The 71,733-nt window shown below is 45.4% G+C and overlaps 2 protein-coding genes across 5 annotated transcripts; one reads left to right on the forward strand and one right to left on the reverse strand.

Moving 5' to 3' along the window:
* Nucleotides 1-247: 247 nt before the first annotated feature.
* GPANK1 (G-patch domain and ankyrin repeats 1) lies at nt 248-18,087 on the reverse strand. Of its 3 annotated transcripts, none has more exons than XM_077459567.1 (3): nt 17,962-18,087; nt 4,916-5,514; nt 248-1,966 (listed from the first exon to the last, which is right to left on the reverse strand). In XM_077459567.1, the coding sequence occupies exons 2-3, from the start codon at nt 5,509-5,511 to the stop codon at nt 1,507-1,509; spliced, it is 1,056 nt and encodes a 351-aa protein (XP_077315693.1). In that variant the 5' UTR covers nt 5,512-5,514; nt 17,962-18,087; the 3' UTR covers nt 248-1,506. The 3 variants fall into 3 exon arrangements, with proteins under 3 accessions (XP_077315693.1, XP_077315616.1, XP_077315776.1); XM_077459490.1 differs by lacking the exon at nt 17,962-18,087 and adding an exon at nt 14,670-14,804; XM_077459650.1 differs by lacking the exon at nt 17,962-18,087 and adding an exon at nt 14,687-14,776.
* On the forward strand, nt 18,023-53,026 carry CSNK2B (casein kinase 2 beta). 2 transcript variants are annotated; one of them, XM_077459858.1, is made up of 7 exons: nt 18,023-18,149; nt 21,163-21,242; nt 35,527-35,629; nt 36,015-36,130; nt 48,787-48,862; nt 50,098-50,287; nt 52,756-53,026. In XM_077459858.1, the coding sequence occupies exons 2-7, from the start codon at nt 21,171-21,173 to the stop codon at nt 52,844-52,846; spliced, it is 648 nt and encodes a 215-aa protein (XP_077315984.1). In that variant the 5' UTR covers nt 18,023-18,149; nt 21,163-21,170; the 3' UTR covers nt 52,847-53,026. The 2 variants fall into 2 exon arrangements, with proteins under 2 accessions (XP_077315984.1, XP_077315902.1); XM_077459776.1 differs by lacking the exon at nt 18,023-18,149 and adding an exon at nt 18,197-18,328.
* The last annotated feature ends 18,707 nt before the right edge of the window (nt 53,027-71,733 follow it).

Consider the following 71,733-nt stretch of genomic DNA (forward strand, 5'->3'; position numbering starts at 1 on the left):
GGTCCCTCTGCAGAGTTTTGCTCTGTCTGAGCCAAAGCTAGAACTCTCCAAAAACAGGCCGCAAAAGCTTTGCTATAGCAGAACTATAGGACCCCTGCAGAGAGATCACCATTTCCACAGGAAGAAAAAGGGCCCCTCTCTAAATGATGTTTTTTTTTTTTTAAACCAAGGCTGAAAACCTATTCTAAAATGTAAAAAACAAATTGTTTTACATAATGCAGCAAGAGCCACACATGTAGGACACCCAAACGTTGGAGAAGATTTATTCTTCCAAAGCAACTACACTTTTGCACACTGGTACTGGCCAGGATTCCAGCATTTAACTTTTCTCCCAATTTCTCTCCCTTACTCAGCTGTGAACCCAGTGCTGATGGAGAGGGACAGGTGTGTGACAAACAAGGATGCTATGCAGGCACCCAACCAATTTATTAACCAATGACTTAAATGGTTGTTATGGTGCACAATGAAAACCTGTGGCTATGTGCACAATTTTTAGGCATATTACCAAAGCACCCCTGAAGAAACCTGGGCACCCTAGCTTGAAAACGGCTGCACTACAGTATGCTGACAGGTCACAGGCTTTATTGCATAAGCTGTGGCTGCTTTCTAAAGCAAACCAACTGTAATGCCCTGTACACACGGTTGGACATTCCGACCACAAAATCCGGCATACTTTTTCCGACGGATTTTGGCCGGAACTGGCGTTGCATACACACGGTCGGACAAAGTTGTCGGAAAGCGCGATCGTATGGAACAAGGTGAAGTTTTTTGTGTACGACAGGACTAGGTAGAGGCTAGTAACCAATAGCTTTGGTCTCCTAATTTAATCTGAGCATGCGTGGCACTTTGTCTGTCGGAATTCTCTACAAACGATCGTAAAAAGTCAGATCAGAATTTTTTTGTCAGAAAATGTTAGATCCTGCTCTCAAATTTTTAACATCAGAATTTCCGATGGAAAAGGTCCGATACAGCCCACACACTGGTTGGATTTTCTGACAATATAATCCGATTGGACCTTTTCCGTCGGAATTTCCGAGCGTGTGTACAGGGCATAAGACTGATCTTTTGAAGTACCTGGAATTTATTTAGCTGATTGAAACGGAAAGGTCAATTAGGCTTTCAGTATCTTCTTTAGAAAGGCACAATTCAGAGCATTTGCATAAACATCAAAACCCAATGTTTTCTACCAGTCTTAAAGTTTTTCCTAGAAATCTTTTGGCAGAGGGTCTTCTCCATCAGTGACATATCTGTTCTTCTAACAGAATGGGACAGCTATTTTTTATTAGTTGTGATTGGTGGTCCTGCCCTGGGTAGTTGCCTCTTGAAGTGACCCGTTCCCCCAAGTCTAAACCCTTTTATTCTGCTTTTTTTGTGGTGCCCTTTTTGTATTATACAATTTCTTCATACATGACCACTTTTGTTGCCTGAAAGAAGGTTCTTTTATTGTGCTAAATGATCCTATTGTCTGCAGAAATAAAGAACATGTTAAAAAAAAAATCCACAATATTATAAATCGATGTTCATATATGTCCTCAAATCCCTTTCCCAGGCTTTAGCTTTGGCTTCCTTCCTTCTGTCTTCTTTTTTGCTGGCTGTAGCCACTCTTTCTATCCTCGCACGTTTAGTTTTTAAACCAGCAACAGCTAGCATGTCGTTAGCAGCAAAATGGGTGACTTTGGGCTTCTGGTCACTGTGAAAGCCAAGACCTTTTTGGTCTCTCTTGAGAACTGTCTGAACAGGAAATTTCCTGCCTGACCCCTCAGGTCCCAGGCCTGACTCCCGGTCCCAGCCTTCCTTAAGCATCATCTTAAAGCCCACGTTGTGCTCTGGGATAGCATAATATGTAGATGGAAATGTATTTTTCTTGTTGAAGAGATGCACGGTAGATCGTTCATGTGTGTCTATGCTGTCTTCCTGATAATACGTCTTGCAAACATTGCAGTATTTTCTTTCTAGCGGCTGGGTTCTGCAAAAGAAAAATTGGCATGTCAGCACTACAGTTACTAAAAGTTGTGCTTTCCATTTATTAAATTACATTTTCATAGCAGTTTAACAAAGTAGAATTAATTTACACTTTATTCAAACTTTTTTTTAAGTAAGGCTGTAGAGTATCGCAAGGAGCGACTTTCTGAAAGTCTGTGATTGTGTAATGGATTTGATTGAGATATATGATAGATAGATATATATATATATATCTATCTATCTATCTCAACTTCTACGTTTAATAAGCCTGAAGACATATTCAGATATTTTGCAAAGCTTAGGACCTGGACTGACAGTCAACAGTTAAAGAGGAAGTAAACCCTTCCAAACAACTTGGACCTATAGGTAAGCCTAGATTAAGGCTTACCTGTAGGTCCAAGCAATATCTCCTAAACCTATATGGTTTAGGAGATATTTGCCCGAAAATGGGCACCGCTGTCTACGGCGCATGCGCCGTAGACAGCGGCGCGCATGCGCACTAAATGCGGCAAATCCAAGAATGGATTTGCCAAATTTGTCGACTCCCGTGCGCATGCGCGGGAGTGACGTCATCGCGGCTTCGCCGTATGACAGCGGCGGAGCTGCGAGGCGCGACTCCCGTGCGCATGCGCGGGAGTGACGTCATCGCGGTTGCGCCGCTGTGATTCGTCTGAGCTGCGAGACGCCACAAGCAACATGGATGCGGCGGACTACAGGGGACAGCGGCGACTTCGCTGGCTCCTATGTCAGGTAAGTGACACATAATGAGCTACTATGCGATGCATAGTAGTCCATTATGCTTTACCTTTGCAGGGAAAAAAAGAGGAAGTAAACCCATCAGGGTTTACTTCCTCTTTAACGAAAAGTTCGTACCTGCTCCCGAGAATACATTCAGAATATAACAACATAACACCAATGGATTAAAAAAGAAGCAAGAAATGCTGCAGAAATGCTGCAAGAGAAAAGCTACTTCAAATGAGCACCCAGCTAAAACCAATGTTTTAGCACCATATGTAGTATCTCACGAAAGTGAGAACATATTTACAAAAATGTGAGGAGTGTAATTATATCTTTTCATGTGATAATGCTGAAGAAAATGAAGAAATTAGTTTGCTACAATGTAAGTAGTGAGCGTGCAGCTTGTATAACAGTGTAAATTTGTTGTCCCCTCAAAATAACTCAACACACAGTCATTAATGACTAAAGCGCTGACAGCAAAAGTGAGTACACCCCCAAGTGAAAATGTCCAAAAGTGTCAATATTTTGTGTGGTCGCCATTATTTTCCAGCACTGCCTTAACCCTCTTGAGCATGGAGTTCACAAGAGCTTCACAGGTCGCCACTGGAGTCCTCTTCCACTCCTTCATGATGACATCATAGAGCTGGTGGATGTTGGAGACCTTGTGCTCCTCCTCCTTCTGTTTGAGGATTCCCCACAGATGCTCAATACGATTTAGGTCTAGAGACATGCTTGGCCAGTCCATCACCTTTACACTCAGCTTCTTTAGCAAGGCAGTGGTAGTCTTGGAGCTGTGTTTGGGGGTCGTTATCATGTTGGAATACTGCCCTGCGGCCCAGTTTCCGAAGGGAGGGGATCATGCTCTGTTTCAGTATGTCACAGTACATGTTGGCATTCATGGTCCCTCAATGAACTGTAGCTCCGCAGTGCCGGCAGCACTCATGCAGCCCCAGATCATGACACTCCCACCACCATGCTTGACTGTAGGCAAGACACCCATGTCTTTGTACTCCTCACCTGGTTGCCACCACATACGCTTGACACCATCTGAACCAAATACGTTTATCTTGGTCTCCTCAGACCACAGGATATGGTTTCAGCAATCCGCGGGCTTTCTTGTGCATCATCTTTAGAAGATGCTTCCTTCTGGGATGACAGCCATGCAGACCAATTTGATGCAGTGTGCAGCTTATGGTCTGAGCACTGACAGGCTAACCCCCCCCCCCCCCACCCCTTTAACCTCTGCAGCAATGCTAACAGCACTCATACATCTATTTCCCGAATACATCTGGATATGATGCTGAGCACGTGAACTCAACTTCTTTGGTCGACCATGGCGAGGCCTGTTCTGACTGGAACCTGTCCTGTTAAACCGCTGTATGGTCTTGGCCACTATGCTGCAGATCATTTTCACGTTCTTGGCCATCTTCTAATAGTGTAAGCCATCTTTATGTAGAGCAACATTTATTTTTTTCAGATCCTCAGAGCTCTTTCCCATGAGGTGCCATGCTAAACTTCCAGTGACCAGTAAGAGAGAGAGAGAGAGAGAGCGATAACACCACATTTAACACACCTGCTCCCCATTAACACCTGCGACCTTGTAATACTAACGAGTCACATGACACCGGGGAGGCCAAATGGCTAATTGGGCCCAATTTGGACATTTTCACTTAGGGGTGTACTCACTTTTGTTGCCAGTAGTTTAGACATTAATGGCAATAGTGTGTTGAGTTATTTTGAGGGGACAGCAAATTTACACTGTTATACAAGCTGTACACTACTTTACATTGTAGCAAAGTGTAATTTCTTCAGTGTTGTCACATGAAAAGATATAATAAAATATTTACAAAAGAGTGAGGGGTGTACTCACTTTTGTGAGATACTGTATTTTTATATTTGTGGTTTGTATGCGCCAGTCTTGTTGACGTATCTCTAAATCTTTAAAGGAATTGTATGAAAATTTTGAGAAGCGGAAATATTAAACAAAGTATTTTACTCTGAACTGGTGTCAGCGTATTACTTCAGAGCATGCATGCTTTATATTCAATCTGATCAGGGGTAGATATAATATTGGACTTTTGTTCTGATCCAAAACAATTGCATAAGCAAAAAACCCTGCTACACAGGGACAGTGCACAGTTTAGGCATTAATTCCCTCAGGCATTGCGCACAATACATAGTGAGTTGGTAGAGCTGGATAATATAATCTCCTCACCTTGGTTGCGATTCCTTCGGCTGACCCTTCAAAGAATCCTGCAGAAGCTTGACAACCTCCTGGTGCCCTCCTTCTTCTGCTAATCTTTGAGCATCTTTGCCTCGAGTTTCACAAACGCCAACCCAGGCTGCTCCTCTTTTCAACAAGTAACTCACAGCGTCTTTTTTACCTGCAAATGCTGCACACATCAGTGGAGTCCAATAGTATCTATCGCGGAAATTGATGTCACAATGTTCTTTTTCCACCAGCTGTCTCAAACCTTTCATGTCTCCATTTTGTGAACATCTAAGCAGCTGGTGGCCCAGTCTCTGGTTTGTTGTTTCCCGGATCAATGTATTTGGTCCACGATCTGAAGACCCTACATGTGGCTCTTCATGTGATGGAGATCTGTGAACTCTGCGCTTCCGAGATGGTTTTCTTGAAGCTGACGACTCTTTGTCAGTACCTATAAGACTCTCATAGAAGCTTCTTGCCTCTTCCCCTGTAGTGGCAACCTCATATGATTTGAAGGGTTTCTTGGTAGAATGCTCTCCATTTTCCCACCAATCAGATTTTTCACAGGCCTTGGTGAACGAGATTAGCCTTGGAAAATTCATCCTCTAAGATAGGAGAAAGAGTTGAAGAAAAGAGTTCAGTTTTTGCACAATAGCTAAAAAAAAAAAATTTGATTTTTGATGGGTGTCCTTTGAGTGCTGAAACTTGATTTTTGGGACACTTGCTTTCCATCTTTGGTTCCCCTCAACTGTTCAAACTTTTCACAACCACAAAGGTTTTCTGTGAATGAACCTGTGGAGATTGTGGCATTTATCTGCCCCTCCTCTCCTCTTGTCCATGCACAGAATGCATTGTATTCTGTGAAAAGAATGCAAGATGTATTGTGAATAGGTGAGGGGAGAGGAAAGTGGAGAGTGAATGACCTGCAATCCTACACTGTATGAAATCTGGAGCTGAAGGTATAAAAGACATGGATGAGAGCGAGTTTGGGGTGGAGGAACTGACCTCAACCCGATAGAACACCTTTGGGATGAATTAGAGTGGAGACTGCGAGCCAGGCCTTCTTGTCCAACATCAGTGCCTGACCTCACAAATGTGCATCTGGAAGAATGGTCAAACATTCCCATAGATACACTGCTAAGCCTTGTGGACAGCCTTCACAGAAGAGTTGAAGCTGTTATAGCTGCAAAGGGTGGGCCAACGCAATATTGAACCCCACGGACTAAGGCTGGGATGCCATTAAAGTTCATGTAAGTGTAAAGGCAGGTGTCCCAATGCTTTTGACACTATAGTGTATGTGAAATTAGCCAACCTTCTCCAGGAAAGATGTGCATATGGTATTAGTTTCTATTCACATACAACAAGCATTTAAATTAGAAATTTAGAAAGATGTGAACTCCTGATCAGAACACTTTTGTTCTGGTCTGTGCCTCAAAAGTTTGATGCCATAGAATCAGCATGACAGCCAAACCACTGTAATTTGCAGAACATTGCAACACCGATATTTTCCAGGTACAGGAAAATCACACAGCAGAGCACAGTGGCAGAAGTTCTTATACATTGGCACTTTCAAGCTGCAAATCTATGGCTTAAAGGCCTAGAAGAAATGTCATTTAAGAGGAAGTAAACTCTGATGGGTTTACTTCCTCTTTGTTTCCCTGCAAAGGTAAAGCATAATGGGCTACTATGCATCGCATAGTAGCCCATTATGTGTCACTTACCTGACACAGGAGCCAGCAATGTCACCACTGTCCCCTCTTTCACGGAGCATCCACCTTCTTTCCAGGTATCATGGCTCCGGCGCTGTGACTGTCCGGAGACGCAATGATATCACTCCTGTGCATGGGAGCTGCCACTAACGGCATATCGCCGTTAGCAGCGGCATGCTCAGTGCGCCTGCGCGCCGCTGTTTATGGCGCATGCACCATAGGCAGCGGTGCCTTTCTTTTTGCAAATAAGAAACACGGTTTAGGAGATCTTTCTTGGACCTACAGGTAAGCCTTAATCTAGGCTTACCTGTAGGTCAAAGTTGTCTGTAAGGGTTTCCAACCTCATGTTAATCTGAGTGGATCTCTTCCTAATAGTAAACTTGTTCTCTGGTAAAAAGATTCAATACAATTTTGGCATGTAGTCAAGTGATATATATAAAAAAAATGCATATTTTTTATTGTCTCGTAGTAAAAGCTGAAATATCAGCCAAGAATAAGGCCCCCACACAGGCTGACCTGTCTCCTGCCTAAGCTCAGGTGTCTAATAAGTGACATTGTCTAGAAACTCTCATGGCATACTGTATAAGAGCTTCCATTTCTGACTTGCAGGGTCTTTGGCGGTCATGCTGATCCTTCTCTGCCTCGGGCCAAGCCTGTGCACAGCAGGTATATAGAGCTGATATACATATGCTTGCTTTAGGTTAGCGACTCATGTAGCAAAGAAGGGATCACGGGGGCAGCCCTGGACCCTGCACCTTAAATCAGACATTCACCCTCATTTTCAACATTCCCCAATTTTGCTTTTAGTAAATACTTTTTTTTCCCCATCTTGCCATCCCTGTGCTTTCATATTTCTTGCCAAGATAAGATTGACATTAGCTGTACTGGGTGTGTATGTGTGAGATTTGCAGCATTTGCGTCTACACATGAGCACCCAAAACTCTAGTGGGATCATTTGGATGCCATCCTATTGGCATGGAGAGCACCACCAACCCTGTGGTGATTACTTTGCTGATACTATGGAAATACTTAAACTTAATGATTTGCTGCTAAAGCGCTGGGTGTGCATGTACAGATTTCACATTGCCAGGACATGGAGGAGACAAGGGACTCAGAAAGTTCACCAGAATGCAAGAGAAGGTAAACATGATTTGAAGTGCAAGTATGTATTTTACAACTGACATTTTTATCCATTTCCATACAGGGCATTTTTACCCTCTTCCTGCCCAGGCCAATTTTCAGCGCTGTCACACTTTAAATGACAACTGCGTGGTCATGCGATGTTGTACAGAAATTAAATTTTTAGCTTTGTTTCCCCCCACAAGTAGAGCTTTCTTTTGGTGGTATTTGATCACCTGTTTTTTTTTTTTTTTGCGCTATGAACAAAAAAAAGAGCGTTGATTTTGAAAAAAAAAAATATTTATTACTTTTTGCTATAATAAATATCCCATTTAAAAAAAAAAAAGTTTCCCTCAGTTTAGGCAGATATGTATTCTTCTACATATTTTTGGTAAAAGAAAATCCCAATAAGCGTATATTGATTGTTTGCACAAAAGTTGTAGCGTCTACAAAATGGGGGATAGATTTGTCTTTTGTATTTATTTTTAGTTTTTTTTTTTTACTACCAATGACGGTGATCTGAGATTTTTATCGTGACTGTGACATTGTGGCGGACAGATCGGACACTTTTGACACTATTTTGGGACCATTCACATTTATAAAGCGATCGGTGCTATAAAAAATGCACTGATTACTGTATAAATGTGACCTGCAGGGAAGGGGTTAACACCAGGGGGTGCTGCAGGGATTAAGTGTGTGTCCTACAGAGTGAATCTAACTGTGGGGGGAGGAGACCGATCGGTGTTCCTCTGTACAAGGAACATCCGATCAGTTCTCTTCTCCCCTTAGAGGACGTGGATCTGTGTGTTTACACACACAGATCCATGTCCGGCTCTGTTACCAGGGCAATCACGGATGCCCGGCGGACATCGCGGCCCCCGGGGACGAGCACCAGGTCCCCAGCTATGCGGCGAGCTCGCTCTCCACAATGCTGGGAAGCAGAGGACGTCATATGACGCCCACCCGGAGGGAGGAGCAGTTTTACAATATGGCGGTAGGGAACTGGTTAAAAACGTTTTGCAGTGCTTTTTCCACTTCTTAGGATTTTGGCGAAGTTGCTCTTGAAAAAAAAAAAAAAAGGTAATTTCAGCTGCCATACATTTGCCATGACAAGTTCTTTTTATTATTTACCACAATGGCTGTGATTCGGGTTAGTGTTCACACTAACCTGCTTGGTAAAATGCGTAGTTTTACTTTGTCGAATGCGGTAATGAGTGGTGTATTGTGCTCTTCAGCGCATCACACTTGTTACTCCCCCCCCCCCCCCTTTTTAAGCCCTGGTTCACATTGATGCGATTTGGCGTGGGATTTGACATGCCAAATTGGTGCAACGCCGCACCGATTCCCAAAAGTAGTTTCTGTACTACTTTTGGAGATTTCCATTGACATCTGTACGGAAACCCACACAAATGTCTCTCAAATTGCCCCCGAAGTCAGGACTGGCATGAGGGAAATGTTCATTTCTGCAGTCAGTGTGAACCAGAGCTTAGAATAAAAGTAAGCTGCGCTATGTTGATAGTGAAAAAAATGTATATACAGTGACATATAAATCTTATGACATACACCAAAGTCAATGAGGGCTACAAACCCTCCAAATAATTAATGATATTGAAATATTAAATAAGTAAACTCATGGGTATTCATATAAACTACAAGTCAAGGGAACTGGAGTGCTCTCCGAGTGTCCATTTCCCTCTGTTGAGTTTCTAAAAAGAAGAAAAATGTTACACAACAAGCTCAAAGCAACAATTCATACAGAAGTTCCTGTGCTAACTGATCCACGGTGACATATGACAAAAACACCCAAGATGTGACAGGGTATGATAGAAAGGGTCCTCCACCTTTAAAAACACTGCTGCTTACCAGCTGTATAGATCTCTTTTTAAGGAGATCACATTTGCCTGTGGCGCCGTGAGGAGAGAACTGGAGAACAGGTTGAGGTGCGCCCTACAGTGACCGAGAAAGAACAGGGAGCCCTTTTTATCCTTACATGGGGAATTACTAACTGTTGGTAATACCGAGGACATCTGGAGTAGAGGATCTGGGATACCTTGCTGCCAAGCACAGAGACCCGGGGCTGGGGTACCAGCCACAGGCGAATATGATCTCCTTAAAAAGAGATCTATACAGCTGGTAAGTGGCAGTGTTTTTAAGACCCCTTTGACACTGGGGCGTTTTTCAGGCGCCCTTTTAGCGTTAAAAAAAGTGCCTGTAAAGCGCTTGAAAGAAGCCTCATCAGCAATCCCAATGTAAAAGCCCAAGTGCTTTAAGAGCCCTTTCACACTGCCAGCACCTGAAAAAACTAGCGGCGCTTTACCAGCGTTTTTCAAGCGCTAGTGGGGCACTTTTAACCCTTGCTAGTGGCCAAATAAAGGGTTAAAAGTGCCCACAAAGCACTGATGCCAAAAGCGCTTTGCAGTCGTTTTTCAGGCGCTTCCCATTGCGCTGCAAAGAAGCTGCTTGCGGGACTTTTTTCGATGCCCTGCCAGCACAGCACCTCAGTTTGAAAGCACTCGGGCGTTCACATTGGGATTGCAGTTGCGGCTTCTCTCTGCGTTTTTTTTTAAGCTAACGCGCCTAAAAAACGCCCCAGTGTGATAGGGATCTCAGTGTGAAAGCACTCGGGCTTTCACATTGGGATTGCAGATGAGGCTTCTTTCAAGTGCTTTACAGGCACTTTTTTTAACGCTAAAGCACCTGAAAAACGCCCCAGTGTGAAAGGGATCTAAAGGTGGAGGACCCTTTCTATTATACCCGGTCACATCTTCTTGGGTGTTTTTGTCATATGTCACTATGGATCAGTTGGCGCAGGAACTTCTGTATGAACTGTTGCTTTGAGCTTGTTGTATGTTGTGTAACATTTTTCTTCTTTTTAGCAACATCAACAGAGTGAAATGAACACTCAGAGAGCACTCCAGTTTGACTTGTGGTTTATATGAATACCCATGAGTTCACTTAGTTAATATTTCAATATCATTAGTTATTTGGAGGGTTTGTAGCCCTCATTGACTTTGGTGTATGTCATAAGATTTATACGTCACTTTATTGAATTTTTTTTCACTATCAACATAGCGCAGCTTATTTTATTCTAATTGATTTATAGTGAGTATCTCATATAAAGTTGCAGCAGTCCACCATTTACTTCATATCACTTGGTTAACAGATTTAGAGTGATTCACAGACAGCACAGTAACCTACTTTTGCTATTGAACCAAAGCTTAGCTAGCTTCACACTATTGCGAATTGGATGTGGGTTTCTCCACATCCAATTCGCATTGCAGGAGATTGTGACTGGCTCTCTATGGACCTGATTCACACATCTCTGGAGCGAATAGGAATCCTGTGCCTCTTCTAGTCTATTTCAGGTCTGAATTCAGACAAAAATTCAGGCTCAAATCGGACCTGAACCAGTGAATGGAGATGTATCGGACCCCCTGCTGTGAGTCGCTCCGTGTTCTAGTGTGAACCCAGCCTTAACCTTATTTGAAGTGTCACATAGAGGGAGATTTAAGCTCCATGCACACTGAAGCTCATAAACGGACGTTTTTGGAAGTTTGGGCATTTTTTTTTTTAACAGCCCATGAACTCCCCACTATGTTATCCTATGTGTCCATGCACACATGGAAGTTTTTTGTAAGTTTATCATCAGTGGAGTTTATGGGCTGTTTTCTGAACGCCATAAAATTGCGTTCAAGAGACAATTTTTCGGACCACAAAAAAGCTAAAAGCTCAAACGCCGATAAACGTTCAAAAGTGTGACTCACCAGCGTTTAACGTTTTTGATCCATTGGGAAAAAACAAAAACGCTAATAAACGCTATTGCAAAAACGTTAAACATTGAAAGACTCACTGCAAAGCTACTGCCATTTTTATAAAGTTATTTTAAACATACAGCGCGCATGGAGCCTTACTAAAACTGGGGAGTGCAAAATCTGGTGCAGCTGTGCATGGTAGCCAGCTTCTAACTTCAACTTGTTCAATTAAGCTTTGGCAAAAAACCTGGAAGCTGATTGGTTTCTACGCAGAGCTGCACCAGATTTTGCACAGCAGTGCAGTACATTGCGCTGTAGTGGATTGTGGAAGAATACAGACATGCTGCATTTTTCCACACTGCACCTTACACTAGAGTTGTGGTGTGAACAAGGCACATAAAAATGATATATGCCTTAGTGTGAAAAAACGCACATCACCGCAGACAATGTGAACAAGCCCTTACAAATACAGCTTGCCTGAGGAAGCTTCTATGGCCTCATGTACACTGCTGCTGGTAAACGGACATTCAGGAGCAGTTGGGCATTTTTTGCAACTGCTCCTGAACCCTTCTCAATGTTATCTTATCAGTACATGTACACAGGGTCGTTTATAGTAGTTTCTAGGCAGTTGTGTTTAGAGGCTTTTTTTTGGAACCCAAAAAATATGTTCAGAAGCCGTGTTTACGGCATTTCAAATGCAACTAAACGTGGCAACTCGCATTTAGCTGTGCTTTGTTTACAGGCGTTTATTTTTGGCTATTTAAAAAAAAAAAATCAAACGCTTCTAGACACAAACGCGGCTAAACGTGGCATGTAAACACAGCTAAACAGACATTTTTAGACGCGGGTTTCTAGCTGTAAAGTTAAATCTTTCAGAAGAGGTTGAAAATGTCCCATGTACATGAAGCCTTAAAGTGGAGGTTCACACAAAAATTGAACCTCCACTTTTTGGAACCCCCCACCCCATGTCACATTTGGCACCTTTCAGGGGGGAGGGGGGGGGGGTGCAGATACCCATCTAAGACAGGTATTTGCACCCACATCTGAGCATAGACTCCCACGGGAGTCTATGCCTCTTCCTGTCCCTCCGCGCTGTCTGCTGGGACACACATGGGTCCCAGAGATAGCTAGGACCATCCTCATTGCGCTGCATGACTCGCGCATGCGCAGTAGGGAACCGGGAAGTGAAGCCGCAAGGCTTCATTTCCTGATTCCCATACCAAAAATGGCGGCAGCAGCATTTGAGGACCGAGGGACGGTTCAGCCTCGGGTGCCGATATCGCTGGACTCTGGGACAGGTGAGTGTCCTTATTTTAAAAGTCAGCAGCTGCAGCATTTGTAGCTGCTGACTTTTTTTTTTAAAAAAAATTTGCGGGACTCCCTCTTTATGTAGCAGGTTTACTTCAATTACAGGTACAAGGGTATGCTAGCTACAGAGGGGAAGTCTATGGACTGAGGATAGTAAAATGTAACCACTTTCCTACAGGGCACTTTCTCCCCCTTCCTTTCCAGGTCAATTTTCAGTGCTGTCACACTTTTAATGATAATTTAATGACAATTGCGTTACTGTACCCATATGAAATGTTTATCTTTTTTTTTGAGACAGATAGAGCTTTCTTTTGGTGGTGTTTAATCACCATTTGGGTTTTTTTGAGTACTGATGAAGTTGCACTGATATTCAGGACACTGATGATCAATGCCCTGATTATCAGTGTAAATGTCCCCTGTCACGCTTGCCATCTCTCCTCTCCTTGCGCTGTGACACCGCGTGAGGAAAGGAATGTCGATAAGCAAGTATGTTTACATTGTGATCTGCTGTGATTGGACACAGCTGATCACATGGTTAAGGGCCGTTGTGATTGGCCCGTTACCCAGATCAGTGCTCAGCTGTGTCTGAAGGAATCAGTGGGTGGCATGGTTCTGTGTGGACATCTATAGACGCCCTCCCACAACTGGACCACGCTGTAGCCATATTTTGGCTACAGTGTGGTTGGGAAGAGGTTAGTTACAGACAACATTTTTCTTTCAGTTTTGGATAGAGTGGAGGGTTAAAATTCTGTCTGTGAACTCATTGGGGAGGTTTTTCCTCACTGTCACTGTGATATGCATACAAGAGATGGGGGTGTGGTTGTCACTGTAACAGGAATGCACAGATGGCAAAGAGATTATCAGAAGTTGTAAACCTTCCACCCACTACATCATTTGTTTTTCTCTGTATCCCTGTTGATGGGAAGTTACTCTAGTAGGGACATAGATGCTAAATCAAGATCTAACCCTTCCCTGATTTATCCAAAACAGAAGACAAAGCTTTGTCTAGAGTTGGAGGGTACAGGCCTAATGTTGGGGGAACCCTGGCTCCTATATTTCAAGGAGCCCCAGATATATCAAGATTTTTCACTGCTCCTTTAAGCTACATGAACATGGCTGCTTTGCCCGTGAAGAGTAAACAGGATACGTATTTTTGGTGCCCAGGATGTTCTAGTACTACATACAGCTACCCATAGAAATGAATGGGTGAAGGCGGCTATATGTAGCTACTAGTGCAAAGCAGTGCATGCGCACAGACATAAAGACCCAAACACAGGTGGCGTGCATTCATGACATTACGTATGTGCGCTAATTTACACCAATAGCTGCGCACAGCTGCCGTCACCCATTCATGACTATGGGCAGCTGTCTGCAGCTCCGGTGCATTAGAAACATGCATCATTTATTTACTGCTTGCAAGGTTATGGTCTATGAACACCTGCCTGAAAACATGATCCTTTTAGGAGAAGCTGCCATTAAAAAAATTGTGTCGGCTGCCATGGCTCCTTCCGAAAATGCTAGTTGCCTGGCTGTCTCCAGCTTCTTGAGTCACAACACTGGATCCTCTAGGTTCACTTCTTCAGCAGCAAAGCATCCCTGGAAATCACACACACACACACACACACATATTATATATATATATATATATATATATATATATAGAAACCTGCAGGTTTTTCACACCCTGTCTACATACAAACTTAAAACCTTTTAATAAATGTGCTGTCTATAAAAATAGCCCATGTGTTGCATGAATAAACCTACAGAGCCTCCCTGTGGGTTAGCACATTGCCTTGTTGTCGCAGCTACAGAAAAACCGCACAACCTGTGTCCATAAATACGCCACTTCCTGTTCTAGTTACCAGTGCTCACCATTCGCAGAAATGTACCTGTCACCTTCTTATAGGAAGCCAGCTACAGAGAGATGGAGGATGCCACAAGGGGAGGGGGGAGAGGAGGACATGACATCGCAGCCATGTGACTATTATGTGACCAGCCTACAGCCAAACTGAATGGCTGGCCTGTCCCCTTCCTGGCAGGAAGCTCAGCTGGCTGGGTTGGTTAACCATTTCTATTCTGGATCCCTCGTAGTCTTGGATGGTCTTTATTTTGTGACAATTGTACGCTCTGTAACTTTATGTTTTTGTAACCCATGCTCATAGATCACACGTGTTTTTTTTTTTTTTTTCCCCCAGGATAGATGAGGTTCGTTTTGATTTTGGATGTGTGTATGAACATTTTTATTTCATAGGTTTTAATACAAAAGAAAGAATAAAAATAAATATCCGTAGGTTCAGACCCTTACGTGTTGGGAATGCATGCAAAATAGCGCACTTTCCTGACAGAGAAACGCACTGCACTTTAGCAGACAGTGCCATTAAGTGTCATGCCCTGTACACACGGTCGGACTTTGCAACAACAAAATCCGTCTGATTTTTTCCAACGGATTTTGGTCCAAACTTGTCTTGCATACACACGGTCGAACAAAGTTGTTGGAAAATCTGATCGTTCAGAACACGGTGAAGTAAAACACATATGACGGGACTATAAACGGGCCAGTAGCCAATAACTTTTGTCTTGTAATTTATTCTGAGCATGTATGGCACTTTGTCTGTCGGAATTGTCTACACATGATCAGAATTTAAACGATCGGATTTTGTTGTCAGAAAATTTTTGATCCAGCTCTCAAACTTTGTGTGCCGAAAATTTTGCAGGAAAAGTCAGATGAAGCCCACACACGATCGGATTTTCCGACAAAAAGATCCGATCGCACATTTTCTGTCGAAAAGTCAGACCGTGTGTATGGGGCATTAAAGTACAGCAGGTAAAGCATTTTTATTCCTTAAAGTGGTTGTAAACCCTTACAAACCACTTTGACCTACAGGTAAGCCTAGATTAAGGCTTACCTGTAGGTCCAAGAAATATTTACCTGAAGACAGCCACCGCACGCGCCGTAGACAGCGGCGCCCAGGCACACTGGGTAAGTCGCAGATCGCTGCGATATGCCGCGAGTGTCGGCTCCCATGCGCATGCGCGGGAGTGCCGTCATCACTGCTCCGGTGAATCACAGCGCTGGAGCAGCGAGACCTACGGAGACCCACCAAGAAGATGGACGCTCGGAACTACAGGGGACAGCGGTGACTTCGCTGGCTCCTGTGTCAGGTAAGTGACACATAATGGACTACTATGCGATGCATATTAGTCCATTATGCTTTGCCTTTGCAGGGAATCAAAGATGAAGTAAACCCATCAGGGTTTACTTCCTCTTTAAAAGGGATTGTAAAGTCTCGTTAAAAAAAAAAATAACAAAAATGTTATACTTACCTGCTCTGTTGCAGTGGTTTTGCACAGAGCAGCCAAGATCCTCCTCTTCTCTGGTCGCTCTTTGCTGCTCCTGGCCCCTCCTTCCTATCAAGTGACCCCACAGCAAGCAGCATCCTATGGCAGCACTGGAACCTAATCACAGCTCTGTGTGTCCATTCAGACACAGAGCCCCAACCCGGCCCCGCTCTCCCCGATTGGCTGACTGACTTCGTTTGACAGCTGTGGGAGCCAATGGCACCACTGCTGTGTCTCAGCCAATTAGGAGTGTCATGGATGACTTAGACATCTGTGAGCATTGCTGGGGGCTCAGGTAAGTAATTAGGGGGTGCTGGGGTGGCTGCTAAACACAACACAAAAGTACCATGCAATGCAGTTGCCGCACATTCAAAAAGCAGTGCAGCACGTGTGGTGTGATTTCAGCCCAGTCTAAATTAATGCGACTGAAATCGCACTGCATAGAACTGCTTGTGAACTGCACAGGAACCGCTATTGCAATTAACATGCACTGCCTAGTGTACACGAGCCCTTACGTTTAGTTATAACTTAAAAAGGAACTACACCTCATCTGAGCACCACAAACCAAAAATGCTAGTTAATTTTGTAAGGGGTCAAGAAGGTTGTTGTCAGTGAGGTAGGTTGTAGAGCAGTGTTTCTCAACTCCAGTCCTCAAGGCGTCCCAACAAGTCATGTTTTCAGGATTTCCCTCAGATGAAACGGCTCTGGTAATTACTAAGGCAGTGAAATTTATCAAATCACCCGTGCAAAATAATGGAAGTCCTTAAACCATGACCTGTTGGGGTGCCTTGAGGACCGGAGTTGAGAAACACTGTTGTAGACTAAGCGTTCTAAAAGTTTTGATGCAAACAGAAGCAAGGAAATGGGTCTTAAGTTGTTCAGGCTGGTGGAATCCAGGGTGGGCTTTTTAGGTATGGGGGTGATCAGGGCATGTTTTGCAGGAGAGGGGAAGATGCCAGTAGAGAGGGAGAGATTGAAGATGTGAGCGAGGGTTACCGTAGATGTGAGGGAACAGGATCCAGGGGACAGGTGTTAAGGCGGGCTTCTGAGAAAACGTATGCCTCCTTATTGCCTGTCAATAATCCTCTGAAGCACGCTTCATCATGGATCACCCTTCAGAGGGCTAACACTAGTGTAAACAAGCCCTTAAGGTGCTAACCAAAGCACAGGCTCTCTACAGTGGGCCAGGCTGGTGGGAATGAGATCCACATCTAGCCAGGTTAGCCAGAAAATTTTAGGACAGCGCCATTTTTATAGATTAAAAACACAGGGATCTGAAAGAGTAAATGTCCTGCGTGGCACCCAGGTGTTAAAGAGACCAGGATGAGTTATAAATGAGGTTCCTACTGAAAGTTCCTGTAATTGAAGAAGAGGTATTATATTCATATCTCCATCTCCCCCAATGTCTCCTACCTCCCCTCCTGCATTGGACACTGGGAGGGTTGGGTGCCCCCCCCCCCGCACGTCGTGGTTGCTTCCTCTAACCCTATGTCACCACTGAGCCCTCCAGAGATAGGAGGTCAGAGGCTGAAACCATTCATAACTTGGGGGGACAGACACCCAACACTCCCAGAGGTGTCCAATGCTGAGAAATACATGGAGGTTGCGGAGATTAAATAGATCTGCCGCCATGGTCTACTGTTTACTGCTGATTATATACACGTAATATATACGTACAGTATATATCACAATGTGTGTTTTTCTATCGATATGGGCAGCTATGTCGGCGAGCTAAGGTCACAGCATTGGTGAGTGTTTTAGTGAAAGATCTGTCTTTATCAGCAAATCACAGCACACGAGCCGCCATTGTAATGTACACAGTTACCTGTTCTGGGTTCTGCAGAGGATCTCTCCAGCTACACAGATATGAGCGAGAACTACCATTCCCAGCATTCCAAGCGGGTGACTCCCGACCCCGCCTCTTCCGGGTCGCGCTTGCGCAGTGAGAGGGGACCGGGCCTAGTGTGTGGCGGCGGGTGAGAACCGGGAAGATCCGCCGTGAGGAGAGAACAGGTGTGAGCGCAGCCAGAGCCGCCCCATCCGGGGACACCGAGCCCCAACCCCGCCACCGATCCTTCCTACCGCCCCACTGACTACACTCTGTATTCAAGGTCTACGCTCACTGACCACACTCCTCACCCTCCGTGTTATGCTCACCCATACCACCCCTCTGACCACATTCCTTATCGCAGGTCTGTGCTCATCCGATACACACCAAACTAGTATTTTCACCCCACCCACCACATCCCTAACCCTAGGTGTAGGCTCATCCGCACCACCCCACTGACCACACTCTGCTCTCCATACTCCCCACACTCAACACCTCGGGGCTCTGGTCAGCACCCCATTCCTCTACATACTGCCTGCTCCCCCACTCCTACATTCACCCCTCAGCTAACCGGTGTTGGCGCCCAGGAGCCGTTTTCTCCCCCCCCGGTGTTGGCGCCCAGGAGCCGTTTCCTCCCCCCCCCGGTGTTGGCGCCCAGGAGCCGTTTCCTCCCCCCCCCCGGTGTTGGCGCCCAGGAGCCGTTTCCCCCCCCCCCCCCGGTGTTGGCGCCCAGGAGCCGTTTCCTCCCCCCCCCGGTGTTGGCGCCCAGGAGCCGTTTCCTCCCCCCCCCCGGTGTTGGCGCCCAGGAGCCGTTTCCTCCCCCCCCCCGGTGTTGGCGCCCAGGAGCCGTTTCCTTTCCCCCCCGGTGTTGGTGCCCAGGAGCCGTTTCCTCCCTCCCCCCCCCGGTGTTGGCGCCAGGAGCCGTTTCCTCCCCCCCCCCCCCCGGTGTTGGCGCCAGGAGCCGTTTCCTCCCCTCCCCCCCCCGGTGTTGGCGCCAGGAGCCGTTTCCTCCCTCCCCCCCCCGGTGTTGGCGCCAGGAGCCGTTTCCTCCCTCCCCCCCCCGGTGTTGGCGCCAGGAGCCGTTTCCTCCCTCCCCCCCCCCCCGGTGTTGGCGCCAGGAGCCGTTTCCTCCCTCCCCCCCCCCCCGGTGTTGGCGCCAGGAGCCGTTTCCTCCCTCCCCCCCCCCCCCCCCCCGGTGTTGGCGCCAGGAGCCGTTTCCTCCCTCCCCCCCCCCCCCCGGTGTTGGCGCCAGGAGCCGTTTCCTCCCTCCCCCCCCGGTGTTGGCGCCAGGAGCCGTTTCCTCCCCCCCCCGGTGTTGGCGCCAGGAGCCGTTTCCTCCCTCCCCCCCCCCCCGGTGTTGGCGCCAGGAGCCGTTTCCTCCCCCCCGGTGTTGGCGCAAGGAGCCGTTTCCTCCTCCCCCGGTGTTGGTGCCATGCACTACTCTTCTCACCACTTCTGGTTCCCCTCCTCTAGTTGTCCACAGAGCCCCCTACACAGTTCTCAGTTTGCTGTGATGTCATCCTCACTCTTTTTTTTCTGCACTGCTTACAGCTTTCCTTCTCCCTCCAGTCATTCTGTTACCCCTCAGTCATTCCACATTACATCTTTTCATTCCTTTTCCCATCATTTCCCCTCCTGCCTCCCCTTTCACCCATCCTCCCCTGTGGCTCTGGTGTTCTCCTTCGTGTGAATTTCCCATTTGTCTTTTACATGCTGTGAATACGGCACATTCTCCCCATAAGCCCCCACCGTTCCTCCTGTTTCCCAGATGCCATCTCTCTTAATGGTCTTTCCTCTGAACATATCCTTTTGCCCCCAATCTGAATGTTCCCAGTACCTTGTCTCTGTCAGGTTCTCTCTGATTCCTCATTACTGCACTACCTGTCTAACCTTCCTTTTCTTGTCTTGCCCAACCTAAGGCTGCTTTCTCACTGGAGCGGGCGGGCATTGGTGGTAATACGCCACTTTTTAACAGCGCTTTACCGTCGTTTTTTTACGGAGGCTTTTGGCTGCTAGTGGGGCGCTTTTAACCACCGCTAACGGCCAAAGTAGGGTTAAAACGGCCTGCAAAGTGATCTCCATGTGTTTTTCAGCGAGGCAGAAGATGACCCCTAGCCGTGAACAGCTGTAGTCATAAACTGGCCTAATTTGCATTCTTGCATATTTCCATGAACAAGTTTCCTTCAATATGCACAATTAGATTAACAGATACCACCTTAACAACCTTTTGGTCAACAAGTTCCCTTTAATATGTGTAATTGAGTTGGTTTGGACAAGTCACTCAGTCAACTGAAATCTGGCCTGGTTAATCTTGTACTGTATGTGTCCATATAACACCATATATAAAATACATGGACATACACACACATATATAATTTTATAATATATATATATATATATATTATATAATTACAACACCCGGCTGTGAAGCCACAGCTGGGCGCCCACACTTACAATGCCAGTGCCGCAGAGAGGAGGGGGAGACGAGCAGGTCTTCGCTCCCCGGCATTGCTGGACCCTGGGACAGGTAAGTGTCCAATTATTAAAAGTCAGCAGCTGCAGTATTTGTAGCTGCTGACTTTTAATTTTTTTTTTTTCTCAGCAGAGCTTTAAAGTGGTTGTAAACCCTTACAACACACTTTGACCTACAAGTAAGCCTAGATTAAGGCTTACCTGTAGGTCCAAGAAATATCTCCTAAACCCAGATATTTGTCGAAAGACAGGCACCGCTGTCTACAACGCATGCGCCATAGACAGCGGCATGCAGGTGCACTGAGTGACCCACCAAGAAGATGGATGCGCCGGACTACAGGGGACAGCGGTGACAACGCTGGCTCCTGTGTCAGGTAAGTGACACATAATGGACTACTATGCGATGCATAGTAGTCCATTATGCTTTACCTTTGCAGGGAATGAAAAAGGAAGTAAACTCATCAGGGTTTACTTCCTCTTTAAAGATTGTCAGTTTGAAAAGTCAGGAAGACAGTGGAGCAGTGAAGGATTTGAGGGAACCTGCCATACAGAGACACAAAGTACAGGGAACATTCAGAATGGGGGCATTATTCAACTTTTTAGTCAGAGCTGCCCAATTGTGTGTGTGTGTGTGTGTTTTTATTTTTTATTTTTTTGCAGATGCCCCTTAATTGTCTTATCAGCTTTTTGGTAAAAGTAAACTAACTATTGTTTGTGGATTGACAGCCTTCAAGATGAGTAGTTCAGAAGAGGTGTCTTGGATCAGCTGGTTCTGTGGATTAAGAGGCAACGAATTCTTTTGTGAGGTGAGCAATCCTAGATTTCTATCCAGTAAAGATGCTTAACCGCTTCAGCCCCGGAAGATTTTACCACCTTTCTGACCAGAGCACATTTTACAATTTGGCACTGCTTTGATTTAACTGACAATTGCGCAGTCGTTCGACGCTGTACCCAAACTGAATTTGCGTCCTTTTTCCCCCCACAAATAGAGCTTTCTTTTGATGGTATTTGATCACCTCTGGGGTTTTTATTTTTTGCGCTATAAACAAGAAAATAGCTTCAATTTTGGGAAAATAAATATATATTAACTTTTTGCTATAATAAATATCCCCAAAGTTTAAAAAACAAAAAAACAAAAACAAATTTCTTCATCAGTTTAGGCTAATATATATTCTACATATTTTTGGTCAAAAAAAATCTCAATGAGCGTATATTGATTGGTTGGCGCAAAAGTTATATCGATGGGAAAGCTTTATGGCATTTTTTTTTTTTAATTGTTTTGCTAGTAATGGTGGTCATCTGTGATTTGTAGCGGTACTGCGACATACAGATCAGAGACTTTTGACACTTTTCTTTTTTGGCGATCAGTGCCATAAGAATGCACTGATTACTATGTAAATGTCACTGGCACGGAAGGGGTCAACACTAGGGGGCGATCAAGGGGTTAAATGTGTGTTTCCTCAGCATGCTCTAACTGTGTGGGGATGGGAGTGACTAGGAGAGGAGCTATATAGTTTTTTCCTACTTAGTAAGAACAAACTATATGCCTCCTCTTTGATAGCACAGGGATTTGTGTGTTGGTGCCAGGAGCCGTTTCAACGCGCCCTCTAGTGGCTGAAAGCGGGTAGGACGTACCCGTACGTGATTTCACCCAGGAGAGCCATTGTGCCACAGTATATATCTGCATGACAGTCGGTAAGTGGTTAAAGTGGATTTTTGGGTCTACTGTCTATATTAAACTGACTATTTTCTACACTAACAAGTGTACATGGCGACACCTGTGCAAGGAATCAAGTGTGTGTGTGTGTATATATGTGCCGATACTAGGCATTTTCTCGAGTATCGGTACTCGCAAAAATGCTCCGATACCAAAAACAGATGTCGGAAGTGACGTCAGCTGGGGGTGGGCGCCTCCTCCTCCCCTCTGGCAGTGGGGTTTGAAGCCACACTGACACTCCTTCTCCTGGCTGTCTTTTATCATTATGTAGCACCGCTGTGATCTTCTCCTGCCTCTGTAAACAAGAAGAGGGTGGGTGGTGTCATAACTTCTCCCTTCCTGTTCCTGCACAGAGAGAGAGAGCTGGCTGCTAGGATGGCTGGCTGGTTGCTACCCAATGACAGAGAGTGGGTGGATCAACAAGGGGAGCATCCCTGGGAGCAGAACCGAGTCCTGCAAACAGGTTAGTGTAGTATGTACAGTACAGTGTCAGCAGAGTATAGACCAGTCTTATACACTAGCACCATACGGTATATACAGACCAGTCTTATACACTAGCACCATACGGTATATACAGACCAGTCTTCCACTGACACAGTACTGTATATGTTACACACACACACACACACACACCAGTTTATATATAATGTACTGTGCCAGTGTACAGAGTGGTCTGTACCTAATGCCCTGGTACTGCACCCTCCTAATGCCCTGTGTTGCCTCCTCCTTCCCCCACCAGCTGTCACCTCTGCCCCCATGTCTACCCCCCCCCACGATCACGGCCTTTCTTCTCAACTCTCCCCCACAATCCCTATTTCACCACACCCTCAACTACCCTGCCCTCACCCAACTCCCTAAGACCACCCCCAGCTACACTATAGCTATCGGTAATTGGTATCGGCGAGTACTTTAAAAGATGTATCAGTACTTTTGTTTAAAAAAAGTGGTATGGGTGTGAGATGGAGAGAGTAACTTCCCTTTTATCTCTGTGCTTTCGTGGAGCAGTGTAACGGTGGGCTCCCAATGATCCACCAATAATCAGTAGAAAAAGACGATGGGACACAATCTCCAATGCAAACGGTGTTGTGTTTTTTTTTTTTTTTTTTCCTGAAAAATCTTCAAGACATACATCATGCTCTTCATCAGGCTGATCACTTATATACCAACACCACAAGGTGTGGCCACACAGGTGTATCCCATATCACCCCTCCTAATCTAAATGAACCCTCTCTGTATTGTATATACACCAATCTCTGTAGACTGACACATACATTTCACATTAATCATTTTTACTAATCCTTACCTCCCTAAACTTACTAATACCCACAAAGACATAAAACGATGCACAACGCATATATTTACATAGTTGCACAAATTCATCAAATGCAGACTTGCTTTAAAAATTGTATCTTTCTAGAATTGCCTTTCAGGAGAATCCCGGAGAGAGGGTGTAGCTCCACCTTCTTCTCAGGAAACACATGCCCACTTCAAAATCTCATCTCTTCCACCATGGATTCAGTTATTGTATTTCCTCCATGGTGGAAGCATGTGCCTGGAACCAGGGAAGCTACACTCTCTCCAGGGGAGAGCAGGCTTACCGGTGGTGGTGGTGTTTTTTCTGTTTGGCCTCCCAGAAGCTCCTCCCACGGGTGAGGGGTGTCCAGGGGCTCCCGGTCCTGCCATCTCAGGGGAGCAAGGACCCTCAGAGGGCCAGTGTTGTGAGCCTGGAGGCCGCTGTTTAGCACAGGGAGGGCTCTGTTGCTGGCGGGGGTCTTTGCAGGTCAGCAGCATATCCCCGTTCTCGGATCCAGGTCCCGGCCGGTGATAGCGTAGTTTCCGGCGATGCAGGGTGTTCTGAGGGGGCGTGGTGCCGTGGTTCCAAACGCCTGGAACGCAGGGACTAGGGGAAGGGTCAGGTGACCGGTGCTTCCGCTTCCGGCCAGCGCTGATGACGCGGCGGCCGGGAAATTCAAAAAGAATGGCAGAAAGCTGAGCAAACTGAGCTGTCCTACTCGGTGGAATGGACGAGGGCAAGACAGCGATGGCGGAGGCAGGCGCCCCCAGCACCGGTTCAGCCCAGGTAGGTGAGGTGCATCGGCGCTTTCTTGCTACCCTAATGGGCTGTTCTCTGGGTTTTTTGTATGTTCCTCCCTATCGGGGTGCCTGTCGCTGCAGGGTCAGAGGTGACGTCTCAGACCCTGCAGCATGGTTCAGGGGTCTCGCTGGTGGCCTGTTGGTGGTGGGTCTCTGCACTGGCTTGGTGGTGTTTTTTTTGCAGTTAATCTCTTAGCGAGTTAAACTGTGTGTCATTTCTGGGAAAATCACTAGGAAAGTCTAAACCAAGCCAGAGGAATTGCCCTTCTTGCAAGAACCCCCTTAGAGACTCATGGCAGAAGGCGATGTGCAGTTTGTATCAAGGTGTTGGTGGAGGAGGAAACGTCGCAACAGTATAAGGAGCTATTTTCCTCGCTCAAAGAGCTGACAAACTCGCTGAGTTCGGTCAGGTCTATCCTGATACAAAACCCATCCGGGCAGGCTGAGCTCAGAACCTACCGCCTAGTCCCAAGGCATCTTCTTCTAGACCAGTAGAGACCGAGGACTCTGGCGATGAAGGGGGGAAGTACTCTTGTCTCCTTCAGGGACTCTGAAGAGGATAGCAGGGCCTCTCGGTACAAGCTATCACTAGAGGAGGTAGATGACATTTTAAGGGCCATCTTCACGACTCTGGAAATTCAGGAAGAAAAGGTACAGCTGTCGGTCTACGACAAGATGTACCAGGGGATGAACGAAACAAGACGTAGAGTTTTTCCAGTCCACAGTGTCCTTTCAGATTCAGTTAAAAAAGAATGGAAGGACCCAGAAAGAGACCCTTTTTTCTCCAAATCCCTCAGGAGGAGGTTTCCCTTTAAGGACAAGGACTCAGAGGTATGGAACAAGAGGCCTCGAGTTGATGCAGCCTTTTCGCAGGTCTCTAGATGAACGGACTTGGCTTTCGAGGATATGGGAGTCTTAAAAGATCCGGTGGACAAAAAAAGCTGACTCAATCCTCAAAGCCTGGGATGCAGCGTCAGTTAGCCTGAAGCTGGCCATGGCCGCTACAGTGGTGGCCAGGAACTTGGAATGCTGGGTGGCAAGCTTTGTAGCTTGCTCTTTTCAGGAGATCTCCTCTTCAGACCTGACCTAGAGTCAGTTCTTGACAGGACTGCTGACAAGAAGGCCTTCCCGGCTAAGAAAAAGCAAACCGTCAAGAACATTTTTTGTGCTCTTCAACAGTCCCATAAGAAAGACCATGACTGTAAGAGCCAGTGGGGCTCCCAGAGGGGTCGAGGTGGGGCAGAGTTCTCTTTAGATCTCCCCCAGATCAGGCCTCTAAAAGTAAGTGACAATCTCTCCCCAGTGGGGCGGGGGGAAGACTGTCAGCTTTTCACGAACGGTGGGACTCAGTATCTCCAAGTTTGTTCGTGAAAAGTGTTATCGTTCAGGGGTACAGGCTGGAGTTCTCAGAACCACCCTCGAGCAGGTTCTATGTAACAGCCCTACCAAGGGACCAGGAGAAGGCCTCTGCAATAATGTTCCTATTGCGGGAACTGATACAGCAAGAGGTCTTGATCCAAGTTCCATAAAGTCAGGAAGGCAGGGGTTTCTACTCCCATATTTTTCTGGTGAGGAAACCTTCAGGGAAGTACCATTTGATAATTGAACCTAAAAGTTCTGAACAGGTCAATACGGTACAAAAATTTCAGGATGGATACAATTTTTTTCCATCACAAAGTTATTGACTCCGAACTGTTTCATGGCATCCCTGGATTTAAGGGATGCCTATCTCCATGTACCCATTCACCAGGCGTCCCAGGAGTTTTTGCACCTGGCAGTGGATCTAGGGAGTTCGGTATGGCACCTCCAATTCTGGGTTCTGCCATTTGGACTCTCGTCCTCCCCCGGAGTCTTTACAAAGATTATGGCAGAGGCTTTGGAGCCCCTGAAGTTAAAGGGGATTTCAGTCGTCCCTTATCTAGACGACCTTTTATTTTTTGCGGACTCCAAGGAGCAGGCTTTAGTGAATCTTCAGGCGTCCCAGTCTCACCTCGAAAGTCTGGGGTGGCTTCTGAACATGGAGAAGTCAAATCTGGTTCCCTCACAGGAGATGAGGTTTCTGGGTTATTCCATAGACTGTTCTCCAGAAAGTGTTCTTGCCGTTAGAAAAGCAGTAAAAGATACAGTTAGCAGTAAAGCAAGTACAGAGCAACCAGACAGTGTTGGTCAGGTCAGCCATGGCAGTTCTGGGCCTGCTTACGGCAGCAATCCCGGCCGTTCGGTGGGCCAGGCTACATTCCAGAGGAACATTATGTCCAACTGGTCCCCTAGAGAAGCATATAAGGATCTCTACAAAGACAAAAAGGGCTCTCTGGTGGTGGAGAGACCAAGCAAACCTGTCAGAGGGTCTGTTATGGGGTTTTCCCATGGACAAGCATCTGACGACAGACGCAAGTGCCTGGGGCTCTCACCTGGGCGGTCAAACGTCTCGGGGTTTGGTCCAAGGGGGAAGCTCAAAGATCTTCCAACTGGAGAGATCTGAAGGGGATCTTTCTGGGTTTGTTGGCCTTTCAGCAGGTTTTGAGGGGTCATCACGTTCAGGCATTGTCAGACAACACAACGCGGTAGCCTATATTATGAAGCAGGGGGGAACCAGGAGCAGAGGTCTGATGGAGTTGGCCAATCCCTTGTTGGCCTGTGCAGAGCAGAATACGGCTTCACCGTCGGCAGTGCAGCTGAAAGGTTCTCGGAACTTATTGGCAGATCTCCTAAGCAGGCAGAAGTTGATAGAAGCAGAGTGCAGTCTGAATCGGGAGGTTTTCCTGATGATTTCCGAGGCTTGGGGGTTTCCCCAAATATACCTTTTTGCCAGTCTGCAAAATTCAAAAGTAAGCCGATTCTTTTCTCTTCACCGAGGGGACAAAACGGTTGGGTTGGATGCGTTCGCCCACCCTTGGCACTACCAGGTGTGCTACACTTTCCCCCCTTCTCTCTGATTCCACTGGTTCTGAGAAAATTCAGAGAGGAAAAGATGAATCTAATTCTACTGACTCCATTTTGGTCAAAAAGACCTTGGTTCGCGGTGCTTTGGAATCTAGCCACGTAACCCCCATGGAAGTTACCGGTCAGAAAAGACTTATCTTAAGGGGCAGTAAACCACCCAGAGGTGGAGTTTCTGCAGCTAACCGCCTGGTTTCTGAGGAGGACCTATTGAAAGCAAAGGGACTCTCAGACAAGGTGGTAAAAACCCTCCTATCCAGCAGGAAAGCAGTCACACAGGCGATTTACATGAAGGTCTGGAAGAAATTTAACTCCTGGTGTGTGTCCAGAGATCTCAGTCAAAAGCACGGTGTCTGTTCTGGAGCTTCTCCATGAAGGAATGGAGAAGGGCCTAGCAGCCAGTACCCTGAAGACTCAGGTGGCGGCCTTATCAGTTTTTGAAAAGACATTGTCGAAAGAAACTTTAATTTCTAGATTTTTTTTTTTTTTTTTTTTTTTTTTTTCAGGGCTCTCGCTCGAAGTAGACCAGTAGCCCTTAGAGACTTTCCCAGTTGGGATTAGTCTACTGTTTTGCAGGGTCTCTCGGGAGCTCCGTTTGAACCCTTACGAGAAGCTTTGTTACAGAAGGTGGTTCTTAAAACGATTTTTCTAGTGCCTAGGAGGATCAGCGAGCTGCAAGCCTTGGCGGTTAAGGAACCTTTCTTAAAAGTATTTGCGGACAGAGTGGTTCTTCAGACAGACACAGCATTTCTACCTAAAGTATCATCAGCCTTTCATCGGACTCAGGAAATAGTGTTGCCTACCTTTTCTGCAACCCCAGCTAATGCAGAGAAAGAGGCTTTCCACACATTAGATGTGAGAAGATGTTTGTTGCAATTTCTAAAGATGACCAAGGAGTTTAGAAGATCAAACACCCTGTTCATGGTCTTTTTGGGACCACGCAAGGTAGAGAAAGCTTCAAAAAATACTCTGGGTAGCTGGCTTAAGCTGGCTATAGCAGAAGCCTATAAAGCGAACGCTGAAATACCTCCCTCACGTATTGCTGCTCACTCTACCAGATCTACGGCAGTTTCCTGGGCTGAAAAGGGGCGGTGCGACGCCTGAACAGATTTGCAAGGCTGCCACTTGGTCCAGTTATTCGACGTTTCTCTGGCACTACCGGTTAGATCTACTGTCTGCGGCAGATCAGGCCTTTGGCAGGAAGCTACTGCAGGCAGTAGTCCCACCTTAGCGTAAGTTTCTCGGTTATCCTCTCTGGGGTTGTCCTGAAAGGCGACTCAAGAAAGACTTAGACTTACTGGTGACAGTATTTCTAAGAGCCTTTCAGGACAACCGTTACTTCCCTCCCTAGGTTAATCTTAGTATGAGTATTACGTTTCTGTCATGGTTTTGTGGTTTTCTGTGCTTTGTTTTCCAGTGTCGGAAGACCACAATAACTGAATCCATGGTGGAAGAGGGGGAGTTTTTGAAGTGGGCATGTGTTTCCTGAGAAGAAGGTAGAGCTACACTCTAGAGCTGCCACGACGAGTCGACGTAATCGATTACGTCGACTACAAAAATACGTCGATGTGCGTGCAGGGCGTCGATGCGTCACAGTAGTGGCAGTTCTTAGTATCAACCGCTGCCCTCCGTGCCGCCGTCCCCCTCTCTTCTCCCCCTCTGTGCCGCTGTCCCCCTATCTTCTCCCCCTCCGTGTTGCCGTCCCTAGGGGTGCAACGGATCGTCACTGACCTGAGCGCACATGCCGCGATCTGTGGAGCGCTCCGCGGTCTTGGCCTTAGGAGAGGCCGCGGCTTCGGCCTAGCTCCGAAGCGGCGGGCAAGTTTCTACACCCAGGCGTTTACAATGTGATCGCTCCGACGGAGCGATCACTTGTAAACAAACCGGCGTCATGACATGACGCCGGTTTCTCTCTCCCCTCTCTGTACTGATCTGTGCAGTGGAGGGGAGAGGTCGGATGGAAGCAGCCGTCCCTACATACCCAGCCAATACTCTGCCAGCCCGATACAAAACGATACTCTGCCAGCCCGATACAAAACGATACTCTGCCAGCCCGATACAAAACGATACTCTGCCAGCCCGATACAAAACGATACTCTGCCAGCCCGATACAAAACGATACTCTGCCAGCCCGATACAAAACGATACTCTGCCAGCCCAATACAAAACGATACTCTGCCAGCCCAATACAAAACGATACTCTGCCAGCCCAATACAAAACGATACTCTGCCAGCCCAATACAAAACGATACTCTGCCAGCCCAATACAATACTCTCAAGGTTATCCAAAGGATTAATTAGCTAATCAAAAAAAACCACTAGATTCATTAAAAAATAATCGGATAGTCAGTCATTGACTAATCGAAAAAATAATCGATAGATTAGTCGACAGACAAATTAATCGTTAGTTGCAGCTCTACTACACTCTCCGGGGTTGTCCTGAAAGGCTCTTAGAAATACCATCACCGGTAAGTCTAACTAAGTCTTTTCATGACTCGTCTCCAAAGAACATTACATTTCTCTTATCAGGGATCTCTCTGTTCAACCTAGAAAAGAGCATCTAATCAATCCTCATATCCATCATAATAAGAGCAAGTATAGCTCATAGTCCCTGTTTATCCCATCAGCATGCAGGGACTGTAATCTTTTAATCCACCATACCGCTTTGTTTCAGCTTTAAAATCCTGTCACCCCCTCTCTTATCTCTATACACTTCTTCCAGAACCATAAATCGCAGATTCGAAACTTTGTCCCTGCTCTAAAAAATGCTTAGATACTGGTAATCCAGGTTGTGTATTCTTAATGGTGCTGTGTGTTGGGCAATCCTGTCTTTCAATTTTTTTTGTGTAGTTTATCCCACATAAATCAACTTGCAAGGGCACATTAAAATGTAGATTACATAAGTAGACTGGCATGTGTGAAAGCCTTTCACCATAGATTTCTGACCACTGCTGGGATGTACAGTTGTGCTCATAAGTTTACACACCCTGGCAGAATTTATAATTTCTTGGCCATTTTTTAGAGAATATGAATAGCACAAAACCTTTTCTCATGGTTAGTGTTTGGCTGAAGCCATTTATTATCAATCAACTGTGTTTACTCTTTTTAAATCATAATCACAACAGAAACTACCCAAATGACCCAGATCAAACGTTTACATACCCTGGTGATTTTGGCCTGATAACATGCACACAAGTTCACGCAAAGGGGTTTAAATGGCTATTAAAGGTAACCATCCTCACCTGTGATCTGTTTGCTTGTAATTAGTGTGTGTGTGTGTGCGCGCGCATATAAAAGGTCAACGAGTTTCTGGACTCCTGACAGACCCTTGCATCTTTCATCCAGTGCTGCACTGACGTTTCTGGATTCGGCATCATGGGGAAAGATAAGGAATTGTCAAAGGATCTGCGGGAAAAGGTAGTTGACCTGTATAAAACCGAAAAGGGGTATAAAAATATATCCAAGGAATTGAGAATGCCAATCGGCAGTGTTCAAACTCTAATCAAGAAGTGGAAAATGAGGGGTTCTGTTGAAACCAAACCACGGTCAGGTAGACCAACTAAAATTTCAGCCACAACTGCCAGGAAAATTGTTCAGGATGCAAAGAAAAACCCACAAATGACTTCAGGTGAAATACAGGACTCTCTGAAAACATGTGGTGAGGCTGTTTCAAGATGCACAATAAGCAGGCACTTGAAGAAAGATGGGCTGCATGGTCAAGTCGCCAGAAGAAAGCCATGATTATGCAAATGCCACAAAGTATCCCACATACAATACGCCAAACAGCACAGAGACAAGCCTCAAACCTTCTGGCACAAAGTCATTTGGAGTGATGAGACCAAAATTGGCCACAACCATAAATGCTTCATTTGGAGAGGAGTCAACAAGGCCTATGATAAAAGGTACACCATTCCTACTGTGAAACACTGAGGCGGATCACTGATGTTTTGGGGATGTGTGAGCTACAAAGGCACAGGAAATTTGGTCAAAATTGATGGCAAGATGAATGTTATCAAAAAATACTGGAGGAACATTTGCATTATTCAGCCGGGAAGCTGCACATGGGACGTACTTGGATATTCCAACATAACAATGATCCAAAACACAAGGCCAAGTCGACCTGTCATTGGCTACAATGGAATAAAGTGAAGGTTCTGTAGTGGCCATCTCAGTTTCTTGACCTCAATATCATTGAGCCACTCGGGACATTTCAAATGTGCAGGTCATGCAAGACATTCCAAGAATATAAAGGAACTGGAGGCTCGTTGCCAAGAGGAATGGGAAGCTTTACCATCCGAGAAGATAAAGAGCCTCATCCACAAATACCACAAAAGACTTCAAGCTGTCATTGATGTTAAAGGGGGCAATACATGGTATTAAGAACTGGGGTATGTAAACTTTTGATCAGGGTAATTTGGGTAATTTCTGTTGCCGTTATGTAAACAAGTTCTGGCTCCCTACCTAACGATCGGTGTGTGTGCCGTGCATCCGCCAATCGGCTTCCCCTGTGTGTAATCGCAGCAGGAGCGAGCTGTCGGTGGGGCACATGCATGCCCCTACCCAGAAGTTCTGATGGTAAGGGATGGAATTTGTGTCCCTACAAAGCAGGGAATACATTTCATCTCTTCCCCTAGTAAAAGCATCTAACAGTACAGTAAAACACAGGCCAGGCACACAGTTAACCCTTTGATCGCTCCTGATGTTGACCCCTTTTCAGCCAGAGTCATTTAGTACAGTGATAGTGCATCATTTAGCACTGGTCAATGTCTACCGCAATACTGCAGTCCTGCTATAAGTCACTGATCACTGCCATAACTACTAGTTGACCACTTGCCTACTGGGCACTTAAACACCCCTCCTGCCCAGACCAATTTTCAGCTTTCGGTGCTCTCACACTTTGAATGACAATTACTCAGTAATTGTAACACTGTACCCAAATGATTTTTTTGTCCTTTTCCCCCCACAAATAGAGCTTTCTTTTAGTGGTATCTGATCACCTCTGGGTTTTTTTTTTTTTTTTGCGCTATAAATGAAAAAAAAAACAATTTTGAAAAAAAAAATAAAAAATTGTTTCTGTGATAAAATTATGCAAATTATTAATTTTTTTTCTCCATACATTTTGGCCTCAATTTATACTGCTACATATCTTTTTTTAAAATAACCCAAATTAGTGGATATTATTTGGTCTTTGTGAAAGTTAGTCTACAAGCTGTGGTGCAAATCCTAAAATATTGATCACATCTGATGTACTGGTGGCCTATCATTTTTTGTGACCTTAACAAGCCAGGAAAGTACAAATACCCCCAAATTACCCCTTTTTGGAAAGTAGACATTCCAAGTTATTTAGTAAGAGGCATAGTGAGGTTTTTGGTGTTATTTTTTTTTCCCCACAATTCTTTGCAAAATGAAGATTTTTTTTTTGTTTTTTTTTTGTTTTTTTCCCCCCACAAAATTGTCATTGTAATAGGTTATTTCTCTAACTAATACGTGGCACTGATGACACTTGACACCGATGACAGATGGAACTAATATGTGGCATAGGGGACAGGTGGGCGTGTGGGCGTGTGTGTGTGTGTGTGTGTGGGCGTGTGTGTGTGTGTGTGTGTGTGTGTGTGTGTGTTCTCACTGATGCTTCAGCATGGAAGCTCTCCCTCCTGACACGCTGTGTGTGATGAGGGGAGACGGCGATGAGAGATGATCTCATATGTAAACATATGAGATCACCTCTCATTGGACAGGCCGATCGAGTGCTAAATGGCTGCTGTGATTGGCCATTTAGCACGATCTGTGGCTGTGTCCGAGGGACACGGCCAACACAGGGGAAGTAAATAGGATGTCCAGGGACGCCCTCGCGGCAGATAGCGTCCACTCTGTAGCCGTCTTTTGGCTATAGAGCGGGCGCAAAGTGGTTAAAAAAAATCCCATAGTTTGTAGACGCTATAACTTTTGCGCAAACCAATCAACATATTCTTGAGATTTTTATTTTATTTTTTTACCAAAAATATGTAGCAGGATACATATTGGCCTAAATTTATGAAGAAATTTGCTTTTCGCCATTTTCTTTTTTTTTATTGGATCTGTTTTATAGCAGAAAGTAAAACAAATTGTGTGTGTGTGTGTGTGTGTGTGTGTGTATATATGTATATGTATGTGTATGTATATATATATATATATATATATATATATATATATATATATATATACTTTTTCCAAAATTGTTGGTCTTGTTTTGTTTATGTGCAGAAAATAAAAACCACAGTGGTGATCAAATACCACCGGTAAAAAAATCGACATACATTTTATTTGGGTACAGTGTCGCACAACCGTGCAATTAATTAACGCGGTGCAGTATCGAAAAAAATGTCCGGGGTCATGAAGGGGGTCAAGTGGTTAAGCAGTATGTAGTGTCAGCTACATAAAGTGTAAAGGCTAGTGTTCCGGCAGTGAGATGAGAACTTCCATCTCACACCCAGAACAAAATGGCGTTTTGTTGCTGTCTGTGCCCTCACTAAGCAGATTCACTCTTTGTCCTGGTGGTCATTGTTACCATGGCAGAAATTAATGAGGAAAATGCAACATTTTGAGTTATCAGCATGGAATGCAGGTTAAATCTCCCAAGAGGGACACTTTGTTCTGGCAACACCTATGGAGGGGATTTCCCTCACTTTGGAAATGTTTCCTCTCACTTCTGTTTGTGTTGACTGAAAGTTAAATGAAATCTCCCCAATGGGACACAGATGACCTGACTGGAATTTTACACACATACACGGTCTCCTTTTTTGTTTTCCTTTAAATATTCTCTTCGCTATCCAAAATAGAAAATAATATTTTTTTGGCTTTTGATGTACTTTAATTGCTTACGTCAAATGATGGCTGGGCGGTGCAGCTCTCGCTCTGGGACGCTGTTATCATATGATGGCATCCCAGAATGGCTGTGCCCACATGGTGCGCCGTGTTACTAGGACGCGGCACGCCCCCTGATCTCTGTAGAGAGCCGCTTCCAGAGCTCTTTAACCATGTGATTGGCTTGTCCAATTACAGCCAGTCACATGTAAACACGGAGATGCTGGTAATGGGCTCTCCTTGCCTCACACAGACTGTGTGTGGCGAGGAAAGCCAATCGGCGACATCTCCATGCAGGGGGACATCTAGGGATGTAATTGGGGCACTGATCACTGATGTCACCATTCAGTGCCCACAAGTGATGCCAGTTAGTGCTGGCAATCGGTGCTGCCCATCAATGCTCATGACTGCTATCGATCAATGCCTATCCATGTCACCTATCCATGCCCATCAGTACCATATATCAGCGCCTATTAGTGCCTCATCAGTGCCCATAAGTGCCACCTCATCAGTGCCCACCAGTTCAGCTTATCGGTACCCATCAGTGCACATCAGTAAAGGCAAAAAATTCCTTAGTTACAAAATTTACTGACAGAAAAAAGTTAAACAATTTTTTTTCACAATTTTTTATTTACAAAAAAAAACCCAGCAGTGATTAAATACCACCAAAAGAAAGCTCTATTTGCGTGAAGAAAAAAAAAAAAAAAAATTTGTTTGGGTACAGTGTAGCATGACCGTGCAATTGTCGTTCAAATTGTGACAGCACTGAAAGCTGAAAAATGGCTTCAACAGGAAGGGGGTGTAAGTGCCTGGTAGGCAAGTGGTTAAAGAACATCTGAAGCTAAAACATTTTGGGTGGAAGATGAGAACCCCTATCGTTTTTTTTTTTTTTTTATTTTGCAGTCTGTGCCTCCACTGTAAAGAGACATCCGCTCTATTTGACATGTTGACCATTGACACTGGGACAGATTGTGATGGTAAATTAAAAATCTTACTGTTGTCGCTGGAGCCAGAGGAAGGAGGAAATGCTCTGATGGGTACACTGGTTTTAGTGACAGCTCTCTAAGAGGGCATTTCCTCTCATGTTTGAAAGATTACCCATCACATTACCCAACAGGAAGTGAAGGGAAATCTCCCCAGTGGGACACAGCCAAAAAAACAAACTTTACAGAGTTTTACCTTTTCCTTACACTATCCAAAAATGTAAACCATGTTTTGATTTTAGATGAACTTCTGTGTTTTCCAACCACTGCTTTTACATTTCAGTCCCTTTTTTGTTCTAAGGCATAGTCCTAACTCTGAAGGCCAGGCTGGAAATCGCTCCCTATATGATGTCTGAGGCCGTCTTCATGATAGGCCCTGAGTGCAATCCAGGCTTTGTAGACTGAGCAGATAGCCCATGATTAGTATTTTCCACTTCTAGTTCTGCACATGATTTAAGGAGCTGCCATAGAACACATGTGAACTCGTATACATTTTTGTCTTTGTTCTTATAGGTAGATGAAGATTACATTCAAGATAAATTCAACTTGACTGGACTGAATGAACAGGTTCCACATTATAGACAGGCACTAGATATGATTTTGGATCTGGAGCCAGGTCAGTGTGCATGTTTATACAAGAACTTATATAAGATATAAGGATATAAAAACTGTTCTTTGCGATGTGTTAATTATGTAGAAGCAGATGCTATGAAAAAACAATATAAACTGGTACAAATATTCTATTGTGTCTAGAGGCGAAAAACGGCTGTCTAACAAAAGCTTCAGGTCTCTTATGATTTGCTGTGTAATAGCGTCAGTGCTCCCCTCCACACAATTCAAAAGCAAGGAGTCTTTTTATACTTGTTATCACAAGTATGTTACCTGAATGTTATTATTTGTTACTATCCAATGTTAATGTTAATCATATATAGTTTGTCAGGTTGAAAAAGACATGTCCTATGAACCAAAAATGTATTTTGTTCTTGCATTGTCCTTTTCAGATGAGGAACTAGAGGATAATCCGAATCAGAGTGATCTCATTGAACAAGCTGCAGAAATGCTTTATGGGCTGATCCATGCTCGCTATATACTGACTAACCGCGGCATTGCCCAAATGGTAAGAAATTTGTACATGTGGAAATATATTTATTTTTGTTAGGTAGAAAGTGAAACTTTAACACCAAAATGAATCGATGCAGACCTCCACAGATGCAATCCTTAACTTTTTTGCCTACCACTACTCTAGTCAGCTATTGAGAGTGAAAGAAAAGTCCTGTGTGAGCTATACTTTGCCATAGCTTACACAGTGCTATGGACTTTCCACGTGACAGTGATAATTGTCACATAGCTTTGACTCTACTAATCACAAGAGCTGGTGAAAATGTACATAATGGAGCAACCCTGATTTTTATTTTTTATCCCCCCCCCCCCCCCCCCACTAACTTATTATACCTTTTTTGTCTTGCAGGCTACACCCCTCGAGGTTTACAACCTCTTAAGTGTCCTAATAATAAAAGCCAGCAGCTACCGTATTTGTAGCTGCTGACATTTTTTTCTGAAGGAGCCTGGAGCTCCTCTTTAACTGGTCTCTTTTCTTTTTACAATACCAAGCTTTCTCATATCCACATTGAACCGCTCCGGGGGTGAAATTTTGAAGGGAATCCTCGAGTTCAACTTTAACATGGTTTTTCTAGAGGGTACGAGTGTAGGTCTAGGCAAAAAAAATTCTGTACATGTACAATGCATGCACTTTTTCTCGGTCTTATCTCTGTGTGACATCTAATGCACTAAAATCACAAGCTGTGTTGTCAGGGTTACTGGACTACAGAACACCTCTTATGTTGTGGAAATGAAAAGGGAGGCGTTTAGTAGTCCAGTAGTGGTGAACTGGCTATGGCTGACAACACTGCTTGAGAATATAGTGTAGCAGAGGCAGCACTGTCAGGTCACTACAAGAAGTTAGGGGCTTGTTGACTTCTAAAAGGATCAGCAAGTACTTTTTTTGTACCTGCAGTGTTTTCAAAAAGCAAATGTGCATATATTACAGTAATATAGGACCGCCCACTGCTGCAAAATTAAAAGCCAGCAGCTGCACATGCGGCAGCTGCTGATTTTTAATAATCGGACAATTACCTGTCCTGGAGTCAAGGCTGATGTGTCCATCAGCTGTCAGGTGCATGATGCCTCCATTGTGAGTAAGGGAACCTGGCAGTGAAGCCTTATGGCTGCACTCCGGGAACCCTACTGCACATGCACGAGGCTCCGCTCCTCTCCTACTGGCCCGGCGGACGGGGAAGGAGGAGGGAGCCTGGGCAGTGACATTAATACCGGCTGGGGATCCCGAACGTGGGAACAGGATACCTGTAAAAGACAGGTATCCTCTCTTCCCCCTCCCCCCCCCCCCCCCCCCCCCCTCCGGTGCCAAATGTTCCACTTTTGGGTAGAACTCCGCTTTAAGGGAAGTGTTATTCCTCAACACAGGGTCTGTTGTAGTTACCATATGCCAGGACCAAAGGCTCCCTCTATCGCAACCTCCGAAACATGAGAGAACACCCTCCTTCTGCTAACATCATCGCACCCTCCTTGCAGAGTTTGCAGGTTTTTAGATCATGGCTGGGAATACTCCGTCTACAGAGACCAATACCCCAGTCCTACTGAATGATTTACTTCCGTCAGTAGTTTCCCATCAAGCACCTGTTCTATTTTTTTCTATAGTAATGGCCACTTATTTGTTGAAATGCCCTGTAGGAAGGTTTTTTGGGAACGTCTCCCATACATTTTTAAAAAAAATGAATGCGTCTTAATAGGCAGTAGACAAGTTAATTCTGATACAATAAGTCAATAAGCAACCAAACTGTTTTAAGACTGGATTCTCATTTTGTATAGTACAGTAATGTTTGTCGACATGCACTGTTAACGCACCACATTTATTTTTATTTTCAATAGGTTATTTGAGTATACAAAAAAAAAAAAGAGAACAACGTTGCATTTTGTATGTGTTTAAATACAATAGAGAAGTGAAGAGTCTTTACTAGACATCATGTATTGAATGCATGATAGAAAAAAATCTGAAATAAGACCAGTAGTTTAGAGGGGGAGACAACCCTTATCGCCCGACACCCCAAATGGGATTTAACTGTGTCGGGGGGTGGAGGAGCACCTCACCCAGACCCCCGGTCATTACATGCTAACAAGTGGTCAATGGAAAACTGTATAACATGACAAACCAGCAAAGGCCCCAAGGCCTGTAGTAGGCATTGAACCGGATGTTACAATAAACCGTCTCAGAAGCATTTATGCAACTAATCCACTGAGATCCCTTTTTAAATTAGAAGGTAGCGGCCCTGTACCATTCTGATAAGCTCCAGGATTGGCCCAGGTCCCTCTCCCATTCCTACATAAAGAGGGGCTTAGAGTCCACTTTAGTCAATATATCACTGAAATCCCCCTCGCTGCTCCATGGCCTGTCTATACCAATGCTCATAATCTGTAATAGAAAGTGGGTTGGGTTTTGAGCCTCCCCCCTTTATCCCTAGGTCAATTAAAGGGTCTCCCTGTCAACCCTATTCCCTTTTGAGGCCCAAATAAATTTGACCATTTTTGATTGAAATTTTTTGTAAGTGATCTTTCGATATTTGAATGGGAAGTGACGGGGAAGAGGTATAGGATGCGCGGTAAAAGAGTAATTTTTCACCGAATTAACCCTGCCCAACCAGGAGAGATCCATTTTGTCCCAATATGTGAGGTCTGCCTCCAATTTACGGTATATTGGGGGAAAGTTGGCCACATATAGTCGGTCCACTGAGGCTGCCAGATTGACCCCAATAGGAAATGACTGTATTGCGCTCCCTATGAACTGGATTTTGTCCTATAATCGTGATACTAAAAGGTCAGGGAGACTTTTATATTCAACACCCTTGATTTTCCGTAGTTCACTTTAAGGCCTGAGATTGCGCCAAAGTTGTCCAGTAATTTGCAGATGTTGGGGAGCGAGGTTAGTGATGAGGTTATAAAGAGCAGAATGTCATCTGCAAAAAGTGCACGTTTGTGGCCCACACCTGACCCCATGTATATCCGGGTGATCCCTAATGGCTAAGAGAGTGTTTCGATGACGATAGCAAAAATTAGTGGAGGTAAAGGGCATCCCTTCCTAGTCGCAGTAGATGATCTGGAAGAAGTCTGAGTGGTATCCCTGTAGTCTTATTTTAGCTTCAGGGTTGGAGTAGAGTGCCCCGATCACATTCATAAAGGAGTGGCCAAAGCCCCATTGGTGTAGGATTGTGACCAGGGGACAGAATCAAGTGCCTTATGGAGGTCCAGGGAGAGTAGAAAACCTGTTGGGGGGGCAGGGGGGGCTGCTGGACCTCAGAAGGGAAATAATTTCGATTGCTCTTCTGATTTGATAAGAACCTTGTCTTGCTGGAATAAAGCTGACCTGGTCCTTATGGACATAAAGGTTAATAAAAGAGGATCTTGCTTAAGATTTTAAGATCATTATTTATCAATGATATGGGGTGGTAGTTGGCAACTGAGCTTGGGGTCTTTACCCGATCACTAAGATGAAGGCAGAGTTTAAGGTCTTGTCCAATTGAGATCCTTTACGAAGCTCATTAAAAAAGTGGGCCAAGTAGGGGGCAAGTGTTGGGGCAAAGTGTTTATAGTAGGGAGTCAAGAAGCCATCCAGCCTAGGAGCCCATAGATTTTTCAAATTTTTAATGACCTGTAAGACTTCTTTTGCAGATATTGGTGCTTCTAATCTGTCCCTGTGGTGATCCTTGAGCTTGGGGAGTATAAGTGAGTTAAGAAAGGATGGCAATAAGTCACCCGCCTCCCCCCCCCCCCCCCCCATAAATTACAGTGCTGTCCATCAATGGGTTTAGGGTGCGAAATAGGGAATTGAAGAATTGCGACTGACTCTTGTTTGGGTACTAGTTAGTAGACCAGGGAGTAGAGCTGAATGTCAATGAGGCCCTTGGCAAGTAAGAATCTACTGTCCAGATCCTTGAATTCAGAAGCGAGAAACAAATTGCAAGAACGGGAAAAAAATATCGTCGCCCCTTTTTTACTTTTGGTTTCCTCGTTAGCGAGGCGGAATTTGGGGTGAATATATGAGGGGGGAGTAGGAGCGAGGAAGATGTGTCTTCTGTATAAAAAAAAATAGTATATCAATTTTCTGGGTATGGTAATACTGAAAAATTTTCTGGCATTTTTAACTGGTGAATTCATTCCTTGAACATTTTGTGAGGCAATGCGTAAGGAAGGGTTTGGTGTGGAAGTATCGGCCATGGAACAACCTGGTATAGAACGCCAGCAAGTACCAGTCACTTACCCCCAACCTGGTGCGAGTTCCAGGGAGGAATATAAGGAGCCCATTCACTCTGTTGGGAGTCCCGGAGGAAAGAGAGGTCACCCAGGTCACTAGGAGGAAGGGAAAGTTAGTACAGTAGAAAAGATCCAGAAGGAAGAGATTATAGAACACAAAGGGCATAGGTGGGATAAATCCGCCATACCCTTAAATATAAGAACATTTCCCTTCTAGCCAGAGGGGAAATCCTGACTAGGAGAGGTGATAAGTCCGCTTCTCTGAGGGCAGGAGGAGGCGCAAGGAGATTCTGGGTAGTTTGCATCCTTGTATCCAGAGTCATTTAGCAGGTAATTTTGAAAGCTGTTGAGGTGGGTCGGGAGAAGTGGTTTTCTGCCAGAGTGGAGGGGAGGCTCAATAATGTTGAATGAAGAGTCAGTCCAGAAGAGGAGCTGAAGTGTATAAGGTAGGAAAGGACTGCTTCAGGGTGGAAGGCCTTCTTTGGCCTTTTTGGTTTTGGATTGTTGCCAAATGGAGGTGAGTGGACTAGCTGGGGGTGGTTGCTTAGAGAAGCTGGCAGAGGAAGTTTGCATTGGGGAAGGAGGATCCTTGGAAATTATGCCCAATTTCTGTAGGAAGTTTTCGCCTTCGGGAAAGGTGGAGAATCTGAATGGCTTGTTGAGTTCAAATTTCAAGCTTAAGGGAAAGAGCCACCAATATTTAATGTTCTTCTGGATCAGCGCGGTTCGTAATGGTTTAAGTGCCCTTCTTCTCTGAACTGTGGAGGGGGAGACAGTGAAAATCTGGATTGGGACAGTGAAAATCTGGATTGGGTTCCCCATAAGCTGTAGTTGTGCGGTGGAGCGGGCCCTTTTCATTATTTCCTCTTTTGACTGCGTAAAAGTATGACTTGACCAGAACGTCTCGAGGGAGGCCTTCTGATCTGGGGGGGACCCAGAGCTCTGTGTGCTTGATCAAGTTCCAGCCTATGAGAGGGAATATTTGGAATAAGATGCTTGATGAGGGAGTCGACTGCTTCAGGTATATCAGTGATAGATTAGCAATGTCCAGCTGGTTGTGTAGGTCTTGGATGCAATCAGTATTTTGGTTGGATCGGGCAATTGTGGCGTCCATTTTGGTCTCCATGCGAGAGCCCATGGATTGGAGGTCAAGTTTTATGTCTATGATTTTGGCCGCTGTCTGGGGCAATCCTTTGTCTAGCATCTCTGCAAATTTAGTGAAAATGAATAAGTCCTGTGGCTGCGAGAGGATTTGGCCTGTGTTGTGCCAGTGCTCATTAGGCTTTGGAGAGGCTGCAGCCATAGGGGACATTAAAAGATCATCCAGGGTTTGGCCAATAAGGGACTCTGTGGATGCTGGAGATGCTGTGCCCCGGAGTGGAGTGAGGGTTGCGTCCACCTGCCTCTGCCTGTTGCAGGTCCCGCCAGAGAGAATTAACAGGGATTCCAGCGTTTGCTTCCTCATAGCGTCTGTGCTGCCGCCATCTTGGGATTCTCGTCAGGTGCCGCAAGTCCGATTTGGCCTTCCCAGCTGACATGGGATGACCCCCCTGGTATCCCCACCTTCTGTTTTTTTGTGCTCGGAGGAATCATGGGATGCCGCTGGCAAAAACTGTACCTGACCTTTAGTGGCCTGCTGTAGCACAGTTGTATTGTAAAAATGAATGGCACCCCATCATGGCGACACAATAGGGGGAGTTGCTTCTTGCTGGTTTCTGTGGTCAAATCAGTGGAAAATCACTTCTGATCATGTTTGTCCTCTCCCTTGTTGGCCAAGACTGGGTGACTATTGCAAGACAGGAGCTCCTATGGCCCACTGTCTAACTTGCCTGTACTGGATATGTGTTTCCTCATACCGCACAGCTAGAACACCCACTGTCTGGGTTTTCTGTGCTGTGAGATGCCTTTATTTTCTTCTATGTTAAAAAAACAAAAAAAAAAAAAAAAAAAAACTCCATTGTATGATTTTCCATAATGCAGATACCAGTGTACAAAAAACTCCTCCAGTCCCAAAAAAAATTTGTTGTGGTGTGGGTTTTTTTTTATTTATTTTTTAGCACAGCAGTCTTTGGTTCAAAAATTGTAACCGCCTTTGGAAAGGTTGCTAATATTCATCTGATTATCCCAACCAGCAATTTGGATGATTTGTTGTCGGAGCCAGTCCTGCTTTAAAGTGATTCTAAACACACACTGTTTAATTTACATTTGTCCCTTCTATTTCTGTGGATGATTTACACTGTAATTATCTTTTGGCAAGAAGAACCGGCAATGCAGGTTGATTTTTTCCCTTGTGTTGTGGATTGTAGGCTACCTGACAGGAAGACCACAGTATGTGCATTTGCAAGACAGTGCGTCACGGTGATCAGCAATATTGGGGTTCCACAGGGGACAGTTCTCTCTCCCTTCCTTCCTTTTCTTTTTGCTGTCTATACCACTAATTTCAGCTACCAGACAGTGCAGTGTCTTGCCATCTTCAGAAATTTTCTGATGACTGCGGTAGTGGGTTGTATCAGGGATGGGGAAGAGACTGAGTATAGGACTGTGGTGGAGAACTTTGTCACATGGTGTGAGGTTCATCATCTGTATCTAAATGTGGCAAAGACAATGGAGCTGGTTGTAGATTTCAGAAAGAGGAAGCCACCAGTGACCCCAATCTCTATCCATGGATGTGGAGGTAGTAGAGAGTTACAAGTATCTGGGGGTGCATATAGATAATATGCTGGACTGGAACAAGAACACGGAGGTGCTCTATAGGAAGGGCCAGAGCTGTCTTTACTTTTTGAGGAGACTGCCAGACGATGCTGAAGGTGTTTTTAAGTCTGTGGTGGCCAGAGCTCTCCTGTATGCAGAGGCGTGCTGGGGAAGCAGGCTTAGGGTGTCCGACACCAACAGACTCAACAAACTGATTCGCAAAGGCCAGTGATGTTGGATTGGAATTTGGAGTCTTTTACAACAGTGTTGAAGAGGAGAACGTTTAAGATAAGTTCTATCTTAGACAACTCCTCCCACCCATTGCACAATACGCCAGTCAGTCTGCGATTGTTACACCCACAATGCAACACGGGAAATCATTTTTTGCCTGTGGCGATCAAAATATATCATTCTTTTCTGTGAGGGCTGGAGGGGAAGATTTAATTCTGCTTCTTTATGATCAGGATTTTGTATTGGTTTTTATAGTACAGGTCCTTCTCAAAAAATTAGCATATTGTGATAAAATTCATTATTTTCTGTAATGTACTGATAAACATTAGACTTTCATATATTTTAGATTCATTACACACAACTGAAGTAGTTCAAGCCTTTTCTTGTTTTAATATTGATGATTTTGGCATACAGCTCCTGAAAAAAATCCTATCTCAAAAAATTAGCATATTTCATCCGACCAATAAAAGAAAAGTGTTTTTAATACAAAAAAAGTCAACCTTCAAATAATTATGTTCAGTTATGCACTCAATACTTAGTCGGGAATCCTTTTGCAGAAATGACTGCTTCAATGCGGCGTGGCATGGAGGCAACCAGCCTGTGGCACTGCTGAGGTGTTATGGAGGCCCAGGATGCTTCGATAGCGGCCTTAAGCTCATCCAGAGTGTTGGGTCTTGCGTCTCTCAACTTTCTCTTCCCAATATCCCACAGATTCTCTATGGGGTTCAGGTCAGGAGAGTTGGCAGGCCAATTGAGCACAGTAATACCATGGTCAGTAAACCATTTACCAGTGGTTTTGGCACTGTGAGCAGGTGCCAGGTCGTGCTGAAAAATGAAATCTTCATCTCCATAAAGCTTTTCAGTACATAAATGTTTATCAGTACATTACAGAAAATAATGAACTTTATCACAATATGCTAATTTTTTGAGAATGACCTGTATGTTTGTATTGTTTGGTTACCTGGGGTAGTGTGAGTGAAAGTGGTTTATTATTTGTATTTGGTAGTTTGCCTGTTATTTTAATTAGAGGTCGACCGATATGGGTTTTTCTCTGGCCGTTGCTGATATTTAGAAATCGCGGCGGCCGATTATATGATGCCGTGTTTTTTTTTTTTTTTTTTTTCCTTCATCTCATAAAATCCAACAGTTATACACCTTTCACACTGAGGCATTTTTTCAGGTGCTTTTGGACTAAAAATAGTGGCTGTAAACTGCCTGCAAAACGTCTCACCTGCAGTCTGTGCGAAAGCCCGAGATACACTGGCAGGGCGTTAAAAAAAAAAAAAACTCCTGTAAGCAGCATCTTTGGAGCACACTGCTCCTCCACCACTCCTGCCCATTGAAATTAATGGGCACCACTGCCTAAGCGGCGCTTCATGGGCGCATTTAACCCCTTCCTTGGCCTCTAGCTGGGTTATAAGTGCCCCGCTAGCAGCCAAATGGCACCGCTAAAACTAGCAGCGTTTTACCGTCAACGCCTGCCCGCTCCAGTGTGAAAGCAGCCTTAAGTAATAAGTGATACAGAAAATTTCTTACATTTTAACATTTATTAAACAAAACAGACCTCCAATCAGTTCACTTGTATGTATAATTTAGATTTAAAAAAAAAAAACTATATATTAAATACACAAAAACAGCTAATCAAAACTTTTGGATGGAAAACAAAAAGGACTAACTTTACTGTTTTTTATTTTTTTTTTTATTTTTATTTAATCTATTAGTGTATTTTTTTCCAAAAAAATTGCGTTTGAAAGACTGCTGTGCAAATACCGTGTGACATAAAATATTGAAACAACTATTTTATTCCCTAGGGTCTCTGCTAAAAAAAAAATATATATATATATATATATATATATATATATATATATATATATATATAATTTTGTTCCAAGTGATTTTCTAGCAGAAAATACAGGATTTTTACTTGTAAGCAACAAGTGTCAGAAAAGATTTAGTCTTTAAATGGTTAAACTGAGAACTCCTACACACAAGTTCAGTTCATTGAAGAAACTGTATCTCTTTGGTCTTTTCTTGGCAGACTGCCCAGAGAAGGAGACAAGTCACTCCAGACTTCAGGCAACTTGCATTGACTTCTGTAATAGAAGTCTTTTACAAGTTGCATCGGCCTTTTTTATCAACACACTCGGAAAACCCCAAATATCTATATCGGTGGACCTTTAATTTTAGTGTGTTATTTATTCTATGTTGTATTTTAATTGTATGGATGTTTTCTGTGGTGTAGTCTTTATTATTTGGTGTTAATGACTGTAAGTGGTAATTTTGTTGTGTTTTTTAAGTGTGTCTGTGTTGTAACAATTTCCCAAGTGTTCTGTATTATTTTTATTAAAAATATATAAGTACCTTTTTCCTAATCAATCTACAGCTGTCCCATGACCCAGCTCTTTCCCAGTCTGGTGGTAGGGGGATCTTCTGGTCCTCTGCTGCTGGTCACATGTTTAAAAGAGAAGTATGTTAGTCCCCCCCCCCCCCCCAACTTTGTAACTAGGTGGATGAAGCATCGGTCCAGTGCTGCATCTGTCCCCCACCGCCGCTACACTAAGAACAGATCGATCGAACTCTGCCGATGGCTTCGTTCTCACAGCTCCCTGAGCAGAGAGCTGGCGACTGTCAATTAGCAGCTCTCTGCTGTGTTTGTATGGCTGAATTTGCATTGCACAGACCTTGCATGTGATCAGCAATGCAGTATGAATCGCATGCACACAAGTGTGAACCCAGCCTTGAGGTCAGAAGAAAGGATGGCAAGTCGGCATCCACCACCGACCATTGTTTACATCTGTGACACACTCAGGACAAGGAATAGCCTATAAACACCTCTTCATTTTATTTCTTCTATTTGTGTGGTTATTGAAGCTGTCGGTCCTCATGAATGAAATTACAACAGGGTTGTGTTGTCTGTTGTCAGAGAACCTGTTCTTATCCATATCAGTGCTAGCCTGTAATTACTGTTCAAACCCTGTTTGACCATTACTTGTTCAAGCAACACTGTTCCCAAATAAATTCTATTTTTATCATTGCTTGAGACAGAGCTTTCTTTTGGTGGAATATAAAGAAGTAAAGCCTTTGTTTTTTTTTTCCCCCTACTGGTAAGCCTATAATAAGGCTTACCTGTAGGTATTGGCAATATCTCCTAAACGTGGACTGTTTAGGAGATATTTACTATACACACCTATGTGATCTGTGCATGCGCTCTGAAGAAAGGGCCACTGATGACATTTTTTAAGGACCCTGTGCTGTGGCCGGTGGCTCCCACTCGCATACATCCTCTCGGAGCCATTGAACCCAGAAGAAACTCTAGGGAAAGTCTCAGCAGTGTTCTAAGTTATTTATTTCATAATGAGCTAGTATGTGATGCATGCTAGCTCATTATGCCGTTTGTCTTGCAGGTTTTTTTTGGGGGGGGGGGGGGGGGGGGTTATAATATTTAATATCCACTGTTTATTATTTACTATATAAGAAAAAGTCAGAAAATTTGGGGAAAAAAATGCTTCAAAATATGTGTTAAATGTACAGGTGCTTCACAGAGGGGATGCGGGGGTTAATGGACAGGTCACATACAGTGGGTGTATAGGTATGAAAGGGTTAATGTACAAATGCACAGGTTAGGGGAGGTGAAGAGACATATGCAGGTTAGTACAATGACAGCATGGAACTTAGACTTATAGGATAGGAGTGTAAAGGTAAAAAACAATCCTGTAACCCTGAATAGATGTCGCTGCTGATCTATTCATTATTAGTTTCTCCTTTATTCATTTTAAGAAGGGGTAGGCTTACCAATGTAAAAATATTTACATGAGTTTACATCTTGTGATTGGTCAGTAGAGCGATCACATGGTACAGAGCCGAGGAACAGTTCAGTTATTAACAGGTACAGCTACCACACGATGATGATTTCTGCACTGCTGTTAATAAACTGTACTGCAGAAATGAGTATCTACAACTATGCAATTGTTTAAAGATGTACAGCAGTACATATGTGATTAAAGATCCTGACCATTTCAGGCTTATTATTTGTGTAAAGTGCTGATGTGCCTTTTCTGCAGTAACTGGAGCTCTGGGTTTCTAAAGATAATGGTCAACTCTGCCAAAACAAGCTAATGTCATGTGACCAGTACTCCAGTGTCCCATGAATGGCATCTTAAAGGAGAAGCAGGGTGGACAAAAATCGATTTAAAAAACAAAACAAAAAAAATTATTTATATTTTAAATCCGATTTTTTTTTTTTTTTTTTTTTTTCCTCAAATTTTATTTTAATTAAATGCTTTTTAAGTAACATTCTATCTAAAGATAGTTTTCTATTTAAGATGCGTTAATAATGCGTTATTGTTTTAATAAAATGAAATAATTTGAGTCGTTCTCCAACTATGTGTGATTCACATATTAACCTAAAATCGCCGTTTTACTAACCTGACATCTTTTTCTAAATCGGAAACCTTCATTTTGTTTGCAAATATTAAAGATACTAACTACCAGCAAGAATAAGTCCTTACATTTAAAGAGCACCTGTCATTTCAGATCCATCAGGGCATCCACTCCCCCCTGCTGCCGCCACATCCCTTACCTCGTTGTGTCACTACCACATCACCAGCCGCCCCATTAAAGTAAATGGGACTGTCGGGGAGTCAACAGTGAGTCAGAGGAGGAGACGGAGACGACCGCTGCTCTTCAAAAATTATGATCTAAATCAAGTTGATTTAAATTGATCCTTTTTTTACTAGTGATTTAAATTAATCCAACCTGAGAAGTACAGCTAAAACTTGTTTGGCTGTACTTCTGTGGATCACAGGAGTGCAGTTCTGCACTCCTGTGACCCGTTTTCATCAGACAGCAGGCTGAAGTCCACTGTCTGACTTCACAGAGCCAATCCAGATGGCAACACTGGAGTCGTGATCCACCCACACGCCTGGCCCAGCACCTGGTTCAGCCTCTTGGTGAGCTGCTGAGAGCCTGAGTGGGACAGAGCAGAGAGCGGAGACTGACAGCTCTCTTCTTGGGAAGCTTGAGAACTGAATGATCGGCAGTGTTAGATTGCTCAGTTCTCAGTGTTTTCTGCTGTCGGGACCGATCCTGCATCCACCTAGGTAAGTATAAATCTGCAAAAACCCCATACTTCACTTTAAAGAAAATTGAGGGCCTGGTTACTGTGGCAAAGGTAATTCCTATAATGCTTTTTTGCATGCTAAAGTCTGAATTTGGGGAATATGTGCCCTGACTTATTCCTGGTGATGTGAAAACACCTGGACGTTGGTGGGTCTTCCATTGACTGTCAGCAGGACCGAAGTCCCCACTGGAAGTTTTCCCATCCTCTCTTCTTCCGATAGAAACTGATGATGGAGTTTGTTGGGTCCTGGTGATAATTGTTAGCTGTACAGAAGTTAGGGGTGAATTTCCACAGTGGAGACTCGGACAGAAGCTTTTGCACTTAATCCAAAAATTTTATAAATGGCCAGAGATTGGAATTCCACTTTAAGGGCTGTTTTGTCTTACATGTTTTGTATTCTGTTCCTGCAGTTGGAGAAGTATCAGCAGGGAGACTTTGGCTATTGTCCCCGTGTTTACTGTGAGAACCAGCCCATGCTGCCAATCGGTGAGTGCTCCTCTTCTCCAGTTCTGCTTCCCGTTCTCAAATGTTCACCTCTTTTCTGCGCAGGTTGTATATAAAGGTGAACCTCTGCCCTCAATGTTGTCACTTACATGTCAATAGTAAATTAATATTCAATAACAGTGAAGCACTCCTTCATAAAACAAATAATCAAATGTTGCATATACACAACAATACACATAAATTATGTAATCAACATATATCATGTGCAGTAAATAAATAAAAAACATGAAAACAGTCCCATATATCATCCAGTTTGGTTGCAAGTGTCCATAAAAAAAGAGCCACCACAGTTCATGTGTCTCTAATAAAGCGAAAACTTCCACCATAGACTGCCATCAAAGAATATCACCCACATGCCCAATTGGATTTCTTCTAAGGTGGCCACCTCAACCCTTTAAACCTGAACACATATTAATTACACAGGTTCTGTGGCTAATTAATGTGGTAATTAAACTCTGTGCCTTATTTGCATTAAATAAGCCGCAGAACCTGTGTATTTCATGTGTTTATAGTTTCTCCTCGCATGATGCGGTGGACCCCTTTAAAATAAGGTGGTCAGAAGCACTTTTGATCACATAGATCAGCAGCACATAAGTCACGTCTCTATATGTCGCAGCTCTTGCACAACAAAAGATCAGAGATATACGCAAAGACGATCCAATAGTGAAGCATTGCCAGTGAATTTTTAATAAATAAAAATAAAAGGGAGTAACACTCAAATACGCAGACACATAGAAGTGCCTTCATACAGCATGTATATACAGAGTGTAGCTCTGTCAGTTCAACAAGATGGCACCTGGCCCCTCTCAGCATGATGTCATCACACAGATCCCGCCTAAGGTAATTTTCTTTTATGAAGGAGCGCTTCACTGTTATTAGTTACACATTTATTAAGACTAGTATGGTGATTGCTGTTTTGACATTTTTTGTATTCCATTTATTTTTTTATGGGAGTGTTGTAGAATGGGGTTTTTTTTCTACTAAAAAGTAGATTAATATTGCTGATCTGAGTGGCTTTTCTAGTTTTAGAGCATTTTATGCTGATATAGGTGGATTCTCCGAAAGCTCTTGATAATGTTTGTGTGTAATTCATGTAATATCTATTTACAGCTTTATTTAGGTAATTTTATACAGTATGTAGTGGTAGTGTTTAGTTTGAAAACGTGATTATAGATGAACTCCCAATAAGCACCCTCTGCTCACTTCTTGTACCTCAGGTCTTTCCGACATTCCCGGTGAAGCTATGGTAAAGCTGTATTGCCCCAAATGTATGGACGTTTACACCCCAAAGTCCTCCCGCCATCATCACACAGATGGAGCATATTTTGGCACTGGATTCCCCCATATGCTGTTTATGGTTCACCCAGAGTATCGACCCAAGAGACCTGCCAATCAGTTTGTTCCTAGGTAAGTTGTTGATTGCCATGAGAAGTGTGAGGAATGTGCTAGATCTTGTGTAGCGGTGTGGGAGAGAACAAAATTCAAATGAAACTTCCCTGTGTAGATTGTATTAGTGAAACTGCAAAGATGCATACAGTATGGCTGGTCATCATCACTCTAGAATGGAATGACTGGTTTATAAATGGAGAGCTGCAAGACTTTTAGGCTTTCTGTTCTTAAAAGCTCATTTATTATTAATTGCAAAGTAATAACTCACTGTAATTTCCTGAGTACAGCTTAGTGCAGTATGTGCAAGGACATTTCAGGCTGACATAGGCAAAAGCTTCCTTTTTGTGACATTCTAAACCTGTATGCTCAGTAAAACACGGCATACATTTCGGCAGCATTGGAAAATGATTTAGCATTTCTACATTGCATGCTTTGGTAAAGTGACTATTGCTTCCCAAAGAAAAGCCAAAAAGTAATACTGCAATAGACCATGAATATGTGCCTCTCTGGTGGGTGGCTAGTCTGAAGTTTGCTGTACCCTAGGAACCTCAGCAGTCGGCAGGGGATGCAGGTATTCAACATTCCCAGGACTTATTGTATTTGGACTTTTGTTGCAGGGGCGATTCTTTTAAAATATTATTTTTTATATATATTTTTTTTTATTGGGGTGAAATCGGGTTGCTTCAAACACATTTATTTCATACCTAAGGCATTTGTGCCACAGTATGGTATGGCTTTTCAATTCTGTGAGATGTTGGCACGCAGGCACGACCGTTTTCAATGCATGATGAACACTTTTAAGTACCGTATATACTCGAGTATAGGCCGACCCGAATATAAGCCGAGGCCCCCAATTTACCCCCAAAAAACTGGAAAACTTATTGACTCGTGTATAAGCCGAGGGTGAGACATGGCTGTCCATCCCTGTGTGTCCGTCCATCCCTGTGTGTGTGTCCGTCCATCCATCCCTGTGTGTGTGTCCATCCATCCATCCATCCCTGTGTGTGTGTCCGTCCATCCATCCCTGTGTGTGTATCCATCCATCCATCCATCCCTGTGTGTGTGTGTGTGTGTGTGTGTATTCATCCATCCATCCATCCCTGTGTGTGTGTGTGTGTGTGTGTGTGTGTATCCATCCATCCATCCATCCCTGTGTGTGTGTGTATCCATCCATCCATCCATCCCTGTGTGTGTGTGTGTGTGTGTGTGTGTGTGTGTCCGTGCAGCCTTGTGTGTGTGTCCAGCCTACCTGTGTCCCGAGCCTCCTCCGTCCCGTGCCGTGCCTCCTCCGTCCCGTGCCGTGCCTCCTCCGTCCCGTGCCGTGCCTCCTCCGTCCCGTGCCGTGCCTCCTCCGTCCCGTGCCGATGGATCGCCGCTCTTCTCGGCGGCCATTCTACAATTCAAAATTCCGCCTCCGCCTGTGATAGGCGGAACACTCAATTTCCCAGCAGCCTGTGTTCCGCCTATCACGGACATCCTCTCATACTCGTCCGTAGTATGAGAATGAGCGGATGTCCGTGATAGGCGGAACACTGACTGCTGGGAAATTCAGTGTTCCGCCTATCACAGGCGGAGAAGGAGGCGCGGCTTTTGAATTTTAATGTCCGCCGTCTGTCTGCTCGATACGCTGATCGAGCAGTCAGACAGCGGTGACTCGAGTATAAGCCGAGGGGGCACTTTCAGCCTCAAAAAAGAGGCTGAAAATCTCGGCTTATACTCGAGTATATACGGTACTCGCTTAAGAATCATGTTTTATGGGTCCAATTTTTCCATTGCGGCACTGATAATCGGGGCACTGATGGGGCGGCAGCACTGATTATCTGTGGACTGATGGGGCGGCAGCACTGATTATCTGTGGACTGATGGGGCGGCAGCACTGATTATTGGGGGACTGATGATCCGTGCCCTAATCATCTGTGAAAACTATGTACTGACAGGCTTGATGATTATTGGCTCTCCTTTCCTCTCAGACGCAGCGTGGGAGCAAAGAGCTGTCGAAAACTGTCCAATCTGTTTACATGTGATCAGCTATGATTTGACACAGCTGCTCACATGGTAAAGGGCAGTTGTGATTGTCCCTATACCCTGATCTGTGATCAATTTTGTCCCAAGGACACAGCGGTAACAGAGTGCGCCGATACGTGCCACAGGAGGTGTGGGAGGACGTCTGTGGACAGCTGCGCTATAGCTTTTTTGGCTATAGCGTAGTTAGTATGTGGTTAAATTCATTTTGGGTAGTGTTGCGTGACACAGTAATTGTCAGTCAAGGCATCACAGCTATGAAAAATGGCCTGGAAAGGCAGGGGGGGTGTGACAGGCTGATACTCTGGTGTTTTCATCAATGCTGTTACATTGAACTATTGGTGGTGGTGGGGTTTACAATACTCAAGAATGGTGTAAAGACAAAAAACCTAAAGTGAATGATTGTAGTCACTCATATACAGGCTCTTCTGTTTGTATAACATTTTTTTTATGCCTTCTTTTAGGTTATATGGCTTCAAAATCCACCCTATGGCATACCAGCTTCAGCTTCAGGCAGCCAGTAACTTCAAAAGTCCTGTGAAGACCATGCGTTGAGGCACAATAATACGGTTTCAAGATGAGGCTTGGTGTAACCCCCTAAGTCTCATCGTAGTGCACCAGTCAAGGAGCTACGTCTTTTTCAGTGTATGGTTTCCCACCCCTGTTTTGATTTTAGTCCTGTTAAAAGTGTTCATATTACCCAAAGATGTGGGGAATAAAGTTCTATAGGATGGACCTTTTTGTTGTCTTTTGTGTGTCAGATGGATGTCATACATCTGGTAAGGCTGATGTCCCAATAGGCTGACTTTTTCAGCACTTTACCTAATAAAACAAACACTGCTTTGCCTGCTCTCTGCTGAACTACATCAGCTCACCTGACTATGACCAGGGATTTCTTTTGCTAAGTATCGGAAGAATGCAGTACATTCCACAAACACTGTTCTTTAACCACTTAAGCCCCGGACCATCTGGCTGCCCAAAGACCAGAGCACTTTTTGTGATTCGGCAATGCGTCGCTTTAACTGACAATTGTGCGGTTGTGTGACCTGGCTCCCAAACAAAATTGACGTCCTTTTTTCCCCACAATAGAGCTTTTTTTTGGTGGTATTTGATCACCTCTGCGGTTTTTTATTTTTTGCAATATAAACAAATAGCAACAATTTTGGAAAAAAAAAATTTTTTTTGCTATAATTTCCCCCAAAAATATATAAAAAAACATTTTTTTCCTAGTTTAGGTCAATACGTATTCTACATATATTTGGTAAAAAAAATCGCACTAAGTGTTTTAGTTTGCGCAAAATTATAGCATCTACAAAATAGGGGATAGTTTTATGGCATTTTTATACATTTTTTCTTTTTTTTCCCACTAATAATGGGGGTGATCAGCGATCTGCGACATTATGGTGGACAGATCGGGCACTTTTGGCGCTATTTTGGGACACTTCACATTTATACAGCGATCAGTGCAATTAAAATGCATTGGTTACTGTGTAAATGTGACTGGCAGTGAAGGGCTTAACCACTAGGTGGCGCTGTAGGGGTTAATGTGTCCCAGGGAGTGATTCTAACTGGGGGGAGGGGCTAGGTGTAACACAGCATTGATCACTGCTCCCGATTACAGGGAGCTGTGATCAGTGTCCTGTCACTAGGCAGAACAGGAAAAATGCTTGTTTACATCTGCATTTTCCCCCATTCTTCCCCTCTGTGAGTCGATCGCAGGTATCCCTGCAGACATCAAGTCCGTGGGACCCGCGATCACACTCAGAGGTCGTGGCGGGCGCTTGCGCCCCATAATCCGCTTCTTAAAGGGCCAACGTACAGGTACGTTAATCTGCCTGTATGTGCCCTTCTGCCAACGTATATCGGCGTGAGCCGGTCGGCAAGCGGTTAAGTATTGGATTACTGATGGGGAGGGTGATCTCTATTAAAAGTTAATGTCCACCAAAACTTACATTTCATTTTTTGCATGAGCATTGGTGTGCCGAATTGCATGCTAGCATCTCATTCCTTGCAGGGACCCCAGCGGAAACATCCTTCTACCAAATATCCCCAGTGCTAAAAAAAAAAAAAAATATGCTATAACAATTCCAACCTAAATGAGAGGAAGTCTGGATGTAAGTGGCTGACACCCTTATTAAGCCCCCTACTAAATGTGTAGGACTTTAACCACTTCAGCCCCATAAGGTTTACCTCCTCTCATGACCAGGCCATTTTTTTGCGATACGGCACTGTTTATTTAACTGACAATTGTTTGATCGTGCAATGCTATACACAAATAATTTTTCCCCTACAAATAGAGCTTTCTTTTGGTGGTATTTGATCTCCTCTGTGGTTTTTATTTTTTGTGCTATAAACAAAAAAACAGTCCATTTTGGGAATTTTTTTTTTTTTCGTTTCTGCTATAAAACCTGTCCAATAAAAATGTAATTTCTTCATCAGTTTAGGCCAATATGTATTTCTTTATCATACATCATGGGGCACAGAGCCTTAAGTAATTACTTAATGGGGTATGGGTCACCTTCAGGTGTTGACAATGGTATACCCAATCGAAGTTCACTCCCTGTATAACCCCTCCTCCTTCCAGGAGCACATCAGTTTTTTTGCCAGTGTCTAAGGTGTTGGTCACGAGTGAAGATGTGCTCTGAGGAGCTCCAGGAGGGATCCATGCTGGATTAAAAAAAAAAAAAACCTCCACAACCGGATCCATCCACGCCACTGCGGCCACATGAGGGTACCCGGGCCTTGCATAGAAGAACAAGGTTCTGCCTGTAATGCTTCTCTGAGGGCTCGACCCTAGGAACCAGGACTCTTTTTGGTCTTGCTACATTACCTAAAGTTGTCCTGAGGGGTGCTTTACAGGTCTAAAGGAATGTACCCCTATTAAAAGGGGCCCGGTCTTTGAAGGTTTAACTATGCTGCCCGCCGTGATGGGTGAAGTTTGGATCTGTCTGTTTTCAGCAGTATCCTGTAGCGAAGATGAGGTAGGGGGAGAAGCCTAGGAACTGTAAAGTCTACCTATACTTTTATTGTGTGTGTGTGTGTGTGTGTGTGTGTATGTGTATGTGTGTGTGTGTGTATATGTATATATATATATACACACACACACACACACACACACACACACACACACACACACACACACACACACACACACACACACACTTATTTATTTTCTGTATGCCTTTAAAAATGTCTCCTAGAGGGAGTACTTACCTTGTACAATGCCTTTTTCAGCAGCTCTGTGTCTGTCTATACCAGCGGGTGTCGTCCCAGCAGCCGGAGGAGAGGGGGTTCTTAATTGAACAGATTGTGTTCCTCTTCTGAGGGATCTAAAGGGGGTACAGCAGTAGTTTATGAACATACAAAAACAGCCATTTGCATTTTTTTGTATAACGTGAATAAAGTGAAGTCTTCCTTTTAAAACTGGGAGCCTAACAAATACTGCTGACATAAATTCCCCTCCCCTAATGGAGAGGTGCGGTAACAGCTTCCACTATTTGTATTATCAGACTTGCCCCTGTATAGCATTGCAGACTCTAAAAGTCTGGCGGCCGGCGCCACCTCCTCCCCTTCAGGTCTGCATCTGCAGACCCAAATGCCGTGTGGACTAATGTTATTTAAAAAAAAAAAGAGGGGGGGTGGGTATTTCAGAGGGGCGTGGCCCACACACTAGGGCAGAAGACGCTGAGGACGCCTAATCAGGTTCTCTCCTGAGGCTTAACACAGATGCTCTCAGTTCATATGCTGAAGACAGAAGTCTGTCACACTAAGGGACACAGGAGCGCTGGGCATGTAAAGGGGTGTAAGCAGGCATTTCCAGTACAGGAAATATCATGGTTACTCAGCATCAAAGTCTGATCCTTATGGTGACATTGTTTTTTAATGTAACTATTGTTCAGCAAATACCATCATTTTTTTTTTCTTAAAGTGCTTCTGCTTTTGTGCTTAGCACTATGACTTCCAGAGCTACCACAAAGGTACCAAGCATTCCACCCCTAGGCGCTGGGAACTCCAGTCATGCCTCCACACTGTCATCCTCTCCAGAGTTACCTGACATGGCAAGCCAGAGTGAGTCATTGGAAAGAATTGGTGCAACTGCTTCTCACACTTCAGCCCCTGTATACGTGACTGAAGATGCATTCTCCTCTGCCCTGCAGGGCTTGGAAGATTAGCGGCTTTAATCTCATCCTCCATCCACGAGGATAGGAAGCCTGCTAGATCCCCCTCCCCCACATCAAACCCCCTTTCTTTTCTTACATCAGGGGACACAGAGCCATAGTACTTACTATGTGGGTTATAGGGCCACTGATAGGTGATGGACACTGGCACGCCTTAAGGCAAGAAGTGTACTCCCTATATAACCACACACACACACACACACACACACACACACACACACACACTACTGGGAGTCCTCAGTTTTTGCCAGTGTCTAAGGTGTTGGTCACGGGTAAAGATGTGCTGTGCTAAGCTCCACTGGAAGCTTCCCTGCTGGGGCTAGCCATGCTGACTGGATCCGTTCTGATGTCCTTTCATGGGCTAAATGAATGCTACCCAGGCCTCGTGTCCGAAGAAATGAGGTTTTGCTTGCGAACGCTTCTCTTTTAGAGAGCTGGATCCTGGAATCCAGTACTTTTCGGTAGTAAGGCAATGGTTTCACAACAAACTAAATTCATTTCCAAAAGAATGTCCTCCTCTGAGAGTGATGCGGCTGGTCAGATTGAGCCGTTGGGGGATACTGTTGCAGCTGCGCTAGACACTTCAGCCCCTGTATATATCACACAAGAGGTTTTTTCTTCTGCCATTTTTAACTTGGAAAAGAAGATTGATGCTATGTTATCTCTCCATAGTGGGGGTCAAATGTAGCAGATCCCCAACTAGTGCTCAGGACCCTCTTGTTGAGGTGCAGGAGGCTGGCGATCAGGTAGATCTTCCCAAAGATTTGGAAGATACTTATTTATCCTCTTCTGAGGATCCTAATATAGAAGGAGTAACATCACAAGACTGGTTGCTTGTGCACTCTCTTACTAAATTGGTTTGTTCAACCTTTTTGCTGCCTGTAGCGCAGGCTCTTGAGGAACGCACCTCTAATTTGGGATCATCAAAACCTCCCCAGCTGGGGATCCCTTTCCTATTCAGGCATGGCTAAAGAGGCTCATGAATAGTGATGGACGAACTTCCGACGGGATGTTTCGCGAACGCGGCCCGATAGTTCGCGAACCGTAACGTTCGCGGCGGGCCCCATTGACTTCAATAGGAGGCGAACTTTGCAAACCTACAGGTCAAATTTGCAGCCACAAAATAATTACTAGCTGTGCAAACATAGTCCCACCACATGGCCAATGACGTAACACAGGTATGAGGTGAATCTGGGATCGACAACTACAAGCATTCTTTTTTTATATGTGAAATTGTTGTGACAATTCAGGACTGTGGAGCGCATGAAGGCAATGGAGGAGAGGGAAGGTCAGGGTAGGCAAAGAAGAGGGTGCAGGAGATGATCACCAGCAGCGTGACATACAGAAATGACACCAGCACCGTGATAGAGTGATCTGACACCAGCACCGTGATAGAGAGCACTGACATCAGCAGCGTGACATACAGCAATGACACCTGCACCGTGATAGAGAGGACTGACAGCAGCGTGACATAAAGCACTGACACCAGCACCGTGATAGAGAGCATTGACATCAGCAGCGTGCTATACAGCAATGACACCTGCACCGTGATAGAGTGATCTGACACCAGCACCGTGAGAGAGAGCACTGACATCAGCAGCGTGATAAAGAGCACTGACATCAGCAGCGTGACATAAAGCAATGACACCAGCACCGTGATATACAGCACTGACATCAGCAGCGTGACATACAGCAATGACACCTGCACCGTGATGGAGTGATCTGACATCAGCAGCGTGACATGAAGCACTGACACCAGCACCGTGATATACAGCACTGACATCAGCAGCGTGACATACAGCAATGACACCTGCACCATGATAGAGTGATCTGACACCAGCACCGTGATAGAGAGCACTGACATCAGCAGCATGACATAAAGCACTGACACCAGCACCGTGATATACACCTGCACCGTAAGCAGCCCCAGGAGGAAGTCAGCATAGAACAGGGATGGTGGGAGCCCCTCATAATGAGCATAGCACAGGGATGGTGGGAGCCCCTCATAATATGCACAGCAGAGGTACAGTCCCAGGAGGAAGTCAGCACAGCACAGGGATGGTGGGAGCCCCTCATAATAAGCAGCCCCAGTAGAAATATGACACCGCTCAACCTCTTCAAACAGGAGGGTACGGGCATATAGTACGGTGTGCTTTTTTTGGACAAGGAAGTGAGCCAAATGAAGAAAGAAGGTCTGTGTGCTCGATTAAAAAAAATCGTTTATAGACATATACATGGTCTACTGGTCACATGTGTTGAATTCCTCCGAGATCCATGCCTCATTCATTTTTTTTTTTTTTTTTAAAACAAAAGTTTTTATTGAGGTATAACAAACAAAAATTTTACAGGCACCAAGAGTACAATAAGTACAATTGCGAGGTAAGGTACAACAGCTTATGAGTACATCTCTCAAATGTCTTTTTATTTATTTTATAATTATTTATTCTTTTTTTATCCCCTTACTTCTTCCACCCCCCTCCCCCTCCCTATGCTAACTAACTTTATATACACATACATACATACCCATATATATAATAAGGAACAGGCAAGAAGCGTATACATATTATTCCATATATCCTACGTGTTACTGATAGCAGAAGGGCGTACAGTGAGTAAAGCACAGAAATTCCAAAACCGGAGTCTCGAGTAACATCGTATGTAAAAGAGGACAAGAGTAGGTATAGGGTGATAACCGGTGCCAGCCATATGGGTCCGCCTGACCTCTGGCTATACTCCCAGTGAGGGGCAAACTACTCATCTGGAAACATATATTCAAGGTACCTTACATGCAGGTGTCGGGGTCTCGTAACCAACGATCCCATATTTTGTCATACTTGGTCGGGCATTCTCTGTTAATATACATAACCTTTTTATATGGTAAATTATTATTGACCTCCACCTTCCACTCCACCAGCCCAGGGGGTATGGGACGCATCCAATTTCGGGCAATAACTTTGCGCACTGAGAACAGCGTCTCATGCAAGAATGCCTTCGTGTATTTGTCTGTGGTTTCTGGAAGCACCCCAAGTAGGCATTGTTTTGGGTCCAATGTGACCGGAGAGCCCATGTGATCATGTAGAAAGGTGACAACTTGCGCCCAGAGGCCTTGTATTTTGGGACACGACCATATTAAATGAAAGAATGTACCCACCTCCTTCCCACACATCTGACAGAGGGTAGATTGAGAGTTTCTATATCTGGCAACCCGCAGGGGGGTGAGATATGCCTGGTGGATAATATAAATTTGAGTCAGTCTGTCATTAAGTTTGGGTGAGACAGTCTTACAGGATTCCAAAGCCTCCTCCCATTCCGCATCCTCCAGAGGGCCTATCACCCTTTCCCAGCGAGGTTTGAGTTTGTATGCCAATTTGGTGGAGACTGGGGTAGTAAGCATGTCATAGAAGGACGAGGTTAATTTACGGGGATCAGAGCTCTTGATTATGGCCATAAGTGCATTAGGGGCAGACTGTGGTGCGGATTCCAAAAACTGAGCCCGAGCCGCATGTCTCATCTGTAGAAACCGAAAGAGCATGGATCTGGGAAGTGAAAATTCTGCGCTAAGCGTGGCAAAAGTTTTAAAGGTTCCGTCGACAAACAATTGGTGCATATAGAGAATACCATATGTAAACCAAAGGTCCGTATCGGGAAGTCTTAGAAATTCCGACAAAGTTTTATTGTACCACAATGGAGTATAATCATTATAGAGTGGTATCCCTAGCTTGGCGGAAGCTAAGTCCCAAATGCGTCTGTAATGGTATAGCAAGGTCTGTCTGTTGTCCCCCTGACCCGCACCGCTAGAGCCCATCGCCAACGCGTAAATTGAGTCTCCAGTACGTCGAGCCCATCTCGGGCAGAGCAGTTGGAGAAACCGCTCCCTGTCCGTCTTGTCAATATGATACAGTTGGGATAACTGTGATGCGATATAATAGAGATTAAAATCGGGAAGGGCAGTGCCCCCTAGGTCCGTGGGGCTTTTAAGCGCCTGCCAAGCTAATTTGTGTCTGTTGTTTCCCCACACAAAGGGTTTGAGCAGGGTCTCAAGGGACCTAAAATGCTTCAGGGGTATGTACACCAGGGAGTGCCAGAGGATATAGAGTATCTTAGGTAAAAGGACCATTTTAATAAGATTTATCCGACCCCAAATCCCCAGTGGCAGTCGGGCCCAGGCCCGCAGTTTGGACTGAATGTGGGAAATTAGAGGGCTTAAATTTAAATGTGTATAGTCCGCCGGCGATCTGGAGACACACACCCCCAGATACTTAATGACACTGACTCGTCGTAATGGCAGACTGTCCTGAAACTCAGTCGGTGGGAAGCTGTCAAGTGGAAGAATTTGGGACTTCCCCCAATTAATTTTTAACCCAGAAAAGGTCCCAAACCTCTCGATTGTCTCAAGAGCCGCCTGCAGAGAGGGGCCCGAGTCCGCCAGGTATAGCAGTGTGTCGTCAGCATACATGCTGATCTTTTCTGCCAGGGTGCCATGGCTCAGTCCCCTGATCTCTGGGTTAGCTCGGATGGATATGGCCAAGGGTTCCGCAGCCAGGGCGTATAACAGTGGTGAAAGAGGGCAGCCTTGTCTCGTGCCTCTGCCGAGGCCAAACATTCGAGACGGCCAGCCATTAGCCACCACCCGGGCCGTGGGCGCCTGATACAGCAGTTGAACCCACTTAATAAAACGTGGTCCAAAGCCATAGCCCTCCAAGCAGCTCCAGAGATAACTCCATTCCACCGAGTCTAACGCCTTTGCCGTGTCCAGTGTCACCACCACCCTTGACCCAACTTCTGCGTGCGTAGCCTGGAGGTTAATATACAGTTTGCGTAGATTAAAGGATGTGTTGCGGCCTGGCATAAAGCCTGCTTGATCTGCATGTATGAGGGACAGAATGACTTGGTTCAATCGAAGGGACAGTACTTTAGCTAGTATTTTTATATCTACTTGCAGTAGAGAAATAGGACGATAGGATTCGGGGTAACCCGGGTCCTTCCCCGGTTTGGGGATGAGGACTATTGTCGCTTCCCGCATGGAGGGGGGCAGGGTGAAGGTATCAAATAGGTGATTGAATAGTGCAAGCAGTTTGGGAGTTAGTAATTCTCTAAATTGGGAGTAAAATTCAACAGGGAGTCCATCAGATCCAGGGGATTTGGATCTAGCAAAGCTGGAGATCGCGGCGTCTATTTCTTCTGTGGTAAGGGGTGCCTCAAGTGAATCTTTTTGTTCTTTCGTCAACTGGGGGAAGGTAATGCTGTGAAGGAAAGTGGTCCGTACGTCTGTCAGGTCTGTCACTGTTGTTTTATAGAGATCCACAAAAAACTCTCTGAACTGAGAGGTAACACTGCATGGGTCCGTGATCTGACTCCCCCCCCGGGCCATGTAGGGTAATGACAACTGGGGGCCTGTCTTCGCTATGCACTAGGTAAGCAAGGAGCTTGCCTGCCTTTTCACCATATTCAAAGAGTTTCTGCTTAGTAAAGAAGAGCTTTTGACGAGCTTTCGTATACTGGAGTTGAGTCACCACTCTAGTCTGCAGTTTAAGCTGGGCCGCTGTCGCTGGGGTGGGATTGGCTGCGTATTCCCGTTCAGTGGAGACAAGCTCCGCTATTGCCCTGTCGAACACTCCAGCGGAATCTGATTTGATTTTGTTTATGTGTGAGATCAGGGTAGTACGGGCGTACATTTTAAATGAATCCCATATTGCAGCAACAGATGCTGTGTGGTCATTTTCCAAGAAGTATTGCTTCCATTGGGTGATGAGCCCATCATCCTCTGGAAGCAGTGAGAGCCAGAACGGGTTCAATCGCCACGGCCTTGGTGGTTTATCAATAGGGATGCTAAGGGTGGTCCAGTATGGACTGTGGTCGGATAGTAACCTGGGGCAAAACGCTGTTTCAAGGATCCGTGGAGCTAGGGTGTGGGAAACAAGAATGAAATCTATGCGGGACATAGAGTTGTGAGTAGGAGAGAAACAGGAATAGGCTCGAGTGTACGGGAAGTTGTGCCTCCATGTGTCTACAAGGTGAAAGGTGGAGATGAGTTTAGAGAATTTAGTCGCAGCAGCACTGGCTACTGTTGTCTGCGATGTCTGTAGTCTATCCAAGGCCGGACATAGTGTTGTGTTAAAGTCGCCTAACCAGATCGCTGGTATCGTGGGGTTACGGGACATGAAGGTAAAGCCATCTAGGAGCACTGTTACACTAAAGGGAGGAGGTATGTAGAAAGCCATGAGAAGGAACGGTTCACTGTAGAGCTTAGCATGAAGAAATACATACCGACCGTGGGGATCAGTTAGGAGTTCACAGAGCTCAAAATGTACCGATTTGGCTATCAATAATGAGACACCCCTAGCATGAGACGTATAGGTGGAGTGGTACGCCCACCCAACCCAAGGGCGGCGAAGAGCCATTTGGAGTCTGCCCTCAACATGTGTCTCGACCAGCACCACTACGTCAGCACATTGTTTTTTGAGGAATGCCAGGGCGGCCGAGCGCTTAATTTTCTCGCGCAGGCCCCTCACATTCCACGTGAGAAATTTTATAGTTGCCATGGTGCTGCGTAGGGTGCGTAACCTTGCCTCAGTAGGACACATAACTTGAGGTCTAGCGAAAAATATAATATATAGAAGAACTGAAGTACATCAAACACTGTATGCGGCACCTCTGCAACAGATATACATTTTCCCATATTTGGTTCCTGAGACACTGTATGCACATGTACAAATTGCAAAAATAACTGTTGAACAACCCCCTCCCCCCTCCCCGCCTTACACCCACCCCAACTTGTGCAGGCATGATCCCTTAACAACTTTAAACTTCCATCTGGGAAACAACATAACTTCGCATGCAAGGAGAAGATAATGAACAGTTTTAGCCACTGGGACAAGTAGTGGTTCCGTGCCAGCCACCACAAAGATAAATGAAAATGGGGCCTAATTACGCGCCCCCACATGTTATTGTAGAGAAGAAGCAGTGAGACCCAGTCGCTCTGTTCATTTGCATAGTTATAATTCCCAGTGGTTAGTGGGGCAAAAATTCACTGCACTATGCATGAGGCTTGTAGGACCAACACACCTCTGCAGCCCCGTGTCGGCAAATAAGTTCAGGAGTATATAAAAAAATATAAAAAAAGATATAGAACCCCCGTGGAGGGGGGTAGTGAGATATAGTAAGTCCACTCAAAATATCCGAAATCACAGGAGGATGTTTTAGAAATCCAGTGCTCTGTATTTCGTAGGAAGGATTATATATCAGCGGTCGTGGCAGTAGGGTCAGTAGAAAAACCGAGGTCCACCTGTCTCCCCGGCCCAGCAAAGCACAACAACGTGAACCCGCCAATGTGGGGCGCAAGTCAGGGTGACTATGTTGCAAGTGTGATTAAGTCAGGCCAAGTGGTGATGGAGATATGGAACAGTATCGGCATGCCATACGGCTCACCTGATGTGCAGTCAGTCGCCCCTGCCCTGTGCAGGCCTGCGCTCCAGCCAGGAGATGACCTCGCGAGGATCCTCGAAGAATGATACGCGGCCATCATGTTCCACCCTCAGGCGTGCAGGAAAAAGCATGGAATACTTCAGGTGGCGGTCGCGCAGTCTTCGTTTGGCTTCCAGAAAGCCCTGTCGACGTCTCTGTATCTCGGCCGAGAAGTCAGGAAATATTGCCACTTTGACGTTTCCCACCGGGATGTTGCCCCTCTCTCTCGCCAGCCGCAACGCAGCATCCCGATCTTTGTAATTTAAAAGTTTTGCAATAAAGGTACGGGGGGGGAGCCCCTTGAGGAGGAGGCTTAGCTGGCATCCTATGAGCTCTTTCCACCACCAGCACGGGGGAGAAGGCCTCTCGACCGTATGTGGTTATCAGCAGTTGTTCAAGGAATGATGTCAGGTCTTTACCTTCCGCTCCCTCCGGGAGACCGACGAAGCGGAGATTACACCTCCTCAGGCGATTTTCCATGTCGTCCTGCTTGGCGAGCAACTGGTTAATCTGTCCCTGCATTCGTTCAGATCTAGCCTGTATTGGCGGGAGGATATCTTCCACCGCACTGATGCGGGTTTCCGTCTCCGTGACCCGTTCACGGATTTTCTGAAAATCTTGTCTAATTAGAGATATGTCCGTTTTAACTTCCTCGATCTGGGCGGTGAGGGATGTCCTGCAGAGTGTGATCGCTTCTAGTAGTTTATCCGTGTCTCCCTGCCCACGCTCTCCTCCTGCCCTCTCAGCGACACCATCCTCCTCAGCCTCCTCTCCCTCATTCCGACGGTACTGTGCGAGCTTTGCCGCGGCAGATTTACGGCTCCCCGGAGGGGACATAGTATGGAGCTTATGTGTGACAGGTACAGCCAGACAGGGTATTACAGGCAGAGAAGGGAGAAGACAGCAGACACAAGGCCCAGTGAAGGCTGAAGGATGGGGTGTACCAAAATGGCCGCGGACCTCCAGGCACAGGCCAGAGCCCAAGACCTTCCCAGTCACAGTAGTGCAGGAGACTCACCCCTCTGTGCAGGCAGCTGGATGGCTGTACAGTATAGTAGGCAGGCTGGCTGGGAGGACGGCATGCACAAGGCCCAGCGCTGGTCCGGAGCCTGGGTGTACCAAGATGGCCGCGGACCTCCGTGGGTAGGCCGAAGCCGCGGTCTCGCCTAAATGCGGCCTCCGTGCGGGTCGGCGCCGCTCCGACCGGGTCGCCGGGAGGCCGAAAAAACGGTAGGGTATACAGGGGGTCCCCAGGCAGGCAGCCCACACGGGTGGAAGGATTAAAGGAGTGGAGGATCACTGCAAACCAGGATTAATAAACGGAGCCCTGGGTGTGCAGGTCCTACTCCATGCTCAGTCAGGCCACGCCCCCCGCCTCATTCATTTTTAGAAATGTGAGGTAGTTAACACTGTCGTGAGCTAGGCGAGTACGCTTATCGGTCACGATCCCCCCTGCTGCGCTGAATGTCCTTTCGGACAGGACAAGGGGCAGGCCAGCAGTTCGATTGCAAATTGGGCAAGCTCTGGCCAGAGGTCAAGCCTGCCCACCCAGTAGTCCAGGGGTTCATCACTCCTCAGAGCGTCCACATCGGCCATTAACCCGATGTAGTCGGATACCTGACGGTCTAGGCGTTCCCTGATGCTGGATCCGAATGACACCTGTTGATGGGTCGGCTGAAAGAATGACCTCATATCCGAAGTCACCAACACATCTTCAAACCGGCCTCTTCTTGCAGGCGCTGTTGGATTGGTACCCACAACTCCTTCTCTGGGAGTGGGAATTGCTCCTCTGCCAGCGCACGCAAAAGCAGAATGCAGCATTTCTCGAAGCAAGGCCTGGAAGTGCTCCATTCTGACTGCCCTCTGTGACGGCGGTAACATTTCCGCCATTTTGTGTTTGTACCGGGGGTCTAAGTACGTTGCCACCCAGTACTGGTCCTTGACTCTTATGCTTTTTATACGGGGGTCCCTATTAAAGCACTAGAGCATGAAGGCCCCCATTTGCACTAAACGGGAAGCGGTGTGGTGGCCTGGCTCCTGCTCATCATCCAGGATAATGTCGTCCTCTTCATTCTCCTCTCCCCATCCACGCACAACAACAGGGATCCCAGAAAGTTTTAAAGCATGCTCTTCTTGCTCCTCCTCATCCGCCCCGGCACCATCCTCCTCTCACTCCTCTTCAGACTCCTGTTGTTCACTTGTCTCAGATAGAGTAGCCCCCCCTGGGAATTCATCCAGCATTGCGACTTCCTCATCTTCCCGCTCCTGCTCCTCCACAGCTTGATCAATGACACAACGCAATGCACGCTTCATAAAGAAGGCATAAGGTACCACGTCACTGATGGCGTCATGGCTGCGACTGACCAGTTGGTGATCTCCTCAAATGGCCGCAGAAGTCTGCATGCGTCGTGCATGAGCAGCCACTGGCGCGGTGAAAAAAACCCCAGCTCCCCAGAACCTGTTCTGCCGCAGAGTTCATACAGGTAGACGTTAACTGCACGTTTCTGCTGAAGCAGCCTATCAAGCATATAGAAGGTTGAGTTCCATCACGTCGGGCAATCGCAAATAAGACGTCTGACCGGCAGATTGTGTCGCCGCTGAATGTCAGCAAGGCGAGCCATGTCCGTGTAAGATCTTGTAAAATGGGCCGAGATTTTCCTTGCCTGCCGCAAGATGTCCTGGACCCCAGGGTATTTGACAACGAATCACTGCACGACCAAGTTTAAGATGTGTGCCATGCATGGCACGTGCGTTATTTTGCACTGTTTCAATGCGCTAAGCAGATTGGCACCGTTGTCACACACCACTTTACCAACTGTCAAATTGAGCGGTGTTAGCCACTGATCTCCCTGTGAACGCAAAGCTGAAAGGAGTGCCGGGCCAGTGTGGCTCTTGGCTTCCAGGCACAACAGACGCAGCACGGCATGGCAACGTCTCACCTGGCATGTCGAATAGGTTCTGGGGAGCTTGGGCGGCGCAGCGGAAGAGACGCTAGCAGCGGAAAAGGAGGAGTCAGCCGAGGAGGAGAGGGAGGAGGATGGAGTAGGAGGAAGTGGAGAAGAAGAGCCAGGCCTGCATGCAATCCGTGGCGGTAAAACCAAATCTACACGGGTGCCACGGGTTACATGCTTGACGGCCGTCAGAAGGTTCACCCAGTGGGCAGTAAAAGTGATATACCTTCCCTGCCCGTGTTTGCTAGACCACGTGTCTGTGGTCAGATGTATCTTGGCACCGACACTGTGTGCCAGAGATACATTCACTTGCCGCTGAACATGGCCCTATAGCTCTGGGATGCCCTTCTGTGAGAAATACTTCCTTCCTGGGACCTTCCATTGTGGTGTTCCAATGGCCACAAATTTGCGAAAGGCCTCCGAGTTCACCAGTTTATATGGCAGTAGTTGGTGGGCTATCAGTTCTGACAAGCCAGCCGTCAACCGTTGGGCAAGAGGGTTATCCAGGGTCATCATTTTTTTTACGCTCGAACATTAGGCCCACGGAAGCCTGCCTTTTTGCAGAAAAACGTGAGCTTGGCGTGATGGAAGGTGGAGTGGAGGACAATTGTGAGGAGAAGGAGAAGTAGAAGACGAGGCTGGACAGTGAGAGCCTGGAGTGTGGCTTTGTGTGTTCCGTTACTCCCACTGGGCTCGGTGATGGCTGCTCATGTATCTTCTTAAGGCGGTCGTCCCTAGGTGAGTGTTGGGCTTACCGCGACTAATGCGTTGACTGCAAAGATTGCAGATGGCACCACTATTGTCAGCAGCGGACACATTAAAAAAAGCCCACACTGCGGAGCTATGTGCCGGTGTCCTGGGAGCGCCAGATGTGAAAGTACATGGTCCATGACTCGCTCCTGATACATTAGCAGTCTGCTTTGTCCCTCCTGTGAAATGTAAGTTATTCCTGCTTCTCCTCCCTATCTGCTGGTCCATATCTCCCTCTGAACTCCCCTCCTCTTCCTCTCTTGTGGGCACCCACGTGACATCACTAGACACGCCATCATCGACGTCACCTTCCCCACTGCTATAAGTAGAGATCTCGGAGTAGGCAGCAACACCAGGGACCAACCTCCTCCTTGGGCTGATCTGGGTACTGTCGTCAGACTGCTGAGTGGCGGTTGTTGCTATCTCCTCTTCCTGATCCAATGCCAAGAGTGGCTGTGCATCAGAAATGTCTTGATATGGATCAGAAAATAATTCCTGTGACTCAAGCGGAAGGTATGTGGTGGTGTTGGTGGTGTTGTTGATGGTAGTGTCTTTGGGGGTGCACATAGCAGAGAGTGAAGAAGAGGGTGCAGATCGAGAGGATGAGGAGGGTGCAGAAGAGTAAGGCTGAGTGAGCCACTCAACCAAGTCTGGTGCGTCCTTTAAAGTAATTGAACGCACCTTCTGCAACTTCCCACTTTGGCTCAAGCCTGTTGCTCCTGCCCTACCCCTACCACCCCTGCGGAAGGGCCTGCCTCTTCCTCTGCCTGTCATTTTTTAAATGACCCTGTGACAAAACTCTCAGTCCCTATACTGATAAAGGACTACTGCAGCAGAATGGCAGCAGTCAGCAGTAGTGCACCTCAACCCTATATATTGTGGACCTATACCAGTCCTTAAGGAATAGCAGACTGTACCTCACTCAACCCTATGTACTGTAGTACCCTATACCTTACCAGTCCTTATAATGACCTTTGTGGAACTAGTAGGTTGTGAATGATTAGCAGACTGTACCTCAGTCCCTATACTGATGAAGGACTACTGCAGCAGAAGGGCAGCAGAAGGGCAGCAGTCAGCAGTAGTGCACCTCAACCCTATATATTGTGGACCTATACCAGTCCTTAAGGAATAGCAGACTGTACCTCACTCAATCCTTTGTACTGTAGTACCATATACCTTACCAGTCCTTATAAGGACCTTTGTGGAACTAGTAGGTTGTGAATGATTAGCAAACTGTACCTCAGTCCCTATACTGATAAAGGACTACTGCAGCAGAAGGGCAGCAGTCAGCAGTAGTGCACCTCAACCCTATATATTGTGGACCTATACCAGTCCTTAAGGAATAGCAGACTGTACCTCACTCAACCCTATGTACTGTAGTACCCTATACCTTACCAGTCCTTATAAGGACCTTTGTGGAACTAGTAGGTTGTGAATGATTAGCAGACTGTACCTCAGTCCCTATACTGATAAAGGACTGCTGCAGTATAGGGCAGCAGTCAGCAGTAGTGCACCTCAACCCTATATATTGTGGACCTATACCAGTCCTTAAGGAATAGCAGACTGTACCTCACTCAACCCTATGTACTGTAGTACCCTATACCTTACCAGTCCTTATAAGGACCTTTGTGGAACTAGTAGGTTGTGAATGATTAGCAGACTGTACCTCAGTCCCTATACTCATAAAGGACTACTGCAGCAGAAGGGCAGCAGTCAAGTATAATATTCTTTCTATATTTGGAAGAAATAATATTATACGTGTACAAGCCTATTACCATACCAGTCCTGAAAAGAACCTTTGTGGAGCTAATAGTAACAGCTACTGATTAAACTGACTGTCCCTCACTGCCACACACAGCTTCCTGCCTGTCCCTATTTAAACTGACAAAACATAGGCTGCTGGAACAATAACTTGAATAGCACTCAAAACTATATCCTGTATTACTTTACCATACCAGTCCTGAAAAGGACTTTTGTGGACCTAATAGTAACAGCTGATGATTAAACTGACTGTCCCTGCTGTACACAGTGTCCTGTCCCTCTCTCTACACTGACAAAAGACAGGCTGCTGCAACAATCACTAGCACAGCAGTGCCTCAAACCTATATCCTGAACTACACCTAACATCTATACAAGTCCTGAAAAGAACTTTTGTGGACCAAATAGCTAGCGATTTGAGTCACTGCAGTCTCTCCCTGCTCCACACAGCAACCTCTCCCTATAGTGACATACGAAAGAATGTAAAATGGCCGCCGGATCGGGTCTATTTATAAGTTAGGGGGAATGTCCAAGTGTCCATGTGCTGTAATGTCTCAATTGGCTGTCCTGTACCCCATGATGGATGTGTCATCATAGGTCAAAGTTCTTTTACACAGTAAACACGGAAGTCCGCCGGGCGAACGGTGGCAATAGTCCGCCGATCGGGCGGGCGGCGAACAGCCGAAATTCGCCGTGAAATGACCGCCGGGCGAACCGTTCGGCCATCCCTACTCATGAATGCTGAATGGGAACATCAGGATAAACAATATTATCCTCCTAAGAGATTCTCCACACTTTATCCTATGGAAGAGGATTTCTATAAAAAATGGGGGGTTCCAGCGATTGATTCTGCAATCGCCTCAGTGAACAAGAATCTCACATATCCAGTGGATAATGCGCTAATGTTAAAGGATCCAACAGATAAAAAGTTGAAACTTTCTAAAAGCCATATGTCTTTAGCAAGTTCAGTAGCGCAGCTGGTTCTTGCCGCAATCGGTGTCTCCTAGTCCATTAAGGAACAGTTTGTGGAGATACTTAAAATTCTGCCTGATCAGCAGGCCCAGCAATGGGCTGGTGTATCAGACGCACTGTGTTTCACAGCAGATGCTATGAAAGATTATATCATTCAAGTCTTACGGCTTATGCTTAGACTAGTGCATTCTCGCAGAGTTCTATGGCTGAAGAATTGATCAGCCAAAGCACTGTGTAAAAAGCTCTTAGCCAGTTTCCGTTTTCACGGGGAACGGCTGTTTGGAGACTATCTGTATAAATACATCCAAAGGATCTCTAATGGGAAAAGCTCTCTTTTATCAGTAAAGAGGTTCAAACATTTCTCCTTTAAACATGCTGCCTCACCTGTACCAGGGGCATCAGCCTCTAGGCCGTCTCAATGGCCTCAACCGCCAGGTTCAAGGGGAAGACCCCAAGGGCAGTACCAAGGTCTGAAGAGATCTTGGGGCAGAAAGCCCACAAAGCAGAATGTGAAAGCCTCCTTATGAAGGGCGCGCCCCCGCTCACTTGGGTGGGGGCAAGGCTCCTGCAATTCTCAAGGATCTGGCAGGAACAATGTCAAGACAGATGGGTGGCTTCCGCAGTTTCTCTAGGTTACAAACTAGAGTTCTGAGAGTTTGTTTTCTAAGGTCAAATGTTTCCAAGGACCCAGAGAAAAATAAGTCTTTCTAGCTCTGGATCATCTATTATCCCAGTTGTAGATATCAGAGGCCCCCTTAGTGGAACAGGGCACAACCTTTTCATGGTTCCAAAACCAAACGGAGAGGTAAGACCTATTCTAGATCTCAAAGATCTAAGTCGCCATTTAAACATCCGATCCTTTCTCATGGAGTCAATCCGATCGGTTGTTTCTATGCTGCAAGGAGGTTTTTTTTGGCTTCTATCGATATCAAAGATGCATATCTCTACGTGCCAATATTTCCCACTCACCAGAAATTTCTGTGCTTCATAATAGAAAATCAGCATTTTCAGTTTGCGACCTTGCCATTTGGTCTAGCCACAACACCACGTGTGTTCTCAAAAATTTTGGCACCTCCTTTAGCCAGATTAAGGGCTCAAGGTATAACGGTCCTATCCTATTTAGACTATCTACTTTTAATAGATCATTCAGTCTCGGGTCTAAAACAGAGTCTGGTCACAGCTGTAAACTACCTGGAATATCTAGGTTGGATACTCAACCTAGAAAAATCCTCCTTTAAAACCATCAAGGGGATTGCAGTACTTGGGGCTGGTCATAGATACCATACAGAAAAAGGTATTCTTACCCCAGACAAGAATCTGTTCTATTATAGGACTAATTCAACTCATCAAAGCAAAGAAAAATCCTTCC

Source organism: Lithobates pipiens, unplaced genomic scaffold, assembly GCF_037356315.1.
Source record: "Lithobates pipiens isolate NorthernLeopardFrog02 unplaced genomic scaffold, aLitPip1_a1.2 Scaffold_1, whole genome shotgun sequence".
Taxonomy (NCBI): domain Eukaryota; kingdom Metazoa; phylum Chordata; class Amphibia; order Anura; family Ranidae; genus Lithobates; species Lithobates pipiens.

Excerpts from the sequence above, each read along its gene's own strand:
- GPANK1 (XM_077459490.1), bottom strand. Across the intron at positions 1,967-4,915 it reads CCGAAGGAATCGCAACCAAG|AACCCAGCCGCTAGAAAGAA; the intron begins GTGAGGAGATTA and ends TTTCTTTTGCAG.
- CSNK2B (XM_077459776.1), top strand. The coding sequence starts at position 18,286 with ATGCTCACCCATACCACCCCTCTGACCACATTCCTTATCGCAG. Across the intron at positions 21,243-35,526 it reads GCAACGAATTCTTTTGTGAG|GTAGATGAAGATTACATTCA; the intron begins GTGAGCAATCCT and ends TTGTTCTTATAG. Across the intron at positions 36,131-48,786 it reads ACCGCGGCATTGCCCAAATG|TTGGAGAAGTATCAGCAGGG; the intron begins GTAAGAAATTTG and ends CTGTTCCTGCAG.